General features: G+C 51.1%; 2 protein-coding genes across 2 annotated transcripts; both read left to right on the top strand.

The window, feature by feature from the left end:
* Nucleotides 1-3524: 3524 nt before the first annotated feature.
* LOC130030052 (sp110 nuclear body protein-like) lies at nucleotides 3525-41571 on the top strand. The gene is made up of 13 exons (XM_056121174.1): nucleotides 3525-3574; nucleotides 10932-11079; nucleotides 12771-12939; nucleotides 17225-17431; nucleotides 17684-17746; nucleotides 20996-21076; nucleotides 25031-25252; nucleotides 27845-27913; nucleotides 30216-30473; nucleotides 32074-32154; nucleotides 37301-37354; nucleotides 39060-39215; nucleotides 39778-41571. The coding sequence occupies exons 2-13, from the start codon at nucleotides 10933-10935 to the stop codon at nucleotides 39813-39815; spliced, it is 1545 nt and encodes a 514-aa protein (XP_055977149.1). The 5' UTR covers nucleotides 3525-3574; nucleotide 10932; the 3' UTR covers nucleotides 39816-41571.
* A 2063-nt stretch (nucleotides 41572-43634) lies between these two features.
* On the top strand, nucleotides 43635-54262 carry LOC130030202 (sp110 nuclear body protein-like). Its single transcript, XM_056121433.1, has 8 exons — nucleotides 43635-43641; nucleotides 44259-44315; nucleotides 45114-45256; nucleotides 50872-50987; nucleotides 51567-51675; nucleotides 51877-51948; nucleotides 52419-52559; nucleotides 54010-54262. The coding sequence occupies exons 1-8, from the start codon at nucleotides 43635-43637 to the stop codon at nucleotides 54118-54120; spliced, it is 756 nt and encodes a 251-aa protein (XP_055977408.1). The 3' UTR covers nucleotides 54121-54262.
* Nucleotides 54263-60948: the final 6686 nt, after the last annotated feature.

The following is a 60948-nucleotide window of genomic DNA, read 5'->3' as shown; positions in this document are numbered from 1 at the left end:
TTAAAAAAAAATCCCCGGGGCTGGAGCAATAGCACAGCGGGTAGGGCGTTTGCCTTGCACGTGGCTGACCCAGGTTCAATTCCCAGCATCCCATATGGTCCCGTGAGCACTGCCAGGGGTAATTCCTGAGTGCAGAGCCAGGAGTAACCCCTGTGCATTGCCGGGTGTGAGCCCAAAAGGAAAAAAAAATCCCCCATCAAAATGAAAAGGCAGGCTGGAGAGATAGTAGAGCAGGGAGGGTGCTTGCCTTGCATGTGGCTGGCCTGGGTTCTATTTATTTTCCAACATCACATAGAGATCCCTGAGCCCTGCTTGAAGTTATCCCTGAGCACAGAACCAGGAGTAATTCCTGAGCACTGCATGTTGTCCCTGCCTCTGCCAATAAAGAGAAAAGACATTCTATTCAATGGGAGTCTTTGCAAATCATACAACTGATGAGGGGCTAATATCCAAAATATATAAACAATCATACAACTCAACGAAAAATTTATAAATAGCCCAATTCAAAAATGGACAGATCTAAATAGGATGTTACCAAAGATGGGTCAATGAGCACATCAAAATGTAGTATTATTATGTATACATAATATTATGTATACATCATCATGTATTAGTAGAGAAATGAAAATCAAAATCCTAATACACTATTTTAGACCAATTAGTATCCCCACTATTTGAAAATAAATAAGATCGGGAATTAAAATATTACTGAATATATGGAGAAAAAGAAATTTTTGTGTATTATTACTGATAATGTAAATGGTATAAATTGTTCTCCATTATGACCCTGATGACACTTGTTACTGTGTTTGGCATATCAAATACGTCACGGGTAGCTTGCCAGGCTCTGCCGTGCGGGCGAGATACTCTCGGTAGCTTGCTGGGCTCTCCGAGAGGGGCGGAGGAATCGAACTCGGGTTGACCAGGTTGACCGTGTGCAAGGCAAACGCCCTACTGCTGTACTATCGCTCCAGCCCAATAATAATAATAATAACAATAATAATAATAATAATGGGCCGGAGGGACAGCATAGTGGGTAGGATGTTTGCCTAGCACGCCGCTGACCTGGGTTCGATTCCTCTGCCCCTCTTGGAGAGCCCGGCAAGCTACCGAGAGTATCTCGCCCACATGGCAGAGCCTGGCAAGCTCCCCGTGACGTATTTGATATGCCAAACACAGTAACAACAAGTCTCATGATGGAGACGTTACTGGGCCCAGTCGAGCAAATCGATGACCCTGGTGGGGGGAAGTTGACAATGGTGGTGGGACTGATGCTGGAATTTGTATACCTAAAACTCAACTATGAGTAACTTAGTTATAAATCACAGTATCTTAATCAAACTTGAAAAAAAATACAATATTATCCTCTTCTAGGTACTTATTGGAGAAGGTACAACTTTAATTTGAAATTATATATATGTAAGAATGTCCTGACCCAGCGCCAGGCTGTCTTCACTGGAGTGGGGCCCATTGAGTTTCCCTCCCCACCCCAACAGAGCCCCGGAAAGAGAAAACCTCCAGAACTCAACCACCGCGATGCTCACGGCCACTCTCCTCAGCCACAAGTAAATCTGCAGAAAAACCCAGGTATGCGGGACCCGTGACTGAAATCTCCAAGCTCCCTCGGAGTGAGACTGGGCCTTCCCCCCATCTCCCAAGTTTTCCAGTAGCTTGGCAGTCACACCCATAAGCTGCCCCTGGTGCCATATAATCTCATCAACAAGATCCAGAGACTCAGAAATAAATAATCGAATTCTAAATTTTAGAATTCCTGGAGCGTGTTGCCTCTATCTTTCTACACCACTGATGTACCAAGAGTAGCATACGTTTGGTTTGGTTTAACAAGCATGTTTGTAATTTCGCATACCGGGTCTCCAGCATGAAATGCAACAACCTTCACACATTTTCCTCTTATGGTGGTGGGAAGGTGCAAATGGTGGTAGGATTGGTGTTTGAATATTAAGTGTAATGAATTATTGTGGGCTGGAGCGATAGCACAGCGGGTAGGGCGTTCGCCTTACAAGCGGCCAACATGGCCGACCCGAGTTCGATTCCTCCGCCCCTCTCGGAGAGCCCGGCAAACTACCGAGAGTATTTGATATGCCAGACACAGTAACAACAGAGTCTCCAATGGAGACGTTACTGGGCCCGCTCGAGCAAATCAACGATCAACATCGATTAGGAGGGCCTTTATTGTGAACAGATTTATAAAAATCAAATAAGATTTTTTAAAAATTTTTATTAGTGAGACACCATGAGGTACAGTTGTAGACTTGCAAATTTTTGTGTTTGGGTTTCAGTTATACAATGATCAAATACCCATCCCTCCACCAATGCCCATTTCCCACCACCACGGGTCCCAGTATCCCTCCCACCCCCCAACTCTCCCATCCCACCCTGCCTCTGTGGCAGGGCATCAAATAAGATTTTTAAAAAAGAAATTATATACCCCTTTACTTGAGCACTATCAATAATATCCCTGTCAAGAAAACAACTCAGATGCACAGTGAAAGATGAGGGCATAAAGAAATGTGATATATCTACAAAATAGAATACTAAGCTATAAAATAAAGACAAAATTATGCCATTTTTCAAGGAGGATCTTGGAGAAATTAGGCTCAAGTAGAGACCATAAATGTAGTATATACCATTGTTGAAGCACAAAGCTTTGGATCGAAAAAAATAAAATAAAATAGAAGAAAACAAAAAAGGAAAAGAAAATCACAGTCTGAAGAGATAAAACAATCATCCAAGCCTGACTCAAGTGTAACAGATTTTCAAAATGTCAGAGAGGGATTTAAAATAACTGATTAATTAAATATGCTAGGGTTTCTACTGAAAAAAGGTAATCGATATATTTAAAAACAGATGGCTAAGCAAGCTAAAAGATGGAAACCAAAAATAATAAACAAGAAAATTAAAAGAACTTCTTCAAAAATGAAGAACGCCTTAAATGACCTAAAAGTGGATTATACATGACAAAGGAAAGAACCAGTAAATTGAAAATACACCAATAGAACATTCCCTTATGATGCAAAAAAAAAAAAAAAACCACAGAAAAAAAGAAAATCAAATAGTGAAATATAATGTGCAAGCATATTGGAACAATCTCAAAGGTGCAGTCGATATTTCAAATGTAATGTCCCCTGCAGCGCCCTCCCTTGCCCCATGTCCCCTGGACAGCGCTGCCCAGCCTGTCCCCTGCAGCGACCCTCGCCCCGTGTCCCCTGGACAATCCTGCCCAGACTGTCCAGTGTAGCGCCCCCCTCCCCCCCCCCCCCCCCCCGTCCCATGTCCCCTGGACAGCGCTGCCCAGCCTGTTCCCTGCAGCGACCTCCGCCCCGTGTCCCCGGACAGACAACCCTGGCCCGCCTGTCCCCCTGCAGGGGTCCCCCGCCCCGTGTCCCCTGGACAGCCCTGCCCCGCCTGTCCCCGCCCACCGCCCGGGACTTTCGCTTTTCTTTCCTCCGCAGGTCCCGCCCCGGCCCCTTCCGCGTTCCTCCCGGTGCCCGCGTGCCCCCGCCGCCCGCCGGGTCCCCTCGCGCCCGGGAAGGGCGTCGCTTCCCGCGTCCAGGTAGGTGCGTGTCCCCGCGGGGTCTCGTGCGTCCCGGGTGCTCTCCGGCCCGTCCTGCCGCCCAGCGCGGCCCACGCGGCTTCCCAGCCTGGCGCGGGGCTTGGCAAGAGCCTGCGGGGGGACCCAGGGAGGCCGGGGTGCCCCGGGGAAGGAGGAAGGGGCGCTGGGCATGGGGAGAAGCCGGCGGGCTCAGCCCCTTCCCAGATCCCAGCCTCCACCGCCGTCTCCTCCTTCTCTTCTCTTTCCCCCTCTTTCTCCTCCACCTCCTCCTCTTCCTCCTCCTGAGGGAGCTTTGCAGGGGCCCAGTGTCCGGAGCTGCAGGGGATAAGGCAGTGGGTGGCAGAGAGACTTTGAGGGCAGTGCAATTGGTCCCCAAGCACACCCCGAACCTTATTTGCAGGGACAGTGTCAGAATAATCTCTCCAGTACTTGGCATCTGAAGAAACATAGTATGGGAACAGCACATACCCAAAGGCTCAAAGGCCCAGAAACCCAGAGTTGGTTTTTATTGGGGGGTTAGGGGAGCATGCAGGTCACTGGATGGTGGTGGAAGGGGAGCTGACACTCGGGTGGAGGGTGTGGTGCTAGAATGTTCTAGGCAGGAAACCCTGCTGCTACCGTTATTGTCCATCCCGGTTCCTAAAATGAAAGTTAAAATAATAATACACTGTCACTGTCCTCCCGTTGTTCATCGATTTGCTCGAGCGGGCCCAGTAACATTGTGAGGCTTGTTGTTACTGTGTTTGGCATATCGAATGTGGCATGGGTAGCTTGCCAGGCTTTGCCCTGCAGGTGAGATACTCTCGGTAGCTTGCCAGGCTCTCCGAGAGGGGCGGAGGAATCGAACTCAGGTCAGCCAAGTTGGCCTCGTGCAAGGCAAATGCCCTACCGCTGTGCTATCACTCCAATAATATAATAAATAAATATAAAATAAAGAAGGAGCCTGCGATAGAATTTGACACGCAAGGGAATGCATATTGCAAGTCATTTGAAAGGTTCCCTGCTAGCTGGTGTTCCAGCAGGAAAGTCGGAGAAGTATTTTATCTTCTACCTTGGCCAATTTGATTAGCAACTTTCTTCTCGAGTTGTCTTTCTGTGCATGGTTTCAACTGCCCATGAGTGAGCGAGGCTTTTTGCATTTGACTTAATGGTCTGTCTCTTTGCTCTTTTCCGTTATTTATTTACTTAGGTTTTTTGACCATACCTGCAGTGCTCGGGGCTTCTTTCTCCTGGTTCTACTCTCAGGGATCACTCCTGGAGGGTTCCTGAAAACCATACGGGATGCTGGGGATCGAACCCAGCTCTGCTGTGAGCAGGACAAATGCCCGGCCTGCAGTACTCTCTCCAAGCCCTTGATCTTTTGGTTCTGTGTGGATATTTGGCTTTGGCTTATGAAAAAAGAAAAAAATAGCTCTTCAGCCAATAAAAATCTGACCTCACTTAATTGAGAAACAGGCTGGCTCATGGGTGACAATGGAGCTTTGCTTGGTCACACTTTGCTTGGAATCTTATTTTCTTCCCGGGGATTCAACCAGCAGCAGGCTGGAGGTTCGGTTCCAATGCTGCTGTGGAATTATCCCGATTATGACCCCTGAGTCCCTCCTCGTCCCAAAGAACCAGGTTCTTCTGGGTTCTTCAGTGTATTGAAATAATAATACACTGTCACTGTCCTCCCGTTGTTCATCGATTTGCTCGAGTGGGCCCAGTAACATTGTGAGACTTGTTACTGTGTTTGGCATATCGAATATGGCAAACAGGTTCTTCTGGCTTTCTCCTTCTCATGTTTGTTATATCCTGCTATGGGCAGGTCATGGACCATCCACCACACCACACACACACACACACACACACACACACACACACACACATACCCCCTGTTCTCAGCCTCCTAGGATTATAGCTCATAATGATAGCTCCCTCCGCCTCTACACGGCGTCGTGTTTTCTGGTACTGTTATGAATCATTCTATTTTATGATATATATATTTTTTTTTTCTCTCAAATTTAAAGAATTAGGAGAGACAGTCGGGCTCCATTTGCTGCTGGACGAGTCACCGAGTGCAGCTCAGCCCAGCCATCAAATGAAGAAGGAATGAAGAGGTCCCTTGTCCAGTGTTTTTCCTCTTGAATCCTTTAAGCAATTGGATTTTAATTTTCTTTCTTTCTCTCTCTCTTTCTTTCTTTCTTTTATTTATTTATTTATTTTTTGCAATCATCCCTTCAATGGATTATTTTTAAATTATTTATTTATTTTGTATTGATTCTCCTTGAAGTACATTAACAAAACTTTCTTTTTTCTTTTTTCTTTTTAATTTTTATTAGTGAAACACCATGAGGTACAGTTGTAGACTTACAAGTTTTTGTGCTTGGGTTTCAGTTGTACAATGATCGAGTACCCATCCCTCCACCAGTGGCCATTTTCCACCACCATGAATCCCAGTATCCCTCCCACCCGCCCCCATGTCCCCCATCCCACCCTGCCTCTGTGGCAGGGCACTCCGTTTTGTTCTCTCTCTCCTTTTGGGTGCCAGTAACAAAACTTTCATGTTTGAGCTTCGATCATAAAAGTAAAGGCCCTCCCGTTGTTCGTCGATTTGCTCGAGTGGGCCCAGTAACGTCTCCATTGGAGACTTTGTTGTTACTGTGTTTGGCATATCGAATACGTCACGGGGAGCTTGCCAGGCTCTGCCGTGCGGATGAGATACTCTCGGTAGCTTGCCGGGCTCTCCGAGAGGAGCGGAGGAATCGAACTCGGGTCGGCCACGTTGGCTGCGTGCAAGGCAAACGCCCTACCGCTGTGCTATCACTCCAGCCCCATCATACAGTCATCAAACACCCAACCCTTCAACAGTGTACGGTTTTCCACCACCAAAATCCCCAGTATCCCCCCACCCCCATTCCACACCTCCCCCTGCCTTTGTGGCTGACAATTTCCACAATACTCTCTTTCTCTACTTTAGTTACCTTCGATATTTCGAGACCAGTCCCACCACCAATCACACCTGCCAAAAAGGCAGTGCTAGACAATGTGTTTTGTATTGCTTGTTATGGATACAATATCATGTCGCATGGCTGCAAGAGTGGCCGCGCGCTCTAGGAATTCTAAAATTTTAATAATTAGGGTCTGAAGAGATTGCTGCAGCAAGTTGCTCGTGTCTGAGATTCATTTGTGTGTCTCTGGATCACGGCTGTCTGGGAGCTTAAGTGGACGGTGGACAGGTGTGGCTTCATCTCGGAGTCCCATCAGGGCAGTGGGAGGGAGAAGGGCCAGCTCCTCCCCTGTCCTGTGAGGCTTGGCCTATGGCACCACCACCACTCGTACCTGAAGATTGTTGCTGACTTCTAAAAAATGGTGGCTGCTGGGGTTCTCAGAGGGCAGGCAGAGGGACAGCACCTGCCCCCTGTCTGGAGCAACCCAGCGGAAACGGCCTATTACAAAGTCCGGGACCATCTCTGCAGTAAATTGCTCAGGTCCGAGGTTTATGTGTCCTGGGTCCCATCTTCTTTCTTTCTTTCTTTCTTTCTTTCTTTCTTTCTTTCTTCTTCTTCTTTTTTTTTTTTTTGCTTTTTGGGTCACACCCAGCAATGCTCAGGGGTCACTCCTGGCTCTGCACTCAGAAATTACTTCTGGCAGTGTTCAGGGGACCATATGGGATGCTGGGAATCGAACCCAGGTTGGCCGCATGCAAGGCAACCGCCCTACCCACTATGCTATTGCTCCAGCCCCCTGGGTCCCATTTTCTTGACAGTTGGTCAAGGGTACTCTCTGTAAAATTTTTTAATACTTTCTCGTGGTCCGTAACTGTTTGAGCTGCCTCTGGGGGTGCTCATGTCCTTGGCTGCAGAATTAGGGGTCACACTGGTGCAATTGGGGTGCGGGGTCAGACTCTCAACCTCTTGCATGCCAGGCAGGAACCTGCCACTGGACCACGTGTGCTGGCCCGACACGTCCCGTGTCTCTGCTCTGAGATGGGGAAGGAAGATATAAGATAAGTCAGCGAAGGCAGGTTTTCTTCTCACACCCTGTAAGTGTTTGTTTGCCATATCTGTGTGCCCAAGATGGCAGGTGATTACCCACTGCCCTCCCGTTGTTCATTGATTTGCTCGAGCGGGCCCAGTAACGTCTCATTTTGAGACTTGTTGTTACTGTGTTTGGCATATCGAATACGTCACAGGGAGCTTGCCAGGCTTTGCTGTGTGGGCGAGATACTCTTGGTAGCTTGCCAGGCTCTCTGAGAGGGACGGAGGAATCGAACTCGGGTCGGCCGGGCTGGCTGCGTGCAAGGCAAACGCCCTACCTGCTGTGCTATCGCTTCAGCCCAGGTGATTAGCCAACCGTTCTAAACACCACAGATCTCCCATCGTTCGACCCAGTAGGGATGGGCTGCTGTATGAGCATTGCTGGTGTAGACGGTAGGCCACAGGCCTGGCTGTCCACACAGCACCAGCCACAGGCCGTGATATGCAAGACAGCAATATTTAAGGCAAAAGACCTAGGGCAATAAACCTGGAAACACAAAATTCCGAACGTGTCCCCTGCTACCACGTGTGCGTTTTAGAGTGTCTAGCCAGTTTGCCTTGCACGCAGCTGACCCGGGTTCGATTCCTCCGTACCTCTCGGAGAGCCCAGCAAGCTACTGAGAGTATCCCGCCTGCACGGCAGAGCCTGGCAAGCTACCCGTGGCATATTTGATTTGCCAGTAACAACAAGTCTCACAATGGAGACGTTGCTGGTGCTGCTCGAGCAAATCGATGAACAGTGGGACGACAGTGCTACAGTGCAGCCAGTGAACAGCCCCCTTTAAGCTGCTGTGTTGTTCCCCACCCGCCACCCCCCAATAAATACCACAGTCAGAGCAACCAGCTCGAAAAGACTTGGTGAAGATCAAGTCAGTTATAAATTGTTGGGACTGGAGCGATAGTACAGCAGGGAGGGCATTTCCTTTGCATGTAGCTGACCCGGGTTCCATCCCTAGCATCCCATGTGGTTCCCGGAGTACCACCAGGGGTGATCCTGAGTGCAGAGCTGGGAGTAATCCCCAAGCATTGCTGGTGTGGCCCAAAAACCATAATAATAATAATGATGATGATGATGATAATGACAATGATGATGATGATAACACGAGCTAGAGTGATAGCACAGTGGTAGGGTGTTTGCCTTGCGCTCGGCTGGCCTAGCCTGACCAGGTTCGATTCCTCCACCCCTCTCGGAGAACCCAGCAAGCTACCGAGAGTATCTCGCCCGCACGGCAGAGCCTGGCAAGCTCCCTGTGACATATTCGATATGCCAAACACAGAAACAACAAGTCCCAAAACGGAGACGTTACTGGGCCCGCTCGAGCAAATCGATGAACAACGGGAGGACAGTGACAGTGACAATGATAGCACTGTAGCACTGTCATCCAGTTGTTCATCGATTTGCTCAAGCAGGCACCAGTAACATCTCCATTGTGAGACTTATTGTTACTGTTTTTGGCATATCGAACATGCCACGGGTGGCTTACCAGGCTTTGCCGTGCCGGTGGGATACTCTCGGTAGCTCTCTGGGCTCTCCGAAAAGGACTGAGGAATCAAACCCGGGTCAGCTGCGTACAAGGCAAAGGTCCTACCCACTGTGTTATTGCAAGTCAAACCCTGTACAAACTCTTTAAGGGACGGCCAGGGGGGCCCCAACAGCTCTTCCCCTACCCCCACACTGCGTTCTGGGTGGGCCCAAGCCACTCCCGCAGCCAGGGCAGCCCAGACCCTGGGGCAGACAGTGGAGGAGATGAGGGCCAAGCCGGTTGATTGATCAGTTACTGTTTATTCCATTCTCCCCACATGCCTGCCCCAGTCTCTCTGAGCCTCCCATTCTGGTCTCTCACTGCTCCTCATTCCTGTCTCCTTCTGTCTCTCCCGCTCATCTCTCTGTGCTCCGTCTCGCAGCCTGGGCTTTCTCTCTCTCCACGTGCCTGTTCCTGTATTCTTCTACATTCTTCTCTCTCTGTCCCCCTTGCTAGCCTCTCCAAGGTCTATCATGCTGTCCTGCTCTTTCTCTCCTTCTCCAACTCTCTTGTCTCTCCAGCTCCCCTGCCTTCTGGGCTGACACAGTGCCCAGTCAGGTAGCAAAATCAACATAAGAAAGCTCTTCCTGAGGGTCCACCAGGTTCAAAGGAAACACCACCAAAGAGGTATTCCAAAGCCCTTCCTGACTGCCCAAGGGCAAAATACCTCCTAAGGTGTTTTTCTCCTTTCCTCAGTCTAATAACTCTATCAACATCTCAATACTAGTTATTTCTGTATGGACTCAGTAAGAGACACCATTGAGACTTGTAGGGCAGCTCTCCTGGGAACATCTTGCCACAGACTCAGACTACAGCGCTCAGGCCAGATTAATCATTTCTAACCCTAGCAGGGTCTGAATCTAATTATTACATTTTGGATCATGACCGGACTGGAGTGATAGCACAGCGGTAGGGCATTTGCCTTGCGTGCAGCCAGCCCGGCTGAGCCGCGTTCGATTCCTCTGCCCCTCTCCGAGAGCCTGGCAAGCTACCCGTGACGTACTCAATATGCCAAACACAGTAACAAGAAGTCTCACAATGGAGACGTTACTGGGCCCACTCGAACAAATTGATGAACAACGGAAGGACAGTTTGTTGTGTGTTGATCATGACCACATTTGTTCATGACCAAGCTCTTAACTTATAGTTAAGCATTATGGCACTTTGGCCAGGCCCATCTCGATGCCAGGGTAGCATACCGCTTGCCCTGGGTCCATCCAGTCCCTCGTGGGCACCCTGCTTTTGGGGACTCTAGGAAGAAAGGCCAGCTGAGGCTTAGGTGAGAGAACAGATGCCCAGGAGGAAAATATCACTGAGAGTCACATAACAAAAGCATACTGTCTTCTTGTGTCCATACAAAAAGGACATTGCTCTGAATAAACTATGCAAAGGACTTAGGGAGAAGAGAAAAACAATATTTACAAGTCAACAGAGCACAGAGAAAGAAGTTACAGATAAACTCAGAGGAATGGGAGCACTGTGATGGGAGCAACCCAATAAATCTAAACTACCTGAGGCTATGCAGGAAGGACAGAACAGTGTTATCCTACGAAACCCTTTCCCTCAAAGTGTGGCTATAACACTATGCAATCTTCGAGATTTCAGCCTTTGCCTTTGGGATTTCCAGGTCAGCTTCTTTGGGTGCTGGATGTGGTTCGTGCTTCTTCCACCCAGGAGTCTCCTGGCAGGGCTGCGGCTTTGCAGGCTGCTGGGACGGGAGGTGGACGTTGGGAGGGAGGCTGGGGTCAGTATCCCGGTGCAGGGCCAGCCTGCTGCGTCCTTCTCTGATTTTTCTCTTCTCTCCTTTGTTGCCAGAATGTTCGCCCGGCCCCGCACCTTAGAGGCAGCACTATGTCAGCACTTTACCCAACAGAAGGTGCTCATCTCCTTCGCCATATCCAAGCCCTTCCCCTTCTTCGAGGGGCTCCGAGACAGCGCCTTCATCACCGAGGGGCAGTACAGGGTGAGTCTCCCTGGCGGTTCCCGGGGGAAAGTCCATGATCCAAGTCTGGGGTCAGACAGCCCGTCCCCAGCATATCTAGAGTTTAGAATGTCTGACCCCTTGGATTCATTATCAGGGAAATGGGGGGGGCGGGTCCCCAAGTCTCCTGTTAGCAGGACTGGTGGCCCCCTCTCTGGTCTCTGGAAGTATGTCCTTCTTGCTCCTGTTCCTTCCGGGCTGGCGTTGGCTACTCCTGACCTTCCTGGCTTGGTAGCACACTCGTGCCCTCCGCTTCCCTCTGGACGTCTCCCCTCCCTCTTCTAAGGACACTTGAGTTGATTTGGTTGAGGGACCCCCCCCCCCCCCGAGTCCCGTCCCAGTATGACCTCATCTCAGGATCTTTATCCTGGTTTTCTCTCGGGGAGGACTTTGCCCCAGTTAGGGCTCAGACATGGGTTTTCAAAGCACATTCTTGTGCAGCAAGCGAGCAGGGACATTCCACCCACTCGCGCCGCCCTGGGGAAGTTTCTCGACAATTCGGGTCCACGGTTTGCTGGGCCCAGGAGCGCAGCGGGGCTGGGAGGTCGCTGTGCGGTTTGTTCCTTTTTTTCTAGATTCTTTTTAATTTTGAGCATTTCCTGAGCTGCAGGCCCTCTGGGGGCATAGAGAAAATTGGATTCTTTCTCCCTTGTCACGGCCCTGTGGTTGCTGCAGGGTTCTCTGCCCAGAACCTTCGAGAAGGACCCACAGCAGCGACCTTCGACCCAGCTCTCCTCCCCGACCACTCTGTCTTTCCTCAGGGGGCCTTCCGCAAGACCCACACCCCTGACTTACTCTGTTACTCCAGGCCACGTGGTTTCAGTGGTGTTGACCTTTGGGGTATAGGGGCACACAGCCACCTCCCCCCCACTGTCGTACCCAGGACCCCCCAGTTTGCCATCTCCTGCTTCCCCCACTCTGCCCTTGGGCAAACTCAGTTCTGTAACCCAAGGCCAAGGCTGTCCTGTCCACTCCCAGGTTTTTTCTCTGGGTGCCGCAGGTGAGTGCGATCCCCAGTCACTCAGACTTGTCCCGGAGGTTCAGTTGTGCCCACCCGTGGCCCACCGTCCCCACAGGCATGAAGCCTGTGAGTGCTTCACTCTCCACGGCAATGTCATGTGAACAAGATCATTTGCTCCCGACTTAGAAACTGACTCAAGTACGGCCAGGGAGCCAGCGTCCAGGGGGTCAGGCATCCGCTTTGCACGCAACCTACCGGGGATCAATCCGCGGTACCCTAGAAGGTCCCCTGAGCATCGCGAGGAGTGATTCCTGAGTGCAGAGCCAGATAACCCCTGAGCCTCGCCAGGTGTGACCCCCCCACCCTCGATCACGATCACGATCATCCTGTTGTTCGTCGATTGCCTCAAGCAGGCCCCAGTAACATTTTCTTCGTCCTAGCCCTGAGATTTTAAAAAATGCCATATCCAAGGCTCTTTCAGGGTTAGGAGAATGAGACCCATATTGTTACTGGTATTTGGCACATTGGCTATACCACGAGGAGTTTGCCAGACTCTGCCGTGTGTGCAGGTTACATACAGTAGCCTGCCAGGTTGTCCAAAGTAAGAATAAGATAATAAGGGACCCCCCCCTCACCCTCAATTAAAAAAAAAAAATGCCCCAAGTAGACAAGTAGACAAAAATGCCCCTGCACCCTCTGCTCCCTTTGCAAGGAGTCCCTGGAGGCCTACCAGATGCAGGTACCCATGTCCCGGGTGGTGTACAGAGTCCTCACCACGCTGGAGAAGACCTTCAGCCTGCTGTTGCTGCAGAACCTCTTCAGCCCCGTGAACCTGCACGAGTACCCCAACCTGCGGACCATCCTGCAGAGCTTCGTCAATGGTACGGGCTTCTGGAAGTTTCTCTGGCTCTGGGGGTGGGAGCGGGGTGGGGGGGAGGAGGGAGAAGCTGCCTCGTGCAGCCTGGGCTGGGCAGTCTGAGTGCCCGCGGTCCCTCTGGGCCTGGCTGCACACAGACAGAATGTTCCCGTCTCACCTAGGCCGTGAGTTTGGGGCAGGGTCGGGGAAGAGGAGAGTGTCCTGGGAGTATAGGTGACTCAGACCCCGTCAGGAGGAAGGACGGGGGGTCCACAGAGAGGAAGGAAAATGGATGGGGATGGATACTGGGGGCATCTTCTTGCCCCCAGCAGCCTCGTGTGCAAGGCTGCAGCCCTGCCCCGACTGCAGGTGTCCTGAGGCCTCTTTAAATCCTGAAATGTCATCGTTGCTTCGAGGGAGAGGAGTCAGCTGGGAATGTCATCCCGTGGGGTGCTTGTCTGTTAAGGACAGAGTCAGTGGCTGTGAGGCAGTTCAGGTGGGACGATGCTGGCCACACAGGTGGCGGCAGTGGACCCTAGTCCCAACCTCTGGCACTTCATATGGTCCGCTGAGCACCCCAGGGCCCATCTCCAGCACAAACCCAGGAACAGCCCCTGAGCACCACTGCCTGGCCCCTCCTCCTTCCTTCACCCCTCCTCCAGACACACATGGCCCCCTCCACACACAAACAAAGAACTAAGCCAGGAACCCAGCTGGGTCAGCTGGAACGCAGGGGGTCAAGCTGGACATGGGGCCGGGCAGTAGGGAGGGGGTTGCAGACCTAGAGGTGGGGCGTGGGGCGGGGTGTGGAAAAGCGGAGGAAGAAGCGGCTAAATAGGAGTGACCAAGAGCAGTGGCAGAGCCGGGCGAGGCAGAGGGGGATGGGGCACAGCCAGTCAAGTGAGTTCAGGTTGGAGGAAAAGCACTTTGGCCCCGAGCGCAGGGCGCCTTCCTCTGAGGGCCCCTCGGGCCTGGTGGTCCCGGAAGCCGCTTCTGTTCCTTGACCCATCCCCATGTGCTCTTGGGCTGCCCCCATGGCAGTCGGCAGTGCAGTGAGAGACCCATTCTCCCAGGTCAGGGGAGGGAGTTTGAGGGCCCTGGGGGCCCATGCTGACAAGCCTGTGCGCGGGCACACACACACACACACACACACACACACACACACACACACACACACACACACCCATCCCTGACCTAGCCTACTGAGATAAACAAACATGCAGACACACAGATATACATGCAGAATCCCTAGGTAAAGGTAAAGGTAAAGGCCCTCCCGTTGATCGTCGATTTGCTCGAGCGGGCCCAGTAACGTCTCCATTGGAGACTTTGTTGTTACTGTGTCTGGCATATCGAATACTCTCGGTAGCTTGCCGGGCTCTCCGAGAGGGGCGGAGGAATCGAACTCCGGTTGGCCATGTTGGCCGCTTGTAAGGCGAACGCCCTACCCGCTGTGCTATCGCTCCAGCAGAATCCCTAAACCGTGTTTATCATGCTGTGATAAACACTCTACACACACACACACACACACACACACACACTCCCACTCCCATCCTTGATCTGGCCCACACCAAGATAAACATACACATATAGTCAGACAGACAGACACACACACACACACACACAGAGTACCCCTACCCTGACCTGGATATCATGCTGTCACACACACACACACACACACACACACACACACACACACACACACCACCTCTGACCTACTTTACAGAGATAAACACACATAGAGACACACAGACACAGACACACATACAGAATCCCTAAACCATGTTTATCATACTGTGATAAACACACTAAACACACACATACACACACACACAACCCCTCACCCCTGACCTAGCCTACAGAGATAAACACACATACAGACACACATACAGAATCCCTAAACCATGTTTATTATACTGTGATAGAAACACACACATATACACATGCTCAGTCACACTCCAATCCCTGACCTGGCCAACACCAAGATAAACATACACACATAGACAGACAGACAGACAAACACACATGCGCACGTGCACACACACAGAGCACCCCTAACTTGACATGTCCATCATGCCACGATAAACACATACATACACATAAACTCTCCCCATCCCTGACCTGGCCCACACCAAGATAAACACAGACAGACAGACAGACAGACACACACACACACACACACACACACACACAGAGCACCCCTAACCTGACCTGGATATCATGCTGTGACAAACACACATACGCGCACACACGCACGTACACACCATCTCTCTGGACTTGCGAATCTCCATGATCCCATCTCACTCTCCTTTTCATGGTCTCTGTCACTGTCCTCCTGTTGTTCATCGATTTGCTCGAGCGGGCCCAGTAACGTCTCCATTGGAGACTTTGTTGTTACTGTGTCTGGCATATCGAATACATCACGGGGAAATTGCCAGGCTCTGCCATGCGGGCGAGATACTCTCGAGTGGCTTGCTGGACTCTCCGAGAGGGGCGGAGGAATCGAACTTGGGTCGGCCACGCGTGCAAGGCAAACACCCTACCTGCTGTGCTATCGCCTCATGGTCTCTGACAAGTACAATTTTCCTTTGGAACAAATGATGGTGAAGAATCATGAGAGAGGGCCAGAAAGGTAGTATAGTGGGTAGGACACTTGCCTTGCAGTAGTTCGACCCAGGATGGATCCCCAGCACTCTGTTTCTCCCCTGAGCCTGCCAGGAGTGAACCCTGAGCACAAAACAAGCCAGGTGTGTGTCTCCAAAACAAACAAAAAAAAAAAGAATCCAGAAAGAACCCTGGAATTGGCCCTGTAGGGACAACACACAGGAAACTCAGGGACTGGGTGGGGGTGGGGGCACTCTGGTCTGATGGGAGCGGCGGACCCTGGAGGGTGGGTTCTGAGCCTGCAGAGGAGAGAAGTCTGTATTTCCTTTGCTCAAGGGAACAGTGATCGGTTTTCCTCTGAGAACAGGGACCGTTGTGACAGTTGAGGCGTGCACATGGTTTTGAAACCAGAGTTATGAAACCCAAATCAAAGAACCGCCAAAGAAAACTTCATTCTATGGGCACAAAATCAAACTCATCTTGAGGGGTGAGACCACTTTGCTATCAGGGCAGATGTTCTGGTATTGAACCCAGGTGAAATCAAGAAAATCAATGGAATACGTTGAATGGCCGGGGCGGGGGGGTGGGGGGGTGGGGGGAGGGGGGAGGCGCCGAGGGAGGGGGAGGGGCGGCATGTGATGAGGATGATGGCAAGGCACGGAACTGTGTGTCACCACCCTTGAGAAATAGGGGATAAAGAAAGGGGAGACGGAGAGAACAAGAAGCTGTGTTATATTGGTGATATGGGTGAGGGGTGTAGCCAAGACCCAAAACATGGACTTGACAACGCTGAGAGCCTAGAACTTAAGCGGCAGCCACTGAAGCAGGCTGACAGGTGGGAGTGGAGGGGGGGGGGTGGGGAGGGAATCTGGGAGCACTGGTGGAGGGAAGTTGACACTGCTGGAGGGATTGGTGTTGAATTATTGTGTGCCTAAAACACAACTACCAGTAACTTTGTCAATCCTGGCTCTTTCGTTAAAATAAAATGAAAAAAGAAACAACCCCTTCCCCAAATGATTTCTTTTTTTTTTTTAATTTTTATTAGTGAAACACCATGAGGTACAGTTGTAGACTTACAAAGTTTTGTGCTTGGGTTTCAGTTATACAATGATAGAATACCCATCCCTCCACCAAACCTGAGTGCCCGAGAACAGATGACTGGTTAAAGAAACTTTGGTACATCTACACAATGGAGTACTATGTAGCTGTTAGAAAGGATGAAGTCATGAAATTTACATACAAGTGGTACTACATGGAAAGTATCATGTTAAGCAAAATGATTCAGAAAGAGAGGGATAGACATAGAAAGATCGCATTCATCTGGGGAACATAAAGTCACAAAATAGGAGACTAACAGCCAAGAGTGGACGAGATTAGTACCAGGAATTTTGCTCCATGGCTTGGAGGCCAGCCACACATGCTGGGGAAAAGGAAGCCCAGACAGAGAAGGGAGCACCAAATCAAGGGTGTTGGGAGGATCCTCCCAGGATGGGAGAAGCATGCTGAGAGTAGACGATAGACTGAACATGATTGTCACCCATTGCCTCTTTTGCAAACCACAACACCCAAAAGGAGAGAGAGAACAAAAGGGAATGCCCTGCCACAGAGGCGGGGGGCGGGGGGGGGATGAGGGGTGGGAGGGATACTGGGACCCGTGGTGGTGGAGGCTCGGAGGCTGACTGCATCCCTTCTGCCCCCACCCACAGTTGCCACTTCCTTTGGAGGCTGGAGCAGAGCCACCCCCCACTTCTTTGAAGTCCCCATGGTGGATGGAACCTCCCTCCAGGTGCGGCATCCCGGCCCCAACCTAGGAAGAGCTTGTCGTCTCCCTGAGCTCCTGGCCGGGCCACCCCACCCCGCTAGCCCCCGTGTGAAGCTTCCGGGCATCCTCCAGAGAGAGAGTCTCTCTCCAGGTGAGCCTTCGACCTGCCCAGCTCTGTACCACACCCGCTGCACGCGGCCGAGGTGGGGACCCAGTCCCAGCTGAGTAGCACCACTCATGCCCTTCCCTAGAGGAGGAGGCCGGCCAGGGGTGCTCCTGCTGTCCATCCCTGCCAGCCCCTACCCTCCACCCTGGACCCCGGGGCTTTGCAGGTTCTGCCCTTCCCTCTCTCTGGGTTGGCAGCCCAAACCTGTAATGCTTTTCCTTCTTTTGAACAATTCAGCCACCCCAGTCAATGATGCCAGCTCACAGGAGGTGCGGAAAGCCTGCCCGGGCACTGCGCAGGGTGAGTTTCTCGGAGGTCACTGGGAAGGGAGTGCCAGGGAGACCAGGACTTACATTAGGAGGACAGTGGCAGAGAAAGAGGGAAGCAGGGAGTAGGGACGGAGACAGACCCGCATGGTTCTGCTTGTCCTGTGTGTGCAGTGACATCCAAAGACCTCGCCAGACAGGGCACTTGTGTGTGTGACTTCACTGCCCACGGCCGCACACTGTTGTTTGACTGTGTCACACACATCAGTGCGCTGCTGTCTGGCTTATTACATATACCCACATGCTGTTCTCGGACTTCCGCGCACACGTCTTCATCCCGCCTGACTTCACCACACATGTTGATGCCGCTTACTGGAGGACTTGGCCCTCACTGGGGGACCTTCCATTTCAAACTATGTTCATGGAAATTCTTTTTTTTTTTTTTGCTTTTTGGGTCACATCCAGCGATGCACAGGGGTTCCTCCTGGCTCTGCACTCAGGAATTACTCCTGGTGGTGCTTGGGGGGCCATATTGGATGCCAGGGATAGAACCCAGGTCGGTCGCATGCAAGGCAAACATCCTACCCACTGTATTATTGTTCCGGCTCCGTGGAAATTCAGAACTGAGCTTATTAAAACTGTGGGGGCAGGGAGTCTTTGAGATAGTGGGGTTGGGGAGCAATGGATACCCTAAAGGTAGGTGCCGTGTTGGAACCCAGTATGAAGAAACACAGTCATTAACACCACTGTCTACAATGGTGCCTCCACTTTAAAACATGGGGCGGGAATTAATTTTAGAGCCATATGTTTATTGATGCGTAATTATGATTTCCCCACTTTCTCTTGGGGTTTTTGTGATGTATGTTTCAGTAGCATTGTAATATGCCCTTGAAGCCTTCCTTTCTCCTCTTATCTAGGAAACTGTTTGTACAGCTTCTATAATATTAATTTCTTTAGGGATAGTAAAATAATGCAACGTGCGGTTGGAAGGGTGGTACAGTGGGTAGGGCACTTGTCTTGCATGTGGCAGACCCAGGTTTGATCCCCAGCACCACCAGGAATAAATTCCTGAGTGCAGAACCGGGAGTCACCCCTGAGTACCACTGGGTGTGCCTCCCAGCAAAGAAAAGACAGTAAAATGATACAGTGCTCTGAGATCTTTAATACTGAACAAAAACATACATCACCATTGTGTGGTCAATATTATGTGAGTGCGGTGCTTTCTTGCCAAGTGCGTTTGGTGGCCATGAGCCACATCCTCACCCTGGCCTGCAGCTGTGGCCAACAGACGGCATGAAGGATGGAGCAGACCCCCAAGCTGTTGGTGATCAGTTGCCTTTTATTCCAATCTCCATCCCGCTGTTTATTCATTCCATTCTCCCCACATGCCTATTCCAATCTCGCACTGCCCGTCATTCCTGTCTCCTCCTGTCCCTGATGCTAGTCCAATGCTCGCCCAGTCTCACTGCCTTAGTCAAGAGCCCAATCTCCAAGAGTAGGGGTAGGAGCTACACCCAACATATGAAAGCCCTTCCTTCCGGGAAAACTCTTCTAAGACTAAGATCTCTAGCTAGGAGATCCGCTCGAGAGTGGAATTTCATCAAAGGGAGTATTTTCCTTTCCTTTGTCCATAAATATTTGAACAGTCATCCTAAATTTGTATGGACGCAGTAAGAGATACATTAAGCTTATGGGGTGGCTCTCCTGGGAACATCTCACTATAGATCCCACACTACAGTCCTCAGGCCAGATTAGTCCTTCCTAACCCTAGCAAGGTCCTTGTCCAGTCACTTCTCTTTGGGTCATGACAGAATTTGTCCACGACTGTGCTCTTAACTTATTATAAGTTTTATGCCGCTTAGCCTGTCACTTTTCAATGCCAGGGTAGCTTATAAGTTGCCCTGGGTCCATCCAGTTCCTTCGTCAGGACTCTCCTTATGGAGTGTAGGAACTCAGGGCAACTGAGGCTTAAGTCAACTAAAGATAATGGATGCCCAGGAATAAATACTATTTTGAAGTCAATGAGCTTCCAAGTTACAAAAGCATGACATTAGCTGTCTTCTTGTGTCTACTCAAAAAGGACATTGTTCTAAAGTAAATTATGCAAAGGATATAAAGGAAAGAGAATAGCAATATTTCACTTACAAATGAAAAAATCTGGAGTGCTTAGAAGGATCTGACCTTACAAGTCACAGGGTCTGATTTGGAGGATATAGGTGATTAACAGATAGGGGCGGCAGAACACAGAGGAGAAGTCAAAGATAAACACTGAGGAATGGGAGGACCTCGGGAACACTGTGATGAGTGTAACCCAATAAACCTAAGCTCCCTATAGCAAGGGAGAAAGGACCAACCAATGTTATCCCACACACCATAAATTTAAAAAAAGAAGAAATTCTTGGGTAGGCTAGTTAAATGTGTAAAGGTCTGCTAGACCTGACTGAGAAAACCTGATGTCACATATTTCCCTAACCATCATCAGAAAGAAGCTAAATCCGAGATGCATGATTGGTCACGGCCAAAGAAAATGGTCCGATGGATGTTGCACTCCAAGAACCGAGACGAGGCCCTCTTTTGGTCCAAATAACGCTTCCTCCACATCCAAGTTCAGTTGCCACAATCAGGATGCTCTGGGCAAGGCAGGTGTCTTTCAGATTTTCAGAAGAGGAAGTTGAGAGAATACAACTTCCCTGATAGGAAGGGGGAAGGCTCTTCCCTTCACTCGGCCGATCTGGGTTGATTCCCTGCACCTCCAAGGATCCCCCCTGAGCCCCACCAGGAGTGAGCCCTGAGCACAGAGCCAGAACTAAGCCCTGAGCACAGCTGGGCGTGGCCCCCAAACCGAAACCAAAAAGAGGAAGTTTAGCACCATTGTCAGATTAGTACTCCCAGCCCCCACTTCCTATCCCCAAACCCACGCCCCCCCGTCATGCTCCCAGGCCCCCCCATGCCTCATTCTGCCCCACCCCGGCCCCCACCATGCTGGGCTAGTGGGGGCGGGGGTGTCTGTTTGCCTCATCATTTTTTTTCTTTTGGGGTCACACCCGGCGATGCACAGGGGTTGCTCCTGGCTCATGCACTCAGGAATTACTCCTAGAGGTGCTCAGGGGACCATATGGGATGCTGGGAATCGAACCCGGGTCAACTGCGTGCAAGGTGAACATCCTGCCCACTGTGCTATCACTCCAGCCCCATCACCTCATCATTTTTATCGCCCTTGCTCCTCTTCTTGTGGGTAGTGGAATCTGAAATCTCTTCATCTCTCTTTTCTTCCTCTGCCCAGTGCCCGTCACCGTGATCTCCCTGATAGAAGTGGAAGAAGATGTTCAGGAGATGCCCAGTGCAGTCCCAGGCCCGGTGCCAGGTAATCCTGTCCCGAGCTCTTCACGTGGGTCTTGGTAGAGGCTCTTGGGTCAGTCCAGGTGATGTCGGTGGGGCCCCACAGGTGGCTCATGTGAAGCAGGGAGGAGAAAGATGGTCACTGTCTCCTGATTTGCCTCTGCCACCTGGGTGGGACCAGGCTTACTGGGTTCTTGTCTTGCCTCGCAGAAAAGAATTTCAGGAGTAGACAAGCAGTGAAGTGAAACAGATTTTATTTGGAGGTTTTGAAGGGAAGGAGGAAGAGAAAGTGAGAGAGAGTGGAGAGGAACACACTCAAGAGAGAACCCGGGGGAAAAAAAGGGCTGGAGAGATAGCACAGCGGGTAGGGCGTTTGCCTTGCCCGAGGCCAACCCGGGTTCAATTCCAGCATCCTATGTGGTCCCTTGAGCACCGCCAGGAGTAACTCCTGAGTGCAGAGCCAGGAGTAACCCTTGTGCATTGCCGGATGTGACCCAAAAAAAAAAAAAAAAAAAAGAGAGAGAGAGAGAACCCAGGTTTCTCCAAGGGCAGAGAGAGCCCTACACACATCCCAGCATTAGACAGGAAAGCGTGAAAGTACACATCTCAAGAGGGGAGATGCGGGTGACACGTGTGTAGCAAGCAGCATATTGGCTGAGGCAGCACATACGTGCGCTTCCTTTGGTCAAAGTGGCCTTCATAGGGTTTCTCCAACCTGCCCCGATGTGGGGCTTCTACCGAGGTAAAAGTCCTTTGCTAAGGAGGTTACCAGGGGAGTTGGGAGTGGTGATGGTCTTCTTTGAAGTTCCTGGCCTTTTGTTTCTTCAGGAACTTGTCTGGGTCTGTTGCTGTGAACAGGTGAGGGTCTTATCAGGCCTTAGTTCCTCTTTTTCTGCAAGGTTGGCCTTGGCAACTTCAGAGCTATTCTGTCACTGTCATTGTCACTGTCCTCCCGTTGTTCATCGATTTGCTCAAGTGGGCCCAGTAACATTGTGAGACTTGTTATTGTGCTTGGCATATCGAATACGTCACTGGTAGCTTGCCAGGCATTATCGGGCAGGCAAGATGTTCTCGGTAGCTTGCCAGGCGCTCCGAGAGGGGCGGAGGAATCGATCTGGGGTTGGCCATGTCAGCTGCATGCTAGGCAAACGCCCTACCTGCTGTGCTATCGCTCCAGCCTTCCCAGGAAATTTATTGCCATTGCCTGAGGGCAAGGAGAGGAGTGCTTCCCTATCTGCCTGCCTATATCACAGAGGGAGGGTCTCTTGCCCCCACCACCATCGTGGCATACAGCAGGCTGCTTGCCCAGCCTCTGGGACTAGGAAAGGCCAGAACTGCTGGGCAGAGAGAGAAAGAGACCCGGACACAGGAAGGGGCGGGGCTGGAAGGTGCAGGGGTGGTGAAGGGTAGGAGCTGAGCTAGTGCCCGCTAAACCCCGAGGCTGGACACCCCAAAGGCTCTGAAGATGGAGACCGACCATTTAACCCGCCCTGAGGCGGTGCTGGGCACCGCAGAGAAAGGGACCTGACAGGAATCAGAGAGGGATGGCGTCCTCTCTCTTGCTGGGTCTGTCAGTTCAGGCTCAGCGCAACACCATTCAGAGGGGAGGCAAGCAAGTCCCACATGGGTGGGCACAGCTGGGCACCATTGGGCACGGTTGCCTTCACCTTCTTGGTCTTCCCCCAGCTGTGCGGCAGCTTGGACTTGTAATCCTTGTCACTTGTATGTCACAAGAGCGTTTTTGAGTGGATATTCTTGAAAGGATTTGAAATGCATCAAATGACTTCACAGGCAAGTGGCCCCTTGCCAAGCTTCCTTTCCTGGAGCGGGAGGGCCGTCTTGCTCTGCGAGCGACAAGTGACAGGACAGTTTGTCCTGGCAGACTTCCTAGTTGTGGCCTCAAGGCCTTCTGCCTTTCATAGAAGAGAGAACTGGGAAGAACTAGGAACGCTGGGTTGATGTCTTGTCCGCGAGTGTGAACTTCGTCAAGACTTCCTTTCTTTCCTTTTTCTCCAGAGGAAATAATCCCTAATGGAGCCGCTTAAAAGCTACCCAGACTTCTAAGTCACTAAGTGTGTATTTCTTCTTGGTTTGGTTTGTTTTGTGTGAAGGAAAATAAAGTTTATTCGGGGAAATTGCTTAGAGAAATGTGAGGGGAGAGAAGGAGAGTATAGTATGTGTTCAGAGAGAACATGGGTTGCTCCAGGGTGGACAAAACAAATACTTACCCCAAGAAGAGAGGAAGTAAATCCCCACAATGCAGAATCCATGCAATAAAGAAAGTATCTACCTCAGATGTGCCAGAAGCTAAGAAATCCACGTCACAAGTAGGAAGACAGGTTGTTTCCCTTCTTTTGCCTTTGCCAAGGTAGTTTATATAGAGTTTTCCTAAATTGCTCCCAAAATCTGTTGCTATGATGGTTATCAAAGGGGAGAGCTTCAGGCTGTGGATGGTCGTCCTTGATGTTCTATTTTTTTTCCATTTTGGGTTACATCCAAGGATGCTCAGGGGTTACTCCTGCTTCATGCTCTCAGGAATTACTCCTGGCGGTGCTCAGGGAATCGGGATGCTGGGAATCGAACCTGGGTCAGCCGCATGCAGGGCAAATGCCCTCCCCACTGTGCAATCTCTCCAGCCCCCTTGATGTTCTTAGTGTCCCTTTTGACCTTTGCCCCAGCTGTGGAGCCCCTCCTCCCCTGGCGTCCAGCTGTTACAGCTGGGGCAGGCTCTCAGCTTCTTGTCCACCAGCAGTGAAACCTGAAAGCAAGGTCAGGAGAGAGAATGGCTGAATTCAGATAAGATTTTATTGACGAGGTCAGAGTGATAGTCCAGTGGTAGGGCGATTGCCTTGCACAAGGTGTCCGACCTTGATTCGATCCCCAGGATCCCATATGGTCCCCTGAGCACCACCAGGAGTAATTCCTGAATGCAGAGCAAGGACTAACCCCTGAGCATCGCCAGATGTGACCCCAAAACCAAATAAACAAATGTATGGTCATGTCTCATTCCTTGATGCCTCATTGCTGGGTGGAACCTCCCCACCATTCCCCCCTTTAATAAACCCTCGTTTAAAATAAAGAAAACAGGGGGCTGGAGTGATAGCACAGCGGGTAGGGTGTTTGCCTTGCACGCGGCCAACCCAGGTTCAAATCCCAACATCCCATATGGTTCCCTGAGCACTGCCAGGAGTAATTCCTGAGTGCAGAGCCAGGAGTAACCCCTGAGCATCGCCGGGCGTGACCCAAAAAGCAAAAATAAAATAAAGAAACAAACCCAAGCACAAAAATTTGTAAGTCTACAACTGTACCTCATGGTGTTTCACTAATAAAAATTAAAAAATAAAAAAAATTTTAAAAATAAAATAAAGAAACAAAGAAAAAAAGATTTTCTTGAAGAGAAGAGAAAGGAAGGGAGAAGGCTGGGGCAGGGGGCTTCGAGACTTTGAGAGGGGTCTCCTGGAGCAGAATTCCCGCATCTGTTCCAAATAAATAGCAAAGATGGGGTGGGGGCGGGGGAGGCAAGGAGATATGGTATGCAGCAGATAGGGTGTTTGCCTTGCACGCGGCCAGCCTGGGTTCAATTCCCAGAACCCCGGAGGGCTCCCCTAAGCCCACCAGGAGTGACCCCTGGAGGAAGCCCTGAGCACCTCCAGGTGTGGCTTCCCTCAAGCAAAAAAAGAAAGAAAGACCTCAAAACAACAAGAAATGCAAAGGCCTTTGCGCAAAGAATTCCAGCCTCCGCTTACCCCTGCTGCCAGCCTCCTCCCCGAGGGACAGCTACGCCCCGTCTTTCCTTCCACCGAGGACGGGGAAACAGGCTAGAGGGCTTAAAAGCAGCCCCAGTTCTGAGATTCTCATGGATCACTTGAACCCCCTCACGTAGTCTGTGCTGCCCGGACAACTGCTCTCGCCCTGAGGCCCCGAAATCTTCTTTTCTGCCTCTTCTGAGCTCCGAGGTGAATTCTGCTTCTTTTCCCAGATGATCCCCCGGAACCGAATGACCTCGAAGAGCGACAAGAGACCCCTGAACCGAATGACCTTGAAGAGCCGCAGGAGACCCCTGAACTGAATGACCTTGAAGAGCCGCAGGAGGCCCCTGAACCTTCGAATGACCTTGAAGAGCTGCAGGAGGCCCCTGAACAGAATGACCTTGAAGAGCCACAGCAGTCCCCCAGGACGCCTCCCAGCACCCCCAGGAAAGGTATAGGCGGGTGGCCCCAACCCTGGTGGGGTGCAGGTGGGTCTGCTCCTCACCGAGTCCCGCCATGTGCTTAGTCCCCGGGTCCTCCTGGTTTGTTTCTGTGACACCCACTGCTTCCACAAAAAATGATAGGGAGACCAGAAGGGCTGTTGAACCACGCACCCCCTCCCCCTCCGATGTGTTTTCTGAACAGTCACAGCCTCCCCGTCTACAGCCTGGAGCATCAGCTACACCACCTCCTGCTTTGGCTGTGCTGGGTGCTCCTCAGGGGGTGCCCGGCTTCCTCAGAGGTCTCTGCACTGGCCTCGCCCACCTCCTGCTGGGAGACAGGCCAAGGGACACCCCTTGCTACCACTCACCCGCCCGCCTCCCTTCCTTTGAGACAACGGTCCCATGATGCACCCACTTCCTCTCTTTCGGGAAGCTCACGGACTTCCTGCTCCCCAGAGTATCTCAAAGCTGAGTCAGTGCTTGTTTGTTCGTTCAAGTCCTGTATCTCCTTGAAAACCTGCAAGGTACCTCGGGACAGCAGGCTCACCCAGCACGACGACCTCCCAGATCCTTGTCCTGCTCATTCCCAGTGGCTCTCGCATCCACTGAGTCTGCGGACGACCATGCTTTTTGCTTATTTGCAGAGCCGGAGCTCAAATCCAGGCTGTTCCACCCGCTGAGCTTGTGCTCGGCCCCGGAGCCATCTCCGGGTCCTTCCTCCACCCATGCGTGGCTTCCCTTTACTCCATGGCAATGCACAGGACCTATCACTTCAGAACTCACTCAGCTTCCCAGGAATTAATTCCATACTTACTTTTCTTAACACCTAACTCCTTTTTTTTTTTTAAATTGAATCACTCTGGGATACAGTTACAAAGCTTTCATGTTTGAGTTTCAGTCACGCAATGTTCTGACACCCATCCTTCCACCAGTGCACATTTTCCATCACCAATGTGCCCAGTATCTCTCCCCCTCATCCCAACCTTCCCCCGCCTCTATGGCAGACAATTTCCCCCATACTCTCTCTCTGTCTACTTTTGGGCATTATGGTTTGCAATACAGGTACTGAAAGGCCATCATCTCCCATCCCGAGCGATCCCTCCAACCATCATGGACTTAGTGATCCCTTCTCCCCCAGCTCATGAGGCAGTCTTCCTACCATGGAGCAATCTTCCTGGCCTTTGTCTTTACTGTCCTTGGGTGTTAGTATCATATTATGATATTTTATATTCCACAAATGAGTGTAGTCATTCTATGTCCCTCTCTTTCTGACTCATTTCACTTAGCATGGTACTCTCCATATCCATCCACTTATAAGCAAATTTCATAACTTCATCTCTCCTAACAGCTGCATAGTATTCCATTGTGTAGATGTACCAGAGTTTCTTTAACCAGTCGTCTGTTCTTGGGCACTCGGGTTGTTTCCAGATTCTGGCTATTGTGAACAATGCTGCAATGAAAATACAGGTGCAGTTAACACCTAATTCAAGTTGATTTCTGTGGAAGAAAGCTATTGTTCAACCTCTGATCTCTCCCTCTTAGCTTCATGTTCAGAAATTAATTTGATTATGAACTTAGTCCTATATTGTTTTCCCATTTATTTATTTATTTGTATATTTTTATTGAATCACTGTGAGATGCACTGTTATAAAATTGTTCATTATTGAGTTTCAGTCATACAATGTTCCAATACTGGGACCCTTCATCAGGGTATATTTCCCACCACCAGTCTCCCCAGTTTCCTTCTTTCCACCCCCCGTAGCCTGCCTCTATGACAGACACTTTTCTTCTTTCTTGCTCGCATGCTCTCTCCTTTTGGGCATTGTGGTTTGCAACACAAGTACTGAAAGGTTGTCCTGTTTGTTCCTTTATCTACTTTGAGCCCTGGATGAAACGAGGCAGAAGGACAGGGACAGACATCGAATAACAGCAACAGTTCTTTCCAAGCTGCAGCTCGTCAGGTGGGAATGAGCTCGCTTCCTGCTGCAAACTTGGATTGCTTCTGCCTCTTCCCTCCGGGGCAGCCCGTCCCTGCTCTCCAACCCCCCTTCTTTCCTGAGGATTCTCCCTCTCACTTTCACCCCTATTCAGCCAATGTTCAAACCTGGTTCTGTTCATAAAAGGAGCTCGCTCTTGATCTTCATATACTTCTTCTCCTGCCGGGGTTCATTTCCGAGCCAAACTCTCAGAGATGAGTTACTTAACTCCAATGCCTCCAGGGCTCACCTCCTTGGCCACTTAAGAGTTTCTTACTTCCTTGTTACTCCATGAGGCGCATCAGTGAAAGTGACCTTCTAGTCAGTGTGGGTTTGCAGACCAAAAGTAAGAGCAGAAAATTGTCACCATTAGGTTAGCAGATGCATTTTTATAGCTATATATTAGGGGAGAAAAAAAGTATCTGGGGCCCAAATGATACTTTCAGGCATTTGTGTTGCATGAGGCTGACCCTGGTTCAAATTCCTGACCCTGCTTAGGGTCCCCTGGGCACCCTCAGGGGTCACTCTTAAGCACAGAACCCAGAATAGTCCCTGAGCACTGCTGCGTGTGACCCAAACCAAACCAAAACAACACAAATTCTCTCTCTCTCTTTTTTGTTTTTAGCAAAGAAAAGAAAAAGAAGTGTCTGGTCCACTCCAAAGAAGAGACCCCATAAAAAGAGACCCCCAAAAGGTAAGATGAGAGCATGGGAGGAGAGCCGGAGATGGGACAGCTCGCTCCTGTCCATCAAGGTTTGGGGACAGCTCACTCCTGTCCATCAAGGTGTGGGCAGTTCCCTTCTATTCTAAATGGAAGGGGGAGGGTGAAGGGCCATGATGCATCTTCAAACCGGATCGAATCTGGTTCTGTGTCATGATGAATTGGGAAACGTGAGAGACAGGAAGGAGCAGGTAGGGCGAGGCCCTGAGAGTTGGCGTGGCCTGGATTCAGACCTGGCCGTGGACATAGGGGGAAGAGGCCTGTCCAGGATGAGTCGGAGGTGGAGGTGAGAGGATGGAAGCCATTGGCAACTTGAGGTGCATGGGGTATGCGGGATGTCAAAGCCAGTGCCCCCCTTTCTGGCTTTGAATGGCTGCATGAATGATTGGTTGAGGATTGCCGAGAGAGGGTGTGAGTGTATTGGGGTGGGGGGATTTTAGGGTTCAGTGTGTGGCCTATCCTTCTCAAGATCTGTGCTAGACATCTAGGCAGGGGGCTGTGAAGGGCTGAGATACCCCCCACCCCGCGCCATGGGCACATATGCGTGAATATTTTGAAAACAGCCAAGGGCTGAGGTATTTTTGCACTGCTCCATCACATCCGTGGATAGTCAGAGGCCTATAAGGTCACACCTGGTGACATACCGGGGACTGTGTGATGCTAGGGATCAAACTGGGTCAGCCATCTGCAAGGCCTGGGTCTTAACTCCTATTCATTCACATGAAAACTTTTACAGAAATACTTTTGTTGACAACGCTTATAGCTCTTCGGAGTACATGCTTTGCCCACACAGAAGGTTCATTTCCTACACTCCATGTTCACACCAGCACCCACAGGAGCAACCCCTGAGCTCTGAGCTCGGAGTAGCTGCTAAGCACTGGGGTGTGGCCCCCAAATAAACACAAACAGGGTTGGGGAGATAGTGCAGGGGTGAAAGCTACTGTCTTACTTGGGCTAGAGCAACTGTAATCGGATAAGGCGGATGTTGCCTCACATGCAGCTGGCCTAGGTTTGATCCCTCATACCCTGTAGGATGGTCCCTGGGGCCTCTCCAGGAGTGATCCCTAGTGCAGAACAAGGAGTAAGCCCTAACACTGACAGATGTAGTCATTACCTTGCATGCCCCTAACCCTGGTTCAACTCCTGAAACCACATACAGTTCCATTGGGCTCATCTGAGACTAATCCTTGAGCACAAAGCCAGGAGTAAGCCCTGTCCACTTGGGTGTGACCTCCAACCCACAAACAAGAATAAAAATTAAAATTAAAAAAATGTTAAAAGAATTATACTACTTTACAACTCCATTATCCTTATTTTAATATTAAAACACCTAAAAAGAAAAGAAATGCAAAGTTTACTGGGGGATTGGGAGGGCAGGAGGAACCATACATGGACTTGGTCACACTGAAAATGTGCATTTTTCTAGAGTGGAACTTTTAATTTTTATGTGAAGTTGCTCATTTGCTCTAAGATCTAATTCGAGGAGAATTAGAGAAAAACAATAGTAAATTTGACAGTGAAAGTCAACTTTAGGTTTTTTTGTGTTGCTTCTGTCTCTTGGATCAGTAAGAACTCGATTGATTGACTCTCCTTTCTGATTAGAAACCAGTGCTCCTAGCCCCGCCCACTTCCTCCGGAAGAGGCCCCTGGAGGTAACTGGCAGCTCTCCATCCCCTGGCAGCCAAGGAGCAGGGCTGTGCTGTGGACGTCTCCCCTGGCTTGGCTGGAGAGGAGCTTGCTCCTAGCTATCACCTTCATCCCAATGGGCTCAGGTGGCAGTTGAAGGGGGGCCCCTCTCCTGCACAGCAAAGCAGCCCCCAAGCCCCTTTACCAGCCCCACAGGGCTATGGCTTCTCAGTTTAGTACCTTCCGTCTAGAGCTCCTTGAGTTTCTCCTGCACCCCACGCAAGTGGGGGGCTCATGAGGAACTGGAGAGCCACTTTGTAGGAAGTCTGCTCTGCTGAGAGCTGCCCCATTTGGCCACCCAGAGAGCCCCCCACCCCCTGCACTGGGGTTCCCCCAAGTTTCTCTGGTTGATTTCAACAAGTGATACAGAAAGCATGGCTGTTTTGGTGAGTTTGGAGGAGAAAAAAGGAGGGACACACCCAAAGGAATCTGTCGTTAGTAACAGGAGCAAGGCGAGCCCCAGGAAACACCTTACACAGGGGACCCAAAAGAGACTAATAGAGAGGAAAGACCACTGGGGTCCCCCATTAAAGCTACTCATCTACCCCCCCAACCCCCAAGTCTATTTAAAAATTGTTTTTTTAACCAGGGGCAGCTGCGCCTGGCCACGGAATCCAAGAGCAGTCCCAGGCAGAGGGGCAGACCGCCCCAGAGATGGACGACACCCCAGAGATGGATGACACCCCAAATATGGATGACACCGCAAAGATGAATGACACCCCAAAGATGGATGACACCCCAAAGACGGATGACACCCCAAAGATGGAGGACACTCTGGGGGACTTGAAGATCATGACGAGGGCCCAGAGGGCGAGAATCAACTGTGCGGGAGCACCCGCACCCAAGGGTGAGGCTGGTGGGGTTACTGGAGAGCTGAGTTACTTACATATTAATCGCTTTACAGGTGATAATAATAAGCCAATTGCCTGTTAGCATTTCATTGAGAAATATATTTTCCCAATGAAAACATGTGCAAAGAAATGCAAAGTTTACTTGGGGTGGGGGGGGTGGTGTTGACAGAGAGGGGGAGGTGGAACCATACATGAACTTAGTCATACTGAAAAGGTGCATTTTTTTTAAAGCGAAAATTTTCATTTTTATGTGAAGTTGTTCATTTGCTCTAAGACCTTCAATTGTGGATTAGAGGGAAAAATAGCAAACTTGACAATGAAAGTCAACTGTAGGTTCTTTCATGTTGGTTCTGCCTCTGGGATAAATAGTAATTTGGCTGATTGACAGCCCGAGATATAGCACGGTGGATAAGGAGCTTACCTGCACGTGGCCGACCCTGGTTCAATCCCCACCCACCCAGATGGTCTCCTAAGCACCGCCTGGAGTGATCCCTGAACACAGAGCCAGGAGTAAACCCTGAACATTGCTGAGTGAGCCCTCCTCCCTCTCCCCCCAGCAAACAAAACAAAAATAAAAACCCTTTGCAGGAGCACAATGATCATACATTTTTTGCAAATTTTTTCCTGTCTAGTTTATTCAAATACCACGTATTGTTATACCAGCGTCTGCATTAAATCATGTGCCTTGTATACTTTGGGTTGAAGTACACAGAAAATCTGGCCTCACACATATCTCTAGTGGAAGTTGGGTAGTCTCCCACAGTCTTTAGGACCTGATGATATTCATCTTTAAAAGTGCGCCAAACTCCACAAAAGGTCATTTCTTAAAAGCTAGGAAGACTCCTAAAACCATATCAGTGAACTTCTCCCATTTCTGAACCCAAACCTACCATGCTATCTTGCCCTTTGAATTGAACCTCTGCTCAAGCAGATTTTGTAATATGCATCTGGAGAACACTGATTGATGAAATGATGTTGCCAGCTTGCAGTTCAAACATTCAATGATTTGGGGCCAGAGTGATAGTACAGCGGGTAGGGCCGTTTGCCTTGCATGGAGCACCCCAGGTTCAATCCCAGCATCCCAAATGGTCCCCCGAGCACTGCTAGGATCAGTTTCTGAGGGCAGAGCCAGGAGTAGCCCCTGAGCATCACCGAGTGTGACCCCCAAGAAAAAAAATGAAAACTAAAAAAAAAACACTCAAGGTTATGAATTTATTAAAATGGACATTTTTACTGGCTCACGGAGAGGCTTGTTGAGCAGCTCCGTGAGGAGCACCAGAGACAGGGTGGTCCTGACCCGGGGATGGGGACTCTGACCTGATCTCGCGAGACTCAGTGGGTCTGTGCTCGGATGGCGCTGAGCCCAGACGACAGGGGAAGGACAGATGCGGCCAGCTCTGATGTCACAGTGCTCTTGATGGGATCTCGTGGTTCCCCGGGGCTGTCCCCCTTGCTGGTCCTCTGGCCAGCCCCGGGGGCAACCAGCAGGAAACACGTGCTCAGCTCTGCGGCGAAATGTGGAGGGTTGGGGGTTCCTGCCAGGGTCCCCAGGAGATTCCTTTCCTGAGGGGTGAAGCAGGTATCATCTCTCTGCAGAGGTCAGTGGTCACGCCTCAGAAACAAACCAAGGAACTGGAGCCCAGAAGCCATCCGGGACACCCCCGAGGCCCAGGCCAGGTAAGGAGGGGGTCCAGGGGCCCTGGGAGCCCACACTGACCTCAGACTCATCCTCAACCTTCTAAGCTTCTAAACTTCCCTGGGGTGGAGAGAGAGTCCAGCCCACTGAGCACAGGCTTTGCACACTGGACAGCTGGGTTTGAGCCCCAGGGCCTGAGCTCAGAACCAAGAGTGGCCCCAAATCAACAACAATTTAAAAAAAAAGGTAAAATGATCACTCCCTAGAGATCCCTTTAATATCTCATTTTTAATCACAAAAGATTCTCCTCTGATGTCTGAGTATCATAAATACACATCTCTCATGCGCTCTATGCATGCATGTATATACATACATACATACATACATACATGTGCTTGGTACACAGACAGACGTAAGTCTAAGATTAAGTTTTTCCCTTAAATCTCAGTGCCCAGGCTCCTCATATCCCTTTCTTGGGTGGGGCCTATGTACATAACTGTATCACTGTCATCCCATTGAGCTTCGATTTACTCGAGCGGGCACCAGTAACATCTCTATTCTCCCCAGCCCTGAGATTTTATATATTCTTTTAAAATTTTTATTAATGAAGCACCATGAGGTACAGTGGTAGACTTACAAATTTTTGTGCTTGGGTTTCAGTTATACAATGATCCAGTACCCATCCCTCCACCAGTGCCCATTCTTCATCATTTACATTTTTTAAAAAATTTTTGTTAGTGAAACACCATGAGGTACAGTTGTAGATTTACAAATTTTTGTGCTTGGGTTTCAGTTATACAATGATCAAGTACCCATCCCTTCACCAGTGCCCATTTTCCACCACCACAGGTCCCAGTATCGCTCCCACCCCCTCATCCCCCTGTTCCACCCTACCTCTGTGGCAGAATATTCCCTTTTGTTCTCTCTCCTTTTGGGTGTTGTGGTTTGCAAAAGAGGCATTGAGTGGCAATCGAGTTCCGTCTGTAGTCTACTTTCAGCATATTTCTCCCCATCCTGGGAGGATCCTCCCAACACCCTTTATTTGGTGCTCCCTTCTCTATCTGAGCTCCCTTTTCCCCTAGAGTGTATGGCTGGCCTCCAAGCCATGGAGCAAAACTCCTGGTACTAATCTCGGCCACTCTCGGGTGTTAGTCTTCTATTTTGTGACTTTATGTTCCCCAGATGAATGCAATCTTTCTGTCTATCCCTCTCTTTCTGACTCATTTTGCTTAGCATGATACTTTCCATGTAGTGCCACTTGTATGTAAATTTCATGATTTCATCTTTTCTAACAGCTACATAGTACTCCATTGTGTAGATGTACCAAAGTTTCTTTAACCAGTCATCTGTTCTCCTAGCCCTGAGATTTTAGCAGCCTCTTCTTACTCGTCTTTTCCCAACAATTGGAGGCTCTTTCAGGGTCAGGGGAATGAGACCTATTGTCGTTACTATATTTGGCATATCGAATATGCCATGGGGAGCTTGCCAGGCTCTGTCCGTGCAGGCAGGATATTCTCAGTAGTTTGCCAGGCTATCGGAGAGGCATAAATGGGTAGGAAATGTCTTATAATGTGTCACACGGCCGGTGCAGTCCAGAAAGCAGCCTGGAGTGTGGCAGTGGTTGGAGGTCGGCTCCAACTGGGAAAAAACATGAACCTGCCTGTTTATTCACTCATCCGAGGACTAGGCGCCATGGGTCCAGATGCAGGTCCATGCAGTGGAGGTCAGCTGCTGGAGCTGGGTTCCTTGGGGTGGGGAGGGCTCTCACCTGCCCCACAGCCTGGCGCGCAGTCCAGTGGCATGGTTCTGGGTGCCTTCTTTTATACTCCCATCTGTGAGTTCTGGAGGGTGGCTGATGAGGAGATTATCTGGTGACGACAGGGTGTGGCTTATGAATGTGATCCCTGAGTCACCAGAGACTGGGGGAAGCAGGCAGAAGATCTCTGTTCCAGGTCCATGTGTCCATATGTCTATGTACATATATCAATAATATATAATGTATTGCAATAACTCTTTTATATTTTATAATATAAATCATTTATAAATGCCTGGGTAATTTCTATTTGCATGATCTATGTCTATATATATATATATCATATGCGTTCCAAATGGCACTTGTTGCCCCATTGTACATAATATAGATCATGTTTGTGTGTGATACATATTATTACATGTAGGCTTGTAATGATCTGTTCTGATAAAACTCCACGTAAGGGTCTGGAGAGATAGTGGAGAGGGTGTTTGCCTTTCATGTGATTGCCAACATGATTTCAATCCCCAGCATCCCACATGGTCCCAGAGTCCCAGTAAGAGGGTTCTGGGCAGAGAGTGAGGGGTAAGCCCTGAGCACTACATGCTATGACCCAACCAGTAACTTACTAAAGTTAATAAATTTTAATTTAACTTATTAAAATTACATTTTTATTTTTTCACAGATGATTAAAAAATTTTAAAAGCAGAATAACTCCACATCACTCTTATCTTTTCAGACACAATGGACTCATATTTTTATTTGTTTAATTTTAATTTTTTTTTGTTTTTTGAGTCACACCCGGCAATGCTCAGGGATCACTCCTTGGCTCTGTACTCAGGAATTACTCCTGGCGGTGCTCGGGGGACCATATGGGATGCTGGGAATCAAACCAGCGTCGGCCACATGCAAGGCAAATGCCCTCTCCACTCTAGCCCTGGACTCATATTTTTTTTAAACTTTACTATTAAGCAATATTTATTCTTTTTTTTCCTTAAATTTTTATTAGTGAAACACCATGAGGTATAGTTGTAGACTTACAAATTTTTGTGTTTAGGTTTCATTATACAATGATCGAATACCCATCCCTCCACCAGTGCCCACTCTCTACCACCACTAGTCCCAGTATCCCTCCCTCCCCCCATCTCCCCATTCCACCTTACCTCTGTGGCAGGGAATTCCCTTTTGTTATCTTTCTCCTTTTGAGTGCTGTGGTTTGTGAAAGGGACATTGAGTGGCAGTCTTGTTCGGTCTATAGTCTACTTTCATCACGCATTTCCCATCCTGAGAGGAACCTCCCAACACCCTTTATTTGGTGCTCCCTTCTCTGTCTGAGCTGCCTTTTCCCCTTGCGTGTGCGGCTGCCGGACTCATATTTTTAATTACATTTTTTTCCAAATTCAGTCATGTATGGATGCCAAGTTAGACTATTTGCAGTTTTCAAAGAGAAACAGAAAATATGTTTGTCATTTTTTCTTTTGCACCCATGTCCAGTAGTGTCCTGACAATCTCTAAGTCTGAGATAACTTAGAGTCCTCGGGTCCTAAAATTTTACCTGTGTCACCTTATTATTGTCTAGGAAAAGTAATTAGAATAAGACCTTTTATTATTATTATTATTTTTTTTTTTTGCTTTTCGGGTCACACCCGGCGATGCTTAGGTTACTCCTGGCTCTGCACTCAGGAGTTACTCCTGGCAGTGTTCAGGGGACCATATGGGATGCTGGGAATCGAACCCGGGTCGACCGCGTGCAAGGCAAACGCCCCACCCACTGTGCTATCTCTCCGGCCCCTTATTATTATTTTTTAATGTCTTCTGGGGGTCACATTTCTGTGGAAGGTCCGTCATACCAGGCTCCAGCCCAGAGTCCCACACGGGCCTGTGCACTGCTACTCAAGCCACAACCTGAGTCCCAGTGGTGACAGCTGTGCTTCAAACTGAAAATAAAGGCGTTGGAGCCACAATTTACAGCAGGGAGGGCTCTTGCATTGCATGCAGCCGTACCGGGTTTGATCCCAGCATCCTATATAGTCATGCATGGCCAGGAGTGATTCCTGAGTGTAGATCCAGGAGTAAGCCCTGAGCACCTCTGAGCATGCCCCCTTCCCCGCCCCCCCCAAAAAAAAAACTAAAAAAATAAACCCTTTTTTATTGGGTGAGGGAAACCTCCCAATTAATACTCAGAGGATCCCAGGACCCTTCCCACCCAGCGCCCAGTGCTCAGGGATGTGAGCGCCACACGTGGTATTGGGGGCAGAAAGTCACCCCCCCGACCTACCTCTCTGACTCTGTATTTCTTTGATTCTTAGCATCTGAAGATTTTATTGAGCGTTTTCAGCTATGTCTTTGCCAGCTTTCCTTGCTTTCTATCCATCTGTAGGGTATTTTTTTTCTTTTTGGGTCACACCCAACAATGCTCCAGGGTTATTCCTGGCTCTGCACTCAGGAATTACTTCTGGTGGTGCTTGGGAGACCATATGGGATGCTGGGGATTGAACCCAGGTCAGTCGCCTGCAAGGCACACACCCTACCCACTGTGCTATCACTCCAGCCCATCTGTAGTTTTATTCATGAAGGGTTTAACGCTCTGGGGACACATGTCTGGAAATTGGACTTCCTGCTTTCCAGTCTAATGTTGTGAAGAGGTTGTGTGAAGCATGGAATTGTGTGTGTTTCCTGAGCCACACCTGGTTTTGGGGTTCTCCCTGCTCCCTGCAGTGTTTCTCCACAGTCCTCTTAAAATTATTTTTTATCTCCCCATCCTTAAAAATGCTTAGGCAGTCAAATCTGTTCATCACCTACCTGTTTCCTGTTCTTACGTTCTGGTTCAGGTCCTCCTTCCTGTCTCTGGCTCATTGTATCTTCATATTTTCTTCAAATACTGCAAAGATTAGCTGCTCATCGGAGGGAGGGGCACATTGGAAATCAGGGCTGAAGAGATAGTAGAGCAGCTGCCTTGCACAAGACAACCAGTTTTGTTGGTTTTTTTGTTTGTTTGTTTTCTTTTTGGGTCACACCCAGCAATGCACAGGGGTTACTGACTTTGTAATTCCTGGTTTTGCTCTCAGGAGTTACTCCTGGCGGTGCTTGGGGGACCATATGGAATGCTGGGAATCGAACCTGGGTCGGAAATGCCCTCCTCACTGTATTATCGCTCCAGCCTAAGACAACCAGGGTTTGACCCCCAGTATCACACCGGTGCTCCAAGCACTGTCAGATGTGGCCCGAAACAAGAACAAACAAAGACATGTTTATCTATACAGCTGTAAGGTCCTTATTAATCTATTCCCAAGTGAACTGGAATACCTTTTTGTAAATCTGGTTTTCTGATGTCACCACAGTGATGGGAAGAGGGAGAGAGATTTAGAAGTACTTGGCGTCTCAAGGCTGTGGACGAACATTCAGGCACGATAGAGATTTTTGTTTGTTTGTTTTAGAGAGTAGAAGAAAATTGAGCTGGTCGAGTCCCGGTAGAAGATCAAAAAGAAGAGGTAAGCAGGAAGAGGAAAGTCCTTTCTCCAGGGCTCACCCTGGCCCTCACCTGGTGCACACACTGACTGGAGCCAGGCCCCCAGCCCTGCCTTCGAGGCCACCCCACCAGCATGCTCTGCCCCCGGCAGAACCCACCTGCCCGCCTGGCTCCAGCATGGTCCTGTCCTTCTGCCCAGGGGAGGCAACGGGGTCCAGAGGTGTCAAACTATGGTCATATACAGTCACGGTCACAGTCTAGGGGTGAGGCAGGAAGGACAGACAGAATCCCCCTGGAGGGAGGGCAGGATTCAAATGCCTAACCCCAAATGGGCAGCGGGTCAGAGTCACTGAGCCCACGCTGGCCCACCTAGGGCCGTGTCACCACGGGAACCTGACCCCTGTGTGATCATTTCTCGCTTCCTCCTCAGCTTCCCACCATGCATCTTTTTCTTCCTGTTCTCTCACTCTGCCGCCCCCTCCCCTTCCTCCTTCCCATGGGATTCTTTGAATGCTGTGTCCTTATTTGGGGGTCCTCCCCGCCAGTCTGTTTTCTTGGTGCAGGGTGCAGAGAGGCACCTCTTTGTTCAGTGTCTGTTTATCCCTCCCTGCCCAGCCCTGCCCTGAATTATTCCTCTTGGTAGTGGTGAGGGGGCGTTGCATGCATGCCTGCCTGAGGTTTGCTGCTGGTCTGCAGCCCAGGTGCTCCCCAGGGCTCGCACATCTGGGTGTGGTGCTCCCACACATGTCTGAAGTGCTCCCGGAGCTGTGCCTGCAGGGATGATGCACTCAGCTGAATCACACGGGTTACAGGTGATGCTCCTAGCCCATCCCTTCTGTGCTCATCTGGGGTATAATTTCCGGGCCATGGAGCATGCACCCCTTTTGCTTGGCCGCTTGTACATATCTAGCTACTGTAGGGCTAGAAGCCACCCGGGCACCAGGATCGCAGACAACAGAGCTGCCAGGATGGTGCTCGGCGTATGTGGGGCACCAGGGATTTTAACTCGTGACCCCATGCTTGCAAGGAGATGCTTCAAGCCATAGCTTTTTCTCTGGGCCCTGAGCTTCATTTAGACTGTCTCCCAGTTTTTCTGTTTCCAGAGTCTCTGAATCTCTCAACAAGACCCAGGAGGGTTCTCAGACCTTCCTTGCAACTCTCCCTGTCTCTTCCTCTGAGCACCTAACCCCGGGGGCCTTCCTAAACCGGAGGAAGCTCTAAATCTTAGAGCGTTGCTTTTATTCTCAAACAAGTCCATTTCAAGGATTCCTGTTACTGTCTGCTGCCCACTGACTTCTTCTCAAGTTGGACTAACAACTCCACTTTCCCCAGCACAGTGATTCCGTCACAGGGCACTCGGGCGGTCACCATAGACTTGAAGTGGAAACGTAAACCTGCCTGTTTATTCATTCATCCAAGGACTGGGCGCTGAGGATCCAGATGCAGGTCCTCAGTGCCGGGGGCGGGGGGGAGGGGGGGAGGACTCACTTCTGTGACGGGCCTGCTGTCCTCCCTAGGGGAGTGTCAGAGGGAGAAGCAGGGGACAGGACAGACCCTGCTGCTGGCACAGAGAGGGTGTCAGAAGGCAGAGATGGAGGGGACAGGATCGATGCTGAGGGTCCTGAGTGGGGAGGACCGAGACAGATCCCCACCAGGAAGGACAAGGACGGGGAGTGGTTGCCACGGGGACCCCAGTTTCAAGGAGTCACAAAATCCCTCTTTCCCAGGGGCAGCCGCGCCTGGCCGTGGAACCCAAGAGCCGCTGCAAGCTGCCCCGAAGATGGATGACCCCCCAAATGTGGACGATTCTTCCAGGGACTTGAAGGTCATGACGAAGGCCCAGAGGGCAAGGACCGAGTGTGCCCCTGTGCCTGCGCCCAAGGGTGAGGCTGGTAGGTTCCAGCGGGTCCCCAGGCAGCAGGCAGGGTGGGCGCTCAGGGGGGCAGGGTATGTAGATGAGGAGAGGATGGATGAGAGGGACATGGGTAGGGATGTGAGTGGCCCCTCTGTGCCCGGGGCTCAGGGTCACTGTCATTTCGTCGGGAGAGTCTCACGACTTGGAAGAATCCGGCCTTGACTCTGATGGGGGCAGATCTAGGGAGATCCTGGACCCAGGACCCCCTGTCTGGTTAATGAAATTTATTTATTTATTGGAGGTTTTATTTTGGGGGGTGGGGAGAACCACACCCAGCAGTGCTCAGGGCTTGCTTACTCCTGGCTCTGTGCTCAGGGGTCCCCCTTGGCAGGGCCCAGGGACCTTAGGGAATGCCGGGGATCAAACCTGGGTCAGTCCCATGTGAGGCCAGCGCTCTTCCCATGGACTATGGCTCCGGCACCTGCACCCCCAGTTTAGAGTGACCCGAGATGCTGGATCCGGGCACTCGCCCCCATGGCGGGACAGCAGCAGTCGCCAGTGGACACGTTGTCCCCATCGTCTCTCCACAGTGACCGCAGCACGGGCGCGGCTGAGACGTCGCCCCTGACCACCTGCTGCAGCCTAACCCCCTGCCTCACTTTTCTCTGTGTCAAACAAGAAGCCAAGACCGAGACCCTCCGCGTCCCCTCGGAGTCTGCACAGTGCCCGGGCCGGGGGACCTGCCCCATGGCCTGAGCACAGCCCCGGGACCTGACCTGGCCAGTGGAAAGTGGCCAGAAGTCAAGGCCACTTTGGGGCCGCAGCTGTGAGTCTCTTTCCCTCTCGGTCAGGGGACTGGCCCAGGGCTCCTCCGTCCCCAGGACCCAGGTCGGGACCCCCGCTTAGGTGACCACAAGGTGGGTTGTTCTGACCCAGGGCATGGCCACTTCCCCTCCACGGTCCAGGTGACTTTGAGCCTGACTCTGGTGACACTCTGCTGAGCTCTGGGGTGCAATGTGGGATGCACTTTCTCTTTATTTAAGGTCGATTTCCAGGGTGTGCGGAGTGATTTTTCTTTCTTTTCTTTTTGTCCGGCTAACTGTAGGCAGATATGGAGTCATCTACACATATGCACACACACACACACACACACACACGTACACACGTGCCAGGCCTGCAGAGCATCTACACACATGCCAGGCCTTCAGAGCATCTACACACACACACAAACACACACACACACAAATACATGCATGCAGAATGTATGCCAGGCCTGTAGAGCATCTACACACATACACACACATGCACAGACACGCACGCATGCACACCAGGTCTATAGAGCATCCACACACACACACACACGTACACACACACACACACACACACATGCACACACGCCAGACCTGCAGAACATCTACACACACACACACACACACACACGCACACACACACACACACACTCGTGTGCACGCACTCCCAGCCTGCTGGCCGCTGACCACAGTCTGCTCATGCCCCCCGCAGTCTTCGAGGCTTTAGAGGCCCCCAGATTCTGCCTGTTCCGCCTCGCCCATCCTCACGTGCAGAAATTTTGGGGATTCCCTGCCGGACTCCCAGCCCTGTTGCTCTCTTCAACTTTGAGGTTTCTGTTTTGTGTCCCTTTAACGTGAGAAGTTTCGAGCTGAGGATTTTGTTGAAGTTGGACCGACAGAGCCAATCCTTTTCTGGAATGGCTAAGGCCAGAGTTTCTCATGGGACACGGTGGGCCCTTGGGGGAGGCCACTGGGGTGGGTCTGTCCTGTGTGTCCCAGACTGGTTAGCGATGCCCCTGGCCTAGAACTGAGAAAGGCCAGTAGTGCCTTTTGCCTCCCTGTTTGCCAGATGAAAGGCTTCCCGGTGTGCCCAGGGGTGGGGGCACCCAGGGACTCACCGCAGCCTCCACCCTCAGTTTGGGCTGTGTGCTCTGTGTAAGGCTTGGTCCTTCGCTTCTGGGGCGCTGAGCTCTATGGGCACATCATTACACAGCAGAGAATGTTGCTACGTATTAGCGCATGGCCTATTCTCCCCACTTCCAGTTCAAACGCTCCCCCAAAGGCCAAGCCAGCAAGGCAGAAACCACCCTGGGCTCTGCAGGGCCTGGGCCTGCTCCTGGGGGACCCCGTTCCCACCCTCCTCTGAGCTCCGACTCCTGATTCCTTTCATCACGGCCCCCCAGAGGGAGCAAGGCCCCCCCGCATCCTGACACAGCACCATAGAGCAGCCAGGGGCCCAAAGCCTTATTCTAGTTCCAGTCTGACTGCGGAGACGGTGGGTGGCGCATAGTAGGTGCTGGTGGGGATCATCTCATAGGGGAGCCATTGTCTTAATTACTATGCCATTTGAAACCGTTATCCCACGTGGAGAAACCAATGTTACGGCAATAAAAATCATTTTAAGGAAAAAAGGAAAAAAAAAGCCCTCTCCTTCCTTTGTTGTAAGAATCAGCGTCGTCGGCCTGGGGTGCAGGCCACAGACTGGGCGTTGTGTGCTTTTCCCAGGAAGAGTTGGGTGTCTGTGTTCGTCTCTGAGCAGGGTCTCCCTTGCCCCTGCCTCTGAGACCCAGTCTCCAGGTCCCCCCAGACCCCTCTCCACGGCGGGTCCCCCCATACCCTCCTTGGTCTTCCTCCTCCCACACGCTTGGTCTTCCTCCCCCCTCCTTCAGGCCTGCTGCACCCACACCAGCCTTCTTCCCCTCTTCAGCACTTTCTGAGCCAGTCAGGTCCATCCACTGCCCCGGGGAGCCTCTCTCAAGCCTGTCTGAGCCATGTCTGCGGAAGTCGGCTGGGCTTTTGCCCATCTGCCATGAGACCAGCCCAGCCCCGTCTTTACAGCTGGCCCCTGGGAGACAGCCAGGAATGCTAACTTCCTGTCCAGACCCGGCCCCTCCCCTGCCCGTCCCCCTGCAGACACAGTGCCATGATAGTGTGTTTGCAAGGAAGGGGGGAAGAGCGCCCCCTCTGTGTGCAGCAGGGATCAGCACCAAGAGAATCCCCCACCGGCAGCCAGCACTAGGTCAGCACTGGGGTTATCTCATCCCCACATGCCAATCCCTACCCCCACCCAAAGGATCCCCCCAACCCAGTGTCTCACTGTGACCCTGTGTGCTTCACCCTCCAGCCATGCGGGCCCCCTCCCTGGGCTCCCCCAAAGTGGATCCCCCCCACTGCAACCCTTGATCCCAGGTTTTACCCCAGCCCAGCAAGATCTGTGTCCTGATGGTACCCCTAGTATTTCCTCAACCAGGCATCTGTTTGAGTTCTGGAAAGTCAGGAGGGCAGCAAGTGTGTGTGTGTGTGTGTGTGTGTGTGTGTGTGTGTGTGTCCCTGTGTGTGTCCCTGTGTGTGTTTCTGTGTGTATCTGTGTATATATCTGTGTATAGCTCTGTGTCTGTGTGTGTTTCTATGTGTGTCTGAGTGTGTCTCTGTGTGTTTCTTAGTGTGTCTCTGTGTGTTTCTGAATGTGTGTATATGTGTGTCTCTGTGTCTGTGTGTGTTTCTCTGTGTTTCTGTATTTGTGTGTGTGTTTGTGTGCACTTCTGTGTGCCTATGTGTGTCTGTGTGTGTGCACTTTTGTGTGTCAGTGTGTGGAGCGATAGCACAGCGGTAGGGTGTTTGCCTTGCACGCGGCCGACCTGGCTGACCCAGGTTCGATTCCTACGCCCCTCTCAGAGAGCACGGCAAGCTACTGAGAGTATCTCGCCCGCACGGCAAAGCCAGGCAAGCTCCCCGTGAGCTTTGGCATTCGATATGCCAAACACAATAACAAGTGTCACAACGGAGACGTTACTGGGCCCCCTCGAGCAAATCTATGAACAACGGGAAGACAGTGACAGGAATAGTGTGTGTCTGTGTGTGTGTGCACTTCTGTGTGTGTCTGTGTGTGCGCTTCTGTGTCTGTGCCCGTATGTGTCAGTGTGTGTGTGTGTGTGTGTGTGTACATGTGCATCTGGGGGTAGGGGTGGCAGCGGGAGGGGTTTGCTAACTCTTTTTCTTCTGAGCCCCTTGGTTTATGTTAAAGCTGCCCCTCCAGCCCGTGCATTGCCCCCTTCAGACTCAAGAAACAGGGTCCGAGTCCGTGCATCTGTTCATCTTCCTCCTCTGTCATCAGGGCGGCCTCCTGTGCCCTGAGGCAAGGCTCCCAGAGCTCGAGGAAGGCGCCCAGGGCTGGAGCCCTGGGACAGCAGGGAGAGTGTTTCCCTTGCATGTAGCCGTCCCGATTGGACCCCTGGCATCCCATAGGGTCCTTGAGCCTGCCAGGAGTGCCGAGCCAGGAGAGGACCTGGAACACTGGCGGGTGAGGCCCCTAACAAAACAGAAAGAAAGAAATGAATGAATAAATAAAAAGAAAAAAGGTGCCGGATGCCAAGACACTGTCCCTGGCCCTCTGCTGGCCTCTGCTGGGCGGTACCGGGATGGCAGGTGACGTTGGGCTTCTCCCTGGCCCCTTGTTTGAAAGGCGGATCCCTGCCTGGTGATCCAAACGCGAAACAAAAGGCCGTCCATCAGAGGCTGCTCCTGCAGCTCCCCTCTCCTGAGGCCCCCAGTAATGACACGGATGTGGGGAGGAGTCCCTGACCACTCTCCTACACCCTTTAATGACCATTTCAGAGTCAGATCCCCATTCAGAGGAGGCTCCGAACCTTCGAACCCCACCACATACGATGTGCAGATGGGTCAGCTGTGCTGGGAGTTTCTTCCTCTCTGAGGGGCTGACGCGGGATCTGGAGGAGGAATCGTATCTTGGGGGTCTCCAGGAGCGCAGAGAGTGTGAGAGGGAGAGGAGGTGGGGGAGAGAGAGAAAGAGAGAGTTCTCTCAGATGCCTTAAGTCAGCAGAGAGACAGACAGACAGACAGACAGACAGACACCTTAAGTCAGCACTGCAGGACGTGGCCGGAAAGCCGTTGGCTCCGACGCAAACACATCCCCCGGGAGGAGCTGGATGCATCTTGTGGGGTGGTTCCGTGGCACGTGGCACATGGACCCCTTGAGAGAGAGGGTGACGATGCCCCGTGGCTCTCTTCTCTTCTACTTTCAGAAATCACCGGAGTTGAATGTGAGAATTTTCACTTGCCTGTGCTGCCTATAACCTGTGGTGAGACCAGAGGATTGTTATACACACAGAAAATGAAGCAGGGTGAGTGACTCGGTCCTCCCTCTGGTGGGACCCTCGGTGACCCAGTGAGCTCGAAGGGAGAGGAGATCCCTGCGGTGGGTGGGGGAGGGATGAGCAGGAAGTGGAGCCTCAGGCCAGCTCTGAGGAAGACCCGAGCCAGCTGAGCCATGTAGGATGGAAGTTTCCAGGCATCCAGCTGACCCATTGATTCCTGACCCTGTGTATCCAGGAGCATGACCGGAAGTGATACTTGAGCCCAGAGCCAGGAGTGGTCCAAAATCCATATATATATATTTTTTTTTTCTAAGAAAGAGATTTCAGGGACCAAAGTCATAGGGAAACAGGTAGGGTGTTTTCCCTGCATACAGCCAACAGGGGCTCTGTCTTTGGCACCCCAGATGGTCCCCTAAATGCCCCCAGGAGTGATCCCTGAGCTTCAGAGCCAGGAGGAAGACCTGAGCACTACTGGGTATCCCCCCACCCCCACCCCCGCCAAATATATATATAAATAAATAACAGTAAAGGAAGGAAGGTCTGAGCGTTGCGGTGTCAGAGGGTCTGACGCTGTCTGTGGGTCTGGGCAGCGTCCTGGGCCCTGGCTGCTGGCCTGAGGGACAGAGTGTCCCCTGCTCTGGTCTGGAGCTCCCTCTGACCAGAGAGAGGAGCAATGCAGACTCCTCACAGGGGTCTCTCTGGGCCCACAACGGGGTTGCAAGTCTGGGCGGAGTCCCAGAGGCTAGGCTCAAGCCCCCCACCTAAGCTGTGCCCACCTTGCAGGACCCTCCGAGAAGTGCATCCAGAACGCGCAGGGCCAATGGGTCACCCCCCAGGAGTTTGAAGCTGAAGGACAACGGGGCAAGTCCAAGAGATGGAGGCGGAGTCTGCGGTGCAGGGGCCAGACCCTGGAGCATCTGTTGGAGGTGCGAGAAGGGCCCCAGCACGGCCGGGAAGTGGCTCCAGCTGCCATGTGCAAGCAGAGTATCGGGGGTGCCCATGCGTCTGATGACCAAGAACTTGACCTATAGGCAGAGGAGTTGAGGGCCGGGGGATGGGGGAGTGTCAGGACACAGTCAGGTGAAGTTCTACACCCGCAGCCCTCAACGTTAGGAATATTTCCTCAAGAAAGACCCTCTCCACCAGACTGGGCCCCTCTGCACACCCACCAAAGTCACCCACCATAGTCTCTCTCCAGCCAGTGCAGCAGACTGGCTGGGTGAGCTCTGGGGCCCTCCACCGAGTAGCTCCACAGAACAGTCACTGGGAATCATAGGATTGGATCCACAGAGGAAGAGACGCAGGGGCGGGGGTGGGGGTGGGCTGACCTGGGCAGTGGGTGGGGCGCTGGCCTTGCGTGCAGCTGACCCTGGTTCGATCCCTTCCTGTGGTCCACCGGAGTACTTCCAGGAGCGACCCCTGAGCACAGAGCCAGGAGTAAGTCTTAGGCACTGCCCTGAGTGGGATCCCCACACCAAACCAGCAAACAACCAAACAAACACACAAAAAAACCCTGGGGGCTGGAGAGATAGCACAGCGGGTAGGGCGTTTGACTTGCACACGGCTGACCCAGGTTCGATTCCCCGCATCCCATATGGGCCCCCTGGGCACTGCCAGGGGTAATTCCTGAGTGCATGAGCCAGGAGTAACCCCTGTGCATCGCCCGGTGTGACCCAAAAAGCAAAAAACAAAAAAAAAAAAAGTAAGAACCAGGAAAGAAGCAGGAACAAGTGGGAGGTTTGAGTGACAGGAGAAAAGCGACTGTTGTAAGTGAAGCCCCACAAAAAGACTTAGAGGGCTAGAGTGAGAACACAGCGCTAGGGTGCTTGTCTGGCATGCGGCTGACCCAGACTCGGTCCCCGGCATCACATAGGGTCCCCCGAGCACAGAGCCAGAAGTTAACTAAAACAAAAAAGCATGGCCAAAACAAAAAGAAGTGTTTAGAGGAAGGGTGACTTTTCCATTCAGACATCCTGGGCTTGGGACCCAGTAGGAAATCCGGGTACAAAGATTTGTCAGCATGTACCTAAGAACACCCATTGATTGCCCCGCTTCTCTCTTCTAGAAAGGACTTTTGCTCTGCCCTCCCAGGATGAGTGTCAAAAGAGAGGTAAGTAGCAGGGCAGTTTCCAGCACCTTCTGGGTTGCCCCCTGTGGCCAGGTTTCCCTGGGCAAAGCCGCACCTTTTGAGCCCTTAAGTCCTGGCTGACTCTTTTTTTTTTCTTTTGGGTCACACCCAGCAATGCTCAGGGGTTACTCCTGACTCTGCACTCGGGAATTACTCCTGGCGGTACTCGGGGGACCATGTAGGATGCCGGGAATTGAACACGGGTCGTCCGTGTGCAAGGCAAATGCCCTACTATCACTCCAGCCCCATCCTGGCTGACTTTCACCTTTCTGTCCTGCATCTGTGGGATACTGGCTTTGGCGTGCAGACCACTGGTCACTCTGCGATTGTTTTCATAGCTAGGGGGAAGGGAAGATTAGAACTAGGGTAAGGATTATGCACACGCGTTGTAGAGAAAAGATCTGCATGGTTGATGATCACAAACCCTAAGCATTAGAAGTGGCTTTTATTTGAGAGTTATGGGGTGGAAGCCGTCCTGGACTGTGTTGAGAAGGCCAGGAGGCCCGTCTATGATGGAAGGTCCTTGGTTCCTCATTTCCACATGCTTTTTGGCTGTAGTGCCAGAGTGGAATTGTGTGTTTGGACAGAGTCTTTCTCTGCCAAGCCTCCCTGTGGGGTGAAAATGGAGTCACTGCTTGGCTGCTCCCAGTTACTCCTTCTCAGACTCCCCCACTTGCTTACATATATTCTTAAGGGGCTGGAGCAATAGCACAGTGGGCAGGGCAACTTGCCTTGCACGCAGCCAACCCGGGTTTGATTCGCAGCATCCCATATGTTCCCTCAAACACCGCCAGGAGTAATTCCTGAGTACATGAGCCAGGAGTAACCCCTGAGCACCACTGGATGTGACCCCATAAGCATAAAAAATAAAACGTTCTTAAATACAGGTCCCGTTCATGAGCATTTCATGAGAGATGAGATTCCAGCAGAGACAGTGGTTCTTCCCCTGTCTTAACCTGGAGGCTGGTCTGGCTATTTTCTGGATTCAGTCCAAGTTTATCAAAGTGAATTTCCCACCCTCCCAGGCCCACACCCATGCTGTTTAGTATGTAAATATCTTTTCCATGCTGATTTGAAATGCCTTGACATATACTTGGGTGCCCTGTGTGATAGAAAAAACTTAAGGAAGATTCAACTTGTAATCTACAGAATGATAATTTAAAAAAAAAGCATGGTATAAACTCATTCTCCACTTGATAGAAGACTGAAGCTTGGGAAGCCAAAAAAAATTTAAGGAAAAAAAAACAAAATATTGTTTTGTTTCAGGGGCCACACCTAGCTGTGCTCAGGTATCACTCCTAGTCGTCCTGGGGGGACTCTATTTGGTATCAGGAATCAAACCCGCAAATGCCTTACCCATTGTACTAGCTCTTCAGCCCCCAAACTCCAGTCAACTTAAACTAGCAGTTTTCCATGTGCAAGGAGCCTGATTTTGTTCAAGTAAATATGTAGGTTTGTGACTGCAAGAATCAATCATTCTAGAATCAGAACACGGAAGGTTCATTTTCTTCTATTATATATTTAGATAGGTAGAACCATTATAATGACCATGTGTTACTTCTAATAACCAGATGTCCTCCAATGGGGAAAAAAATGCTATAAAGGTATTTAAAATCCGGAGCCTGAATCAATGACCTGACAGTACAGTTTTTCTTCCTTGTGATGCCTCAGGTCAGCCGTGCTAGCCGGGGACATGCTGACCCCTTGAGCAAGAACTTCAACAATGACTGGAGTTGATTCTGACAACCAGGGACCAGTTCGGACCCTTCCCTCTGTCCCTTCCCCGGCACATCGGGGCTGCAGATAGCGTGTTCCATACGATTGCCTTATTCCACTGGCGGCAGAGGGAGCAGCAGCCGAGGTAGTTAACGGTCTTCATGAATCCCCAGTTTATCCCTGTCTCCCAAAGACACACCCATGAGCTGTCTTGTCCCAGGGCAGTTGTCCCAGTGGCAGTGAGGGTGTTTGTGAGCCATGGTCCGTGTCCTGTTTTGGCTTCTGAGCCTGCACTGTTGCCCAAGCTCAGGCATTGAGTGAATGAATCCAGAAGATCGTTCGACACTGGACATGAGTGAGGCCTTGGTTTAGAGGTCAGTGTGATGTGCTCGTGATGTGCTGCTGTTGGACGCTTGTTGAAGCGGATAACCCAGCTCAGGCAGGTCCCACCACCTATGTGGTTTCCAAGGCCCCAGGTGAAGACTTCCTGTGCGTGGAGCCAACCCAGCTCCACTGGGTCTCACTAAGAGGCCCACGGCTAAGACTGCAGACACGTGCTCTGTGGCTACCCTGGGGGCTGTGACTGTCCCTCAGGCCCACAGCAGAACAGCCAGTGGGGGCAGAATCAAGAGTGTGGGAGCTGTGAGCTCCTCGAGGCCAGGGCCCAGTTTGCAGCCAACGTTGCTGTGTTCGTGGCATATATCACACAGAAGACAGTTTTTGCTGTTTCTTGGGTGGTTCGGGTTTTCTTGGACGACCCTGTTAGTTGTGGACTGACTTACAAGTGGCCACATAAAGGGAGGCCCACAGAGCCCGCTGGTGAGGGCTTTGTTGCCTCCCTAGTTGACCCACAGAGGGCCATTGCTGTGGGTTGTAAGAGGAAACACTTGTTTCCTCTGCGTGTCAAGGATAGCGATGCTGAAGCCGACTAAATGATACCCAGAAATCGGAAGAGTTGTTTGTGTTATGGGCGTGTGGGGCCCAATCCTTTTTGGGAGTGTGCTCTGGGGTGTGACACCGTATTTTGCACATCCAGCGAGAAGGTGGGCATTGGTGTGGTGGTGGCTGCTTGTGTGCCGGAGATAGGTTGGCTAAAGCAAAGGTCTTGCCCGCAGAGATTGTATGCAACGGCAGAGCTGTCTACTCATGGCCGTGCGGTGACGTGCATCTCTGCCGAGGTGAAGCCAGAGGCCACGGGCTGCTGGTTAACTCAGCATCACCAGAATGGAATAGCCACCTGCGCCAGCCAAGTGCTTGCCAGCCACTGAGGGAGGGTGTTGGGCAAATGTCCAATAGGGACCTTCAAGGGTGTACCACCTGAAAATATCAACCTGTGCTCTTAGGGTATTAGCAGAGGAAATAGAGAAAAGCAGGCAGACTTCACCTTCATCCTTGAGATGTTGCCTGTCCCACATGCCATGTCCAGATGGCCTTGTCTCCTGGTGGAGATGGCTGCCTGGGCCCGACCAACAGGGACACAAAACATTCTCGGACCGGGCTGGGGAGATGGTACAGTGGGCTGGGTGCTTGCCTCGCCCATGGCCCACTCCAGCTTCATCCCCGGCACCACACAGGGTCCCTAGAGCCCCACCAAGAGTGATCCCTAAGCATATCTGGGTGTGGCCCCAAACCCAAAACCCAGAAATCAGTCTTGGGTCTGTGCAGCCAGCCTGACGAAGGGAACCCAGGCCTTGTCCTCTGTGAAAGGAATTTCATAGGGTCCAGTGTCAATTGACAGCAGCCTTTGTGGATGGAAGGTCCCCATGCAGGATGCATTTGGGCAGGCAGGGTCGCCCTCTCCTTCCTCCCTTTAAGTGCTCCAGGCGGTCAGTTCTTCATCCTGGAAAGAGCCACAGCACCCCCGGGAGGGCTGCTGGGGCCCAGTGGGGCAGCCTGTGAGCAAACCAGAGCAGGAGAAAGAGTTTGGGGGGGGGGGGTCAGGGCTCTGTTGGTGGAGCCAGGAGTCTGCTGGAGGCCTGCCAGGGCAGGATGGGGTCCAGTCTTCCCCAAACACCGGGACTGGTGGTCAGCTTGTCACCCACAGCTCCACAATCAGGGAGGGCTGAAGAGAAACACAGGGAACGATGGCCACTTTGTCCCCGGCACTGCACGGGGTCCCCAAGCACCATCAGGAGTGATTCCCAGAGTGCAGTGCCGGGAGGAAGCCCTGAGCCTGGCCAGGTGTGGACTGGACACTCCCCCACAAATACAAATAAATCCAGAAGAATACCAGCGGGGGTATGGGGCTGGAGCAATAGCACAGTGGGTAGAACATTTGCCTTGAATGCAACCAACCTGGGTTCGATTCCTAGCATCCCATATGGTCCCCCAAGCACCACCATGGGTAATTCCTGAGCGTAGAGCCAGGAATAACCCCTGAGCATCACTGGATGTGGCCCAAAGAGCAAAATAAATACATCAATCAGTAAATCCTGGGGTAAGGTCTGCGATTCTCCGCAGCCCTGTGCTGCCTCCTGGCTCTCGGCCTGCGCTGGGTGGACCCGGGGCTTCCCATGCTGACCTCCCAGGCCCTTATCCCGGGCAGCCTGGGCAGCCTGGTTCTCAGCTCCCTGCTCCGCTAGACTGAGAGGCCGGGGCCCTCTTGCCCATGTCCCAGGCACCACTGTTATGGGGGGTTGGGAGGGGCAGCCAGGGAGATGTGACCTGACCCCATTGCACCCCGGTTCTCTCTCCTAGGGGCCTGACTGGAAGGAGTGTGAGGTGTGCCGTGGGCAGGGGGAGCTTCTCGGCTGTGCCAGCTGTGACCGCGCTTTCCACAGGGACTGCCACATCCCGGCCGTGGGGGCAGACAGGTGAGGACCCGGCAGCTGCCCGTGGCCTCGTGGTGTGTGGCCGAGCCTGTTGGCCGCTGGAGACAGCAGCCCCGGGTTTTCTCGTCGGGGCTGGGGCATGCGGGTGCTGCTAGAGGCGCCAACGTGGGTTGCTCTTGAGGGTTAGAGAGATGGCACGGCAGCGTGGGCATTGGCCTTGCCTGTCGCCAGCCCAGGTTTGGGTCCCTGTCAGCCATGGGTCCCCCCTGAGCCCCGCAGGACGGGCCCCTAAGTAAGACGACAAATATGGAAAAGGCAGGAAGGGTGGCCCGGGTGGTTCATTCTACCAGGGCCCCCCGCCAAGGCCTCGTTTGATCTCCCACCGAGTATGAACCTGCCTCACCCTGCTTAGTCTGCAAGACCAGACGAGATCAAGGTGGCATGGCCATCCACTGAGGCCTCACTCGGACCCTGGGGCTTGGTGGGACCCCCATGCATGGCAGCCTGTGACCACCCTGTGTGGGCAGCTCGTTCCTCAGAGATGTGCGTGGAGCTCAGAGATGCTGGGGAGGGCGCCTTGGCAGCCTCAGACAACAGGCCGTTTCCTCCCCAATGCTTCAGGAAGCTGTGGAGCTGCACCTTCTGCAGGATGAAGGAATATTCTGGAAACCAGCAGCATCTCGGGAAATCTCAGGCCCCGGCAAGGCAAATGGAGCCAGAGGTGCAGCTAGTGAGTTGGGGGGTTACGTTCGAGCTGCCCTCTCTCACTCCCGTCCATGAGGGCAGAGAGGAGGGCCCACATTGATGGGGACCCCCCCCAACCCCCGGGGAAGGCACAAGCCTGCGGGGTCTGGCCACGCCTGTTGGCCGCGTCCACCTCCTGCTCTCCCAGCTGTGTCGTGGTCCTTAGAAGCCCCTTCGCCTCTTTCAGAAATGCGAGCTGCTCCTCTTGAAGGCCTACTGCCATCCACAAGGCTCCTTTTTCGCGGGGACCCCACACAATGTAAGTCTTGGCTGGTGACTCTCGGCCCCCGAGCACCAGTCCAGAGGTGCTGTTCTGGGCAGGCTGCGGGTTCATTTGCTGCAGACCCAACCCAGGCCACAGCCCAGCCCAGCCCACCTGCGTCTGGCTCTGGGCCCCCGGGGTGGGGGAGGTGTGGTGTGGTTAGCACCCCTGTTCGCCCGTTCCTCCTTTCCTGGGATGGGACTCCCACAGACTCAGAACTGAGGTCCCAGCCCCAGCTCCCGCCTTGAGATGTGAAATCCTGGGTGGGCCATTTGACCCCTGACCCCTGACCTCTGAAGCCAGCCTCGGCCCCTCTCCTCGGCCGGTCTGCGTGTCAGATGATGGATGGCTCCTGGACCATGTTAGGATGCTCCAGGCCTCTATGCCTTTCAGCTGGGTCCCTCCCAGCGTGGGCGATCGTGCTAACAATTCCCCCACCCCCCACCCATGGGTGCCTTTGTTCCCAGATTCGCGATTACGGCGAGCCCTTTAAGGAAGCCATGTGGCTGAACCTGGTGAAGGAACGGCTGGCGGAGAAAGTCTACACGGTGTCGTGGTTCGTGCGGGACATGCGCCTCATCTTCCGTAACCACCGGGAGTTCCACAAGGTCAAGTGCTGGCTGCCCTCTGCTGGGGGCAATTCCAGGTCTGCACGAGGCGGACCTCACCCTAGGGAGCAGGTTCAGGAAGACAAGGGACTCCCCCAAAGAAAAGGGCCCAGGACGGGCCTGGAGCCATAGCACAGTGGGTAGGGCATTTGTCTTGCATCCAGCCAACCCAGGTTCGATCCCCAGCATCCCATATGGTCCCCTGAGCACTGCCAGGAGTAATTCCTGAGTACAGAGTCAGGAGGAACCCCTGAGCATTGTTGGGTGTGACCCAAAAAGCAAAAAAATAAAAAAAATAAAAAATGGCCAATGGACTTCAGAGTGGAGTACAGCAAGGAGGATATTTGCCTTGCACGTGGCCAACCAGGGCTTGGTCCCTAGCACCCCAGATGGTTCCCTGAGGCCCACCGGAAATGATCTTAGAGTGCAGAGCTAGGAGTAAGCTTTCAGCATCACTGGGTGTGCCAGCCATGCACACACAATCCCCCCCTCCACACACACACGGTCAAAAAAAAAATTTCAGGAGAAAGTATTCTATGAGGCTTCTAGCACCAGGGCACCAGTAAAAGCCTTGGTTCATTGTCACTGTCACTGTCCTCCCGTTGTTCATCGATTTTCTCGAGTGGACCCAGTAACGTCTCCATTTTGAGACTTGTTACTGTGTTTGGCATATCGGATACGCCATGGGTAGCTTGCCAGGCTTTGCCATGCAGGCAAGATCCTCTCGGTAGCTTGCCGGGCTCTCCAAGAGGGGCAGAGGAATCGAACTCGGGCCGGCCATGTTGACTGTGTATAAGGCAAACGCCCTACCCGCTGTGCAACCAACCAAACCAAATCAGTGTGATTTCTGGGATGCTTGTGCTCCATCGCTCTCCACACTGCCTCTCCCATCTCAACGGTCTCCACTCTGACTCTCTCTGCTCCGGCTCCCCCAGAGATCTTCCCCTTGTGACGCTGGCGTTGTCTTTCCCTGGGTAAGACCATGACGCTGAAACCCCAGACCCTTTTGACTCCAGTTGCTGAACCGAGCTTGGTGTCCACACTCGCTTGTCCAGTCTCCCAAGAGGCATCTAAAGGTGCTTTCATCTTTCTAGCCTCCTTCAGTGCCTAGTGCTTGCTCATCCATGTGCTCCCAGTGGTGAATTGATCCCTCAGCGGCATCCCAGTAGCCTAGAGCTGGAGGAGAGAGCAGCCCCTGGAAGGTTCATTCATCCTTCCTCCCCTGAGGGGGCTCGGAGCAATGCTTCGTCTTTCTACATTGTGCCAGGCATGGGGGGGGGGGGGCAGTGATCAAAGCTAGGCCAAAGATGACCATCGGGCAGAATTTCCTCCATTTCAGTGTTATCACCAGTGTCTCTGCCACCTGCTAGGGTCCTGATGCGGACGGAGACAGAGAGCAGGTCCCTAATCCACTGTCCTCTGACGTCTGTTTGCTTTTATCTCTTTGTAGGATTCCGACTTGGGTGACGTGGGCCTGGATTTAGAGACTGAGTTTGAAAAGAACCTGAAGGAGACGCTGACGCTTCATGGAGCCAGTGAGAATGGGTTCCGGGTGCCCTGACCCCATCCTGGAATCCTGAACCCCAAGTCCGGTTCCAAGTGACAAGGGCACTGACTGTGGCTTTCCAGGCTCTGAGGTGGTGTTGGCTGCTCGCTGGACCCAAATCCAGCCCCTGACCACCACAACCACACCTTCTACCTCCTTTCATCATTTCTTTTTTTTAACACCTGTGAAAGGTACTTCATCCGCATTTTCTTCATGGCCTAAGTACCCCAGCACAGCTCCCGGGGTCCCGGCTCCCTGAGTCCTTTCAGGCTGTGTTTGTTCCATGAGTGTCCAAACACTGGGACTTATCTGTCACTTTAAGTCCCTTTTTCTCTGCTGTGTTATTTCTTTCCTTTCACAATTATTTCCTTGACATCTGTTTGTTGTCCTATTCAACTTTATCATGCTCTATTTTTCTGGGACGTTTCTTTGTCCCTGGTATAGTTTGTGTGCGTGTGCAAATTTGCTTGAAGTTAGATCTGAAGATTTCCTTAGGTACATGCTCTGGAGGACTTTGTTTCACTTTGGGTTTGTTTGTTTGTTTTGTCTTTTTTTAGCAAACAGACTTCACTGGTGGGGCTGCATATTTCTTTGTGAGGTTAAGACAAAAGCAGCATGATCTGCTATCAGCCTGATCTATCTCCCACCATCACCAGTTGTTCTCAGCCCTCACAGAGACAACTGGTGCCCGTTGTCTAAATCCATCATTTCAACCAGAGTTCCAGAGTGATGGTGTTCGGGTGCTATTATTCCTTCCCTAGGGTTGAATCAGAATTTTTTTTTTTTGGACCACACCTGGAGATGCTTAAAGGTTACTCCTGACCCTGCACTCAGAAATCACCCCTGGTGGTACTCAGGGGACCATATGGAGATGCCAGGAATTGAACCTGGGTCAGCCACATTCAAGACAAGTGCCCTCCCCGCCATCCTATGGCTTCAGCCCCAGAATAAGAATTCTTTTGCAAAGAGCTTCCCTTCAGCAATATCTGGTGAGCTTGAAATAGAGATGACACAGCCAGGATAGGCTAAACATTGGATTCTTTATTTAAAGTGCTCAAGATAATGGGTTGGTTGGGCCGGAGCGATAGTACACTGGGTAGGGCATTTGCCTTGTATGCGGCTGACCCGAATTCAATCCCCAGCATCCCTTATGGTCCCATATGGTCCCCCAAGCACCGCCAGGAGTAATTCCTGAGTGCAGAGCCAGGAGCAATCCCTGTGCATTGCTGGGTGTGACCCAAAAAGAAAAAAAAAACAGAAAAAGATAATGGGTTGACTCCCTAACATCCTCTGGTTGGAGGTACCAAGGAAGGCGTTATTTCTTTTCCTTCACAGTATCTTGGACTCATGGATTTCAATATAGCTCAGGTATTTTAAACACAGTTAGCCTTATAATCACGTTACATATAAGGTTAGCTATGTCATCATTATAATGTTAAATATATTGTAGAATATATTTAGAATATATATATGTCACGGGTAGCTTGCCAGGCTCTGCTGTGCAGGCGAGATACTCTCGGTAGCTTGCCGGGCTCTCCGAGAGGTGGAAGAATGGAACTTGGTTGGCCATGTTGGCTGCATGCAAGGCAAACACCCTACCACTGTGCAGGGCTGGAGCGATAGCACAGTGGTAGAGCGTTTGCCTTACAAGTGGCCAACATGGCTGACCCGAGTTCGATTCCTCTGCCCCTCTCGGAGAGCCCGGCAAGCTACCGAGAGTATCTTGCCTGCACGGCAGGGCCTGGCAAGCTCCCCGTGACGTATTAGGTATGCCAAACACAGTAACAACAAGTCTCATGATGGAGACGTTACTGGGCCCGCTCAAGCAAATCAATGAACAACGGGAGGACCATGACCGTGATATATATATGAGTAGAATATATTTAACATTACAGGGAAGAGCATCATTGATGCTCAAGTCACCCCGCCTTTGTGAATGAGACCCCCTGCCCAACAGTGACCCCAGCTGACCCCGAAAAAATCAGCTCTCTAGAGCTCTGCACCAATAGCTGCTCAGTTTCATGGTTCGAAAAAAGTCATACTATGGCCCGGGACTCTGCAGGTCGGGGTCTCGGGCGCATCCAGAGATGCTTCCTTTTGCTCTTGAAGTGTCAGCTAAGCCCATTCGTGCTTGCCCCAAGCCACTCTGCCACATAACCATTAGTTAAGTTAACCTCAAAAGGAGAAGAAATCGATGGTGCTTCTGGATGGGATGAGTGGCATATTTCTTCCTTTTTTTTTCGTTTTGGGTCACACCTGGCGATGCACAGGGGTTACTCCTGGCAGTACTCAGGGGGCCATATGGGATGCTGGGAACCAAACCCGAGTTGGCCACGTACAAGGCAAACACCCTACCTGCTGTGCCATTGCTCCAGCCTTTGGCACCTTTCAAGGAAGAGAATCGCTTGGGAAGAGGGTGGCACCGTCCTGAGAGACATCGGGGTCCACCCTGTGCCCAGAGCAGGACTTTCCTTCCCACAAGCAGAGGAGATGCCTCCCCCACAGCCCCCGCCCCCAGGACCCATCGTCACCCTGGTTCAAGTCTGGATTAGACAGAGTTCTGCAGTGGGGTGCCCTGAGTACAAGCCCTTTAGGTGAACCCCCTCTGTGAACCGAAAGACAAGCCGTATCTCCTGCCCCAATCTCAAAATTCAGTGGCCACACCAGGACCCAACATCCACTCTGCTCACTTGCACTGAAACACGGGAACGAAAAACTCATGGCAGCCACTAGCTCATAGCAATTCTGAAATCTCACTGGGCACCTTGATACCTCTAAGGCCAGTACAGAGGACAGGGCTTGATAAAGGCTAATCACTTGCTTTATAATGGGGATCTGGAGAGATAGTACATCAGGGAAGGCACTTGCCTTGCATGCATCAGACCCCGAGTCGATCCCCATTACCCAGTATAGTACCCTGAGCCCAGCAGGAGTGATCCCTGAGCACAGAGCCCTGAGCACAGCCTGGCCCCAAATGAAAACAAATAACAATAAAAGATAATGTTTCTCTATTTCCCATCCAGAACTTCTGGCTTCTTCCTTGGCCTTCCTCCAGTGGCCATTCCTGTCTCTTTTCTCCTTTGATATACTAGATCATTTGTTCTTCTCAGTGCTAAACAGGGGTTCAGTGCTAGTTTCCAAATTTTTACTCCTGTGCTAATGTGAAAAAGCAAGTTGAATTCGAAACTTGTGTGCAGTGTCTTTTTGTTTCTATCGTATATGTTTTTTGGGTTTTGAGCCTCACTTAGCAGTGTTCACAGCTCACCGAGCACCTCCAGAACGATACTCAGGGATCTCTCCTGGCAGTGCTTGGTGGGGACTATATTTATAGCTGGGGATCAAACAGGGTTGGCTGCATATAAAGCAAGTGCCTTATATACACCTGGCCCCATTTCTGTTCTACGTTTGCACATATTGCAGAAGTTTCTTTTCCGGGATTTATATTTGTGTTTAATAAATGATTGCTGTGTGTTTTCGCTTCCTTCTCTCATTGAACCATCTCGCCGGCCCGTTTGGTGATGTTAAATTACATTGTCACATCAAATGTCCTATAAAAGCAAAAATCCAAATTGAAGTTTTGTATTGTGATCCATCTTGATGAGAGCAGCCGTCATCCATTTGCTCTCACTCTTCAAGTATCTGCGATGTCCTTTTCTTCATGAAACAGAAGACTGGCTTGAAGTGGCCTCTCCACACTCCGCTTTGTCTAGGCTTGCTGAAGAATCTTCCTGAAGTATGTCTTTTTTTATTTCATTTTTTTATCGAATCACTGTGAGACACAGTTACAAAGCTTTCATGTTTGAGTTTTTCCGGTCATACAATGACGAAACATCCATCCCTTCACCAGTGCACATTTTCCACCACCAAAATCCCCAGTATTCCCCCCTTCCCAACTCTTCCCCTGCCTGCATAGCCGACAATTTCCACAATACTCTCTTTAGTTTGATTACATTCAGTATTTTGACACCAGTCCCACCATTATTATTTGGAATTTTCCTGCCACCACTCAAATCTGCCAAAAAGGCCATGCTAGACAATTGGTTTTGCATTGCTTGTTATGAATAGCACATAATGTGATTTGTAAGTGACCACTGGACTAGAACCATTACGGACTGGATTCCATGGGACGTCAGAAGAACGCCAGGTCGCCCACCTATGAGATGGTCGGACTTCTTTCAGTCCCTGAATGAAGAGTTTGACGCTCTTCCTGTTCCTGGAACAAGCAGATGCCATTGGGCTACACTAGCACGAGACAGGGACAAGTGGGAACGTTACTGGTGCCCACTCAAGCAAATTAATAATGGGATGACAAGTGATTACAGGTGATGAATAATATATAATGTCCTAGAATTCTAAAATGTTAGTAATTAGGGTGTTGTAAGAACGTTCATTTAGGCAGGCCAAGGTGCGGAGATAAGGAACTCAAGAGAAATTATTTTTCCCCAGAAGATCACAGGACTCACTCAGCTCTTGTAACCAAGATCAGGTGGCTCAGTCCTTCCTTTTATTTGCTGTCTTATTGTAAATACATCCAATGAAATTCAACAGAGTAGAAAGACTCAAAACAAGCAAGAAAAGGGAGGTACAGGATGAGCATGTATCAAAGTATACATTGTTTTGCCCTATTTATGAGGCAAACAGTTACAATATCCAGGAAGGAAAATATGGTCAGTGACAATTTCCAAGGACGAAAACATGGTCGAGCACTAGGCTCCATAGGTCATGACTTCCTCACACCTGGGGTCTGTGATAAACAGGAGAGGATGTTTCCATCTAAAGGTTAGCTAGGTCTGAGATCCTGAGAAGGGGCAGCTCCTTCTTTGTATTTTCTGGCCCCAAAGGGGCGGTTTGGCCTTTTCCAGACCAATCAGATTCACAAGCTTAGGCTCGCCCACTTATTTCAAAGTGGGGTCCTGGTTCTGCTTCCTGCTTGCAGGGCACTGTCCAAGAACTCCTCCTCATGACCTGGTTGGGCACCAACATTAAGGTCTGGAGAGATCTCTGCAGTGAGCTGTTAAATCCTGGCATTTATTTGTGTGTCTCTGGGATCATCGCCACTAAGGAGCTTAATAAGTAGCCGGGGGCAATTCGTGGGTGTCATCTCAGGGTCCCATTGGGGTGAGGGACGAGAGGGATCTGCTTCTCCCCTGTCCCATGAGGCCTGGCGTTTGCCACTACTGCTTTGCATACCTGGGCTTCTCATTGGGTTCTGGAAGTTAGCAGCCGCTAGGATTCCTAGGGGGTAGGCGGAGGGACAGCACCTGCTCCCGTCTGGAGTGACCCGGTGAAAGTGGCCTATTGTCAAATCCAGAGGCATCTCTGCAGCAAGCTGCTCAGTGCCGAGATTCATTTGTGTGTCCTGAAATATGTCTTCAAGAGGATCCTGGGTGGTGTCATTTATTAGTCTCTATGTACCTCGGTTTGTCTTCTGATGTTCTCGTAAACTGCCGGACTGTCTTGCTGTATACATGCATATGCATGTGTGTATATGTGCATATGTGTATAACATCACAATATCTTACCCTCAAGATTGGCAGAAGGGCTGGGATGTGGCTGGATAGTGGACTGCATGCCTCACATGTGCCAGGCCCTGGGTTCAATCCTCAGCATGGGAAAATTTGGGGAAAGAAAGAAAGAAAGAAAGAAAGAAAGAAAGAAAGAAAGGGAGAGAGAGAGAAAGAAAGAAAGAAAGAAAAAGGAATCCTATCCTCACCATTGATTTAGACTGTGCCTCATTCTTTGAGTATTTGGGATTTTTTGGTGGTTTTATTTAGCTTTTAAAAGAGAGGGGCTAGGGATGGGGGGATGGGGGTGGGAGGGATATTATCCTTGGTGGTGGAAAATGGGCACTGGTGGAGGGATGGGTATCTGATCATTGTATAATTGAAACCAAAGCACAAAAAATTGTAAATCTACAACTTTAAAAAAAAATAAAATACAATAAAGGGAAAAAAAAAAAGAGAGGGGCTGGAGCAATAGCACAGCAAGTAGGGCGTTTGCCTTGCACGTAGTTGACCTGGGTTCGATTCCCAGCATCCCATATGGTCTCCCGAGCATGGCCAGGAGTAATTCCTGAGTGCAGATCCAGGAAAAACTCCTGTGCATCGCTGGATGTGATAAATAAATAAATAAATAAATGTTTTGGCCACTACCAGTACTCAGGGCTTACTCTGGCTCTGCACTCAGAAATCACTCCTAGAGAGCTTGGGGGATCATATGTGCCAGGGATCCAATCCAGGCCGGCCATGAGCAAGGCAGACGCCCTCCCTGCTGTACGCCAGTGTCTAATTCTTTGGGCTTTTCACTATACGGCTGGGAAGTGTGAGCAAGGCCAGAATCCCATTTGTTCGTGGGATTCTGTGATTAGATCAGATTCCATTAGCTGTCAAAGATCCTACACCTTTATATATGCACACAGAGTCACTCGATCTCAATGTGCAAACCATTATGCCAGAGACAGCAAGAAGATTTCTTTGGGGAGCTAGAGCAGTAGTCCAGCTGGTCGGGCATACTCAGCTGATCTGTATTCAGTCCCCAGCCCTGAGCACTGCCAGGGGTCAGGCAGCTGCTTCCTCCACTACCTCAAAGTGAAATAATAAAGAATTATTTTTGGATCTGCGTGGGAACACTGTATGTCTAAAACTTGATTACAAGCAACTTTGTAAACCACTGTGCCTCCAATAGAATTTTTGCTAAATAAAAAAAAACAAAGTTATTTGAAGTCAGCCTATAACAGGCTGGGAGCCAGTGCAGTGATTAGGGCCATACTTATACACCCAACCTGGCTTCATTCCTGGCATCACTCGCTACCACAGCATTGCCAGGGCCAGCTCTGGAAGACAC

Source organism: Sorex fumeus, unplaced genomic scaffold (assembly GCF_029834395.1).
Source record: "Sorex fumeus unplaced genomic scaffold, SorFum_2.1 ptg000005l, whole genome shotgun sequence".
NCBI lineage: Eukaryota > Metazoa > Chordata > Mammalia > Eulipotyphla > Soricidae > Sorex > Sorex fumeus.
This window is presented reverse-complemented; position numbering and strand designations above follow the sequence as displayed.

Coding starts and splice junctions, on each gene's coding strand:
- LOC130030052 (XM_056121174.1), top strand. CDS start 10,933: ATGTTCGCCCGGCCCCGCACCTTAGAGGCAGCACTATGTCAGCACTTT. Junction 11,080..12,770: donor TCACCGAGGGGCAGTACAGG/GTGAGTCTCCCT, acceptor TCCCTTTGCAAG/GAGTCCCTGGAGGCCTACCA. Junction 27,914..30,215: donor TAAAAAGAGACCCCCAAAAG/GTAAGATGAGAG, acceptor TTTTTTAACCAG/GGGCAGCTGCGCCTGGCCAC.
- LOC130030202 (XM_056121433.1), top strand. Junction 51,676..51,876: donor TGGAGCCAGAGGTGCAGCTA/GTGAGTTGGGGG, acceptor CGCCTCTTTCAG/AAATGCGAGCTGCTCCTCTT. Junction 51,949..52,418: donor TCGCGGGGACCCCACACAAT/GTAAGTCTTGGC, acceptor CTTTGTTCCCAG/ATTCGCGATTACGGCGAGCC.